This window comes from Wolffia australiana, chromosome 5 (genome assembly GCF_029677425.1).
Source record: "Wolffia australiana isolate 7733 chromosome 5, ASM2967742v1".
In the NCBI taxonomy this organism is placed as follows: domain Eukaryota; kingdom Viridiplantae; phylum Streptophyta; class Magnoliopsida; order Alismatales; family Araceae; genus Wolffia; species Wolffia australiana.
The window spans coordinates 10,705,962-10,778,050 of NC_135839.1; the positions used below are offsets into that span (position 1 = coordinate 10,705,962).

Sequence of the window (72,089 nt, forward strand, 5' to 3'; positions counted from 1 at the left end):
TGAGGTGTAGGGAGAAGGTAGAAAAAAGGGGATGGCCCCTGAAAAATTCTGACCTAGGTGAATTTTGTTTAGTGCCTTCCCCTATTTATACTACATGGGTATTTTTCATAAAAAATTCCCAAAACATAAGTATATCTTCTGATGTCCCTAAAAGACCATTTGCGTGTGACCCTCTAGGCCCATGTATTGGTCTAGTTAACAACTCTAGCAATACGATAACCTTGAAATAGATTAACAAATGTCAGATCAATTTAACCCAATCGATAGGTTGAGTCTCCAGCCCATGGGGTGCCAAGCTATACCTCCTGCTTTAGAAGATAGAAAGGAGTGCATATCGACTAACTCGTTGAACCAATTCATCATCGGTTAGCATGTGCCTAAAGTACCTCATCCACTTGATACTCCTAAGATGACTTAGGGTGTGGCCAATTATCAAACCATAATTGGTCATCCAAGTTAGCACTCATGCATTTGAGAATCATTAGAGAACTCTTCTCTGATTTTTCACTACCTTGCCCAAACACTTCATCGCATCGTCTTCCTTGAGTTGTCACCTCTTATACCGAGGGTGGAAAATCCCATCTTGATCACTCAATCATCTTAGTGAACTTTTTGATGCACTCAAAATAAGACTATTTAGAATCCAATGATTAGGGACAAGAAGGTCATAGTCAAAGTACAATTGTCCATCCACAAGACGTTTTTGGTGTCTCAGGTCTATGGACCACTTACACAATCGTGACATGAATCAACCTGATTGACAGTTAGGTATAATACCATTAAGGGATTCGTACGGATCAATTCAGTGAACTCTTTCCACTAAAGAGCACCCACTATCTATCCTTAGTGTCTCCACACTAATGACTGGGGGACCAACCATACTCATCCTATGAATGATGCTAGATAGTGATATTCTATCAGTAGACTTTGATGTCGTTCTCATGTATCCTTCTAATAGGAATATTAAGAACATATGATTAAAGACTAGTAATCTCCATATTACGATCTCATCATAATTCGCTAAGTCCAATCATGTATTAATGGACTTCATTGTAAGCATCACACGTGCACTATAATAAATATGTTATATTAATGAACATGGAATGAGACATGGAATGTGTGTTGGCTTGAAGGCCACATATATTTCCATCAGACACTTCTTCAACAGCCTCAACTTCTCAGGATGGCTCCAAGTAGATTGGATTAAGACTCGTATATGCACCTGCACAGCAAAGGACGAACTAGGATGCACACGAACGTTCGGGGATGTGATTGGCACCCCTACTCATGCTCGCATGAATCAAGGCGGATCTGGGACCTGCCCTTTGCATAATCTGGTTGAGAAGCAATAGTAAAACAATATTAGAGTAGATTCAGTTAAATTCAATCACCTATCAAGATCAATTTTGTAGAGATTTAGTATCGCGATTTCATTGCGGCATTCTATCGAGCATATTCCCCAATTTATCTAATTTCCTTCTCAATTTTACTTAATTAAAAAAACTGAAAAATTACTTGATTAATATACAGACATATATGAACTACCACTCCCTATAGCACAATATAGAAATTAATATCTTCATTTTCTTCATTATATTGAAGTTCCTTACCCTATCCCTATACATCTAATAAAATACAGTCTTATAATTAGATAAACCTTATTCTCCAACTAACCTCTCTTAATTTTAAATTCTAAGCATGATTATAAATATATATACAAATATTTCTCTCCCCCTTATTATTTCCTTTCTACGTATGTCCTAGAATCAAAAAAAATTTAATCTCTCTATCAATCTAGTTAATCTCTCTATGTACAACAACCTCAACGTGTTTTGATATGAATTGAATTGAATCTACTCCATCTTGTTTTGCTATTGATTCTCAACCAGATTAAGGAAAGGGGAGGTGTCGAATCTGCCCTGATTTGTGCGAGCACAAGTAGGGACGTCAATCACATCCCCAAATGTCATTGTGCATTCTAGCTCGTCCTTCTCCGTGCTGGTGCATATATATGAGTCTTTATCCACTCTACTTGGAGCCATCTTGAGAAGTTGAGTTTGTTGTATATAGAGAGATTCAGTATCACAATTTCATTGTGGCATTTTATTGAGCATATTCCCAATTTATCTAATTTCCTTCTCGATTTTACCTAATTTAAAAAATCTGAAACTTTACTTGATTAATATATAGACCTATATGAACTACCACTCCCTATAGCACAATATAGAAATTAATATCTTCATTGTATTGAAGTTCCTTAGCCTATCTCTATATATCCAACTAAATACAGTTTTATAATTAGATAAACCCTGTTCTCCAACTTACATCTCTTACTCTTAAACTCTAAGCATCTTTTTAAATATATACAACTATTTCTTTCTCCTCTTGTCATTTTCCCTGCTACCCATGTTCTACAATCAAATAAACTTTAATCTCTCTATCTATCTAGTTAATCGGCTATCTTGAATATTCTTCCTATATCTCTACTTAATTCTCTCATTAATAGATATAATCCCTAGACACCTACCTATCTTTCTTATTATTAAAATCTAAGCATACATACATATATATGTCTTTTCCACTAATCCAATCCATAACTCAAATTATAGTACCCTATTTCCCTCATCATAAATATTGCTTCCTTCCTCTTGATTCTTCTTCTTACCTCTTACTAAACTAAATACTTCTCTTAACTAACTTCTTACATCTTATTGACATAATAATAATCTTCACTATCTAATTAAATATTAATATCCATTACTATTATATTTATCTCCTATTTAATATAGAACTTACTATTAAGTAATGAGCCTCATATCTCTTATGGTAAGGCCCCAAAGTAGGCAGCATTCCTGCACTTATGCCTGCATGCTAACTATGAGGCAACTCCATGTACTTCCACTCAGAATAGGGGATCGAGTCTTTAAGCGTAAACACCACACGCATCATGGGTGGTGACACCCAACCCTGATCTTTAAATCCCATGCATGTTAGGTGCTCATGCTTGTCCGTGCACAAGCACGGCGAATAAGGGCATATTTCACGTGATGTGCGTGTGGGCCACCGAGAGCGCATGTGCGCATGAACCAAGTGATGCATGCCCCGGGGACACACAAGTAGGCGGCAGAGGCGCGGGCGCTGCACGTAGGATTTGTGCGGGCACGCGGGCATCGGTGCCCAAGTGCTGTATGCATGCTACAAGTGTTGTGTGTGCAGGGGGGAGACATCTCGCCAGGAGACCAAGGCATTGGCACATAGAGAGCGCCAAGAAGGCTGAGGGCATGTGGTGCTATGAAGGTAGTGTTGCGGCATGAAACGCCAAGGCTGGGGCGTCGAGCACTAGCGCCAATGCAAACCACGTGCGATGGTGTCGGCGCAGGTGCAGGTGGCATGTGGAGCATCAAGGCAGGGATGAACTGGTGGGTGCACCAAGGGCCATGAACCACGGGCGCACGACGCCTGGCCTGGGGGCAAATTCAGTAAACTCAAGTTATTCAAGAGTCCTTTGTGTATGAATTAATTAGCTTTATGCCGCCTCCCAAATCAATTTTCTCTTATATTTAGGGTGAATGATCCCATATAACTAAATCACCATCATATATTTCTTGTTTATATAAGGTAAGACTAATTTAAATCCAATGATTATGGACTATTAAGACATAGTCCAAATATATATGTCGATATACACGATATCTTTGGTGTGTCAGGTCTTAAGTCCACTTACACAATCATAAGACATAAATCAATATGATTCTTACATATCAATTCAGTGGTCATTTTCTATAAATATCACTCTTTTTTTTCTTTCCTGTATCTACACAACTAGCCACACGATCAGCCATAATTATCATATAAGTAGGATTACATAGTGGTATTCTTTTTGGATAGTTTGATGTCTATCTCAAGTATACTTCGAATAGGGATATCTGGAATATATGTTTGAGGACTAGTGATCACTGCATTCAAGGGTTAATTATAAATACTTAATATGGAATGGAAATCATAGATACGTTAAGGGACATATGTATTATATATGTAGCTTATTTTACCAAAATGTATTCTCATTTTTGGCCTAATTCTTCTTCTGATGATCGATTCAACCTCTGATAAAAAAGATAGACCTTGGTTCTATTTCATCTCTTGCACAAGTTTAGTAATGAGCATAACAGCCTTATTGTTCCGATGGAGAGAAGAACCTATGATAATTCAGATTTTGGGGTAATTAGTGATGAGTTAACTTCATTAATTAGTGTCGTTGGTTTATCTGAATTAAAACAACAAAAATTTATAATAACCTTACTAGCGTAGGGAGAGTAAGGGTCGATCCACAGGGAGCAAGGGTTTTTTTCTTAGGAATTTGTGCTTTAGTTATGTATTTTTTAATAATTTTAGAGGTAGGTTTACTACATATGAAGATAAATAACTAATGAAATAAAAATATATAACAAAGAAAAATAAAATATTATTATAATACTATAATAATATTAATAGGCAGAAAATACTTTTTTTTATATTTTTTAGGAGTATTTGAAAGCTAAAACAAAATAGGAAATGAAACAGTTTGGCGCTCTGGACTTAGTCAAAATTTGGCTAAGTCCGGATGCCAAATAGGAAAGGTGCCTTGGTGGAGGAGAGAGAAAAAAATTGGACTGTACTAAAATCACTCTAGAATGAGTTCTAGAACGAATTTTAGAGCGTGGTTGGATGCACTGGAACCGTCTGGATATTGGCTAGCTGATCCAAGACTAATTAAAAGACAAAAGACGAATAGAAAAGAATGAAAAAGGAGAAATAAGAAGGTAACTTCTTTGTCATACCCGCTAAGGTCCAAGGGACTTCTTCTTCTCCTTTCCACCAGCTTCTTCAGCCCTGGATGCTTCCTGCTCAGCCTGGCACTCACTGAGGTGAATGGATCTATGACTCAATTGCACTTAGGCCACCAAACATTACTTTGGATTGAATCACAAGATGAATTTTACAATAGGGTGAAGGGGTTTATATAGGGAGAGAGAGCAAAGGAGAGCCATTGGATTTTTAATACAATGGATGGCCAGATCTTCTTTTCAGGGTCATGATCCACGTCCATTATGGTCCTCCAATAAGCATTGAGACCTTTGAAATACCCCCTGGACGTTCAAGGCTTCTTTCCTTAATTAGCATTAAAGGTGCTATCTTTAAGTCTCCACCCTTGGATGTTTTGTGGATTGAATGGCTGGATCTTCTTCTCTGGCTTGGATCCACGTCCAAGGTTGTCCTCCAATCATCATTTAAACCCCTGAAATATTCATAAATAATCATGACTGGACCTTCCCCTTGCCCTCCTTTCTTTGGCCCAACATGCCTCTCATAGTGGGCTTAGTGGAGCTTCCTTAGTGGGCCTTTAGACTAGAGCCAATTGTCTTGCTTTGGGCCTTCTTTCTTGGCCCAGGGTTGTGGCTGAGCCTGCTCCTCTGGTCCAAATAGCTTCCTCTTCATTTAATTATCCCCTTTATTCATGAAAGTTTCACCTAATTCCTGCATCTTCCACATAAACTAAGAAGAGAGTGAGATTCATTCCACTAAACTCATTGAGTTAAGTGGGGTTAGTCCCACAAATGATAATAATTAACTCCAAATTAGAAAAAGGTGATTTTTTTTCATGATGTTTCACAACTTAACATAAATGTTGATAATATATCCAGATAAAGATAAAGAAGTACATAAATTAGCTGAAATTGCACATATATATTACTATCATTTTGGATTTATCAACCTATGATTAGCTTTTCGGGAAATTTCCAAACGAACAATTTCAACGAAATCTTTTAATTTCTTATTTTATTATATTCAACTTTATGTATTCCTCTATCCGTAGGCATAATTAGTTTTGAGAAGATCATTATGAATTGCACCATGTCCAACATGATGGGATTCCTCCTCTCTGATACCCCATTCATTTATAATGTATATGGAGGGGTCAATTGAATCAGGATACCCTTATTATCATCTTGGATATGATCAAAGGGCTTCAATTCTCTTCATGATTTTGGATTTTACGAGGGATTGATTCATAATTCGAACATCTCAATTGTAAATCTCAATGCAAATCAAACATGAATGAACAAAAACTTCAAGGGTGATCTTACGACCTAATGTGAAACTTGTTCCACTCTTGACTCATCCTCAAAGAGGAGCTCTTTAAGCCAAGCACATGTACAACCTCTAGAATTGATGCAATGTTGGATCTTTTCTTGAACTTCTTTAACTCTCATCACTGAATCCCACCCAAACTGATGGAGTAATTGTAGTTGGCATGGGCACTAAAAATTGGGTGCCCCGTATTAATACTTATTTTAAGGAATTTTCATAAAATTCATTCTAATATACCTGTGTTCACTAACATCCATAGATCTTATGTATGCGACCCTTTAGAGCCATGCATCGTTCTAGTAAATATTAATTAACCAGTAACATTTATTAGCCAATTTTATCAATTAACTTATCAGATTATCAATTAATTAAGTAACTATCAAACTAACCCAATTAATTAGTCAAGTTCAAACCTTGGGGTGCAAAGCCAAATCTCATGCTCTAGAAGATACACACACGTATAAATGAGCTCACTTATGGAATCTTTACTACCATCGATTATCATTGTTGGATAATTTATAGTGTGCAATATAGATTATATGATAACATCTTCCTTGAATAAATCTTCTCTAATTTTGAGTGTGGGTGTCTCAAGTCTTATGACTACTTAGATGACCATATGACACGAGTCAGTCTGATTTATATTTAGGTATGATAACATTCAGGGGTTAATATGGATCAAATTACTGAACTCTTTCTCTAAAAACCAACCATTTCTTGTTTTTAGTGTATCAATACCAATATCCATAATATCATTCATATAATAAACTCAAATGTAGGGTAAAATTATGTTGTTATAGATTAGTTTCATCAATAAAATTTATAAATCAATACTCATGCAAATATACTAGATAGTGGATGATTATGGGTCATCTTCACTGGAATATATCTTAGGCAAGTAATTCTCTTGATATGGTGAATTTAAGAAAACAAGGAGTACATAAAGAATAAGGGATCGTGATAACATGAAGATGGTGAGATGAGATGGGGATAATAAGTATTTAATAAAGATAAGAAACATATAATCACAAGTGGTAGATAGTGGGATATGAACAAAGTGGTAGAAAATGAGAGAGTGGGATAGAGGAAGATGTGAAGAGGTAATGAGAAAAAAATGCAGATGAACAAGGGGAAATGATAAGAAGAAATATATAAATTAGGGTTTAATATTTAAATTAGGGTTTATATGATAAAAGGGTTTGAAGATTGTAAGTGATGGAGATCATGGAATGAGACTTCGGATGGATATTATGTGGTCGTTAAGCCAATCACACCACCATGTTTATTTAAGTTCATTGAATAAAATAGTAATGTTCATTATTATTCTGTGTGATGTTTATAATGAAGTCCACGAATGCGTGCAATGACTTTATGAATTATGATGAGATCATAACACTGTGATCACTAGTCTTTAAACATGTATTATAAATATTCATATTCGATGGATAGTCGAGACGGACAACGAATTGTCCGAATAGAATGGCACTACCTGATCCTACTTATACGATAAGTATAGCTGATCATGTGGCTATTAGTGTGGCAACACTAAAGATTGATAATGGGTGCTTTTTGGAGAAAGAGTTCACGGAATTGACCCGCACGAATCCCTGAATGGTATTATACCTAAACGTCAATCTGGTTGATTCAAGTCACATTTGTATAAGTGATCCACTGACCTGAGACACCAAGGACATCTCGTGAATGGACGACTACGTTTTGACTATGACTTACGAGCCTCTAATCATGGGATTCAAACAAGTCATAGATCGGATGTAGTACAAAGCTCACAGAGATGATTGAGTGGTCAAGAGGAGATTGACTCAAGGAAGACGATGCAGAAAATTCTTTGGCCAGGTAGTGAGGATATTGGAGAAGGCATTTTCCAATGATCCCCGTTACGCATCAGTACTAATCGAATGACGGATTAGGGTTTGAGGATAAACCATACCCTAAAGGTTCTCACACGGATGATGGATTATACATATACAGTAACCGATGACGGTAAAGGTTCCATGACAGAGTTCGAGACTACTCGGTATCTTCTAGAGCACGAGGTGTAGCTTGGCGCCCCACGGGCTGGAAACTAAACCTATCAATTGGGTTAAATCGGTCATTATTTAATTAATCTATATGTTTCTACAGTTAATTAACAAGGTTGGTCAATAAATGTTATTGGGCCACAAAAGTTATTAACTAGAATGATACACTAGCCTAGAGGGTCACACGCACAAGATCATAAGGGCATTGGTGGATGTATTTTACTTTGTGAGATTTTGGATAAAAACTTAAGTAAAATATAAATAGGGAGGGGGCACTCATTTCAATCACCTAGGGCAGCCAGAATTGAGAGCCCCCTTTCTCCACTCTCATTTCTACTCAATCAAGGAAAGTGTCTTGAAGGAGGGTTGCCGAAGAAGTGGAGATCCAAGCACCGAGTGATCGCGTGAATACTTCTAGAGGTCGGACGGATGAATGGCTTCAGAACGATCTCGGAGCGGCCAAGTCAAGGGTGGAACGAGTTCCCCAAAAGGTACATTCACTGTTTGATATTAAAGATCGATTATGAATAGATTGACACGCTTCCGCATCGATGGAAACATGTTTTCCATGGACGAACCAAGGCATAGAATCCAACTGGAAGATAATGCTAGAGGATGACAGTACTGAGCTGATGACAACTATCAAATGACGATCAAGTCTGGTAAGTCGTATCATTTGAACTTATCATATAATTTTCAAGTATAAATATTATACCCAATTAGTATAAAACCAATAATATCATGTAAAAAAGTTTAGATCATATTTCAAACATTCTATTGGACAATTTTTGATGATCCTAGTTTAAAATAAATTTTCTGTATTTTCTCTCCATTTTTAATATGATAAAAATCTCTAAAATTACATATACCTCTAAATAATTACCCATCTTATTCTAGTATTTTTATTCTTGTAATTTAATAAATATAACTTCATTTCTTCATAAAAGATATTAGACAGGTACTCTCTCTCACTCAGGCATTTCTTCAAAGCTCGCGAATGCCCGCTAAAAAATATTGTATATTTTCATTTTCTTTTCTCTCCTTGCAGACAATTCTTCCTCCCTTTATCTATCGCCTGATTGGCTTTCTATCCATCTATAAGCATATATTCATCATTTTTTTTATCTACTATATCATAATAATAAATTTCCTTGCTAGTAATAAAATCTTAATGCCTCTTCTTCCCTTCTCTTAACTCATTAATTGGCTCTATCTCTAAGTGTCAATCCATGTTGAGATGACATTTCTCTCTGTTATTTATTTGAGTGATAGTAAAATTTTATAAACATTATTTGACTGAAGCAAAATTAATGAAAAAAATTAATACCCCTAAATTTGGCTTCATCAACAATACAAATTTGGAATGTCAATTGAGGCCTCAAAGTCCCAGCAACAAAAAACCCAATGTGATTTTCATTATATGACTATTATAATGTAGAACCATTTGTTCGGTTTGTAACCATTGTGCTATGTATCTGAGCATATGTGGGGAATTTACTAGTTTTGTTCTTGTGTCAATTTTAAAGGTATTACGTGCTATTCTGTGATTGGTCGCCATTTGATCATATCAAATGGAGGCACATGGCAGGGAGTGATTCCCACTAGGAAAAAAAATATTATATTGAACAGAATGTCAAAAATCATGAAAAAAATAAATTATGACTCAGAGAAATAAATTCTTTGAGAGTATGATGCTGGAAAAATGCTTAAAATATTAGTAGATCCACAAAAATCTTAATAGTCCTTAAAAAAGTATTTAATTACTTTTGGCTGGATAACACCCATATATTATTATTTAATTCACAGAATAATTAAAATTTATGGTATTATAATAGATATGAAACTATATTATGGTTTTCATACTTAACATATATCTTCATACCTATAATGCGACCATGAATCTGATTCCATGATCCATTCAACATGATTGGTCATATATTGTCACAGTGAATTTTAAGATCTGAAGTGCATGCGCGGTACACAATTTAGACTAAAAGGCCAATTTTAATTTTCTCAATTTATCGTATAATGTATAAATTTATTAGTTTTAAGGATTTATCCTTTACATTTAGTTTGAATGGATTGATATAGTATATGCAAATCTAATTTTACTTTTATCCTTTAAAATATTTTGTTTTCCAACCATCACGTTGGCTAGACAAATTAGAAAAAGGCTCCACATACTCTCTGAGAAATTTTCATAAAAAAGTCTATTAGGAAAATTTCATAAAGTCCCCATGTCTTAGAATGTTTTATCAAAGTCCCCGAACCTGAAATGTGGGACCCTCAAGTCCCATTATCAGCCTAGATAATAACTTAAACAACCCAATAACCTTTATTGCCTGACCTTATTAATTAGCTAAGTTGACTTGTAGATTAATTAAACGATTAGGCCATTGACTTGTGGGGTGGCATGCTACACCCCTTGCGCTTGAAGATACAATTGACTATGCCAACAATCCATGGAACCTATTAAGTCGTGTGTTATCGTCATCTGCACATATTTTCAAAGGACTTCGGATAAGTAAATCGTCCAACCCTAATCGTTCATTATAGTTAGGATTGATGTGTAGAAAATTTATCAGAGAATACCTTCTATGATATTTCCACTGCTTTAGCTAGGGATTAGTTGCATCTTGTTCCTTGAACCTATCTCTTGAAATACCAAGGATAAACGATCCCGTCTTGACCACACAATCAGCTTAGTGGACTTGTTTCTGCATCTGAGCTAGGACTGTTTGGAATCTCATGGATATAGATTCGTAGGTCATAGTCAAAACACAATTGTCCATCGACAAGGCGTGTTTTGTGCCCCAGGTCTAAGGACCTCTTATACAACCATGACATGCTATAATACCATTCTAGGATTCACACTGATCAATTCAGTGAACCTTTTTTTGCTAAAAAGCAGTCATTATATCTCCTTAGTGTCTCCACAGTAAAGTATATAGGTTCAGTCATACTGATCATATGAGTTCGGCTACATAGTGCTACTCTATGCAGATATTTGAATGTCCATGTTGAGTGTCTATGGAATAGTAATAGTTAGAACACATGGCTAAAGACTAGTGATCGACATATATTGATAACATCATATTTCACTTAGTCATTGCACATATTTCATGGACGTCAACTATGGTCATCCCACACATTAAAATGAATCTATTGTGTCAAGAAATATTGATCAAGACATGGAATGTGAGATTGGCTTGCAGCATGTATTCCAACAAAATATTCATGAAAAAGTTCAAGAAAATTTTTCTCCATACATTTCATGCATCATAGAACATTATTGAAATATATAGGACTTTCTTGGTATGTGGCATTAAAAAAATGGAATTTAACTTCCATATGTAAAACCTCTGAATTTTGAAATTGGTTTCTTTAATCTCACATATCAAATAAAATTTTAAAATTTGAAAGAAAAATAATTTTAATCATTTTGAGTAATAAATTAGAGGAATTTTTTATAATGTAGACCCAAAATTATTTTCTTGCATATATAGCTTAACAAGTAGCGTTTGTTATTTCTTTTATACTTTAACTGCAATTTAATTCTAATAAATTTGAGTTATTAGGGCCTAGGATGACATGATGGTTAGTTATGAGAATGATAAGTAATGCTTACGCTTACCTATTGAGGAGCTCATGTGAATGATTTTTTCTGCATTCTGTTTAATCCATTCTTAGAAGTATCTTTACATGAAAAGTAGGTTGACGTTTGATCAATTCACACAATTACTTCACGTTTTTATGGGATACACGTTCACTAAGTTCCAATCTTTTCGTTATTTTCCCTGTTGTGGATTGAGATAATCTGTTTCAAAGGGTCAATGAATGAACTGAGGTGAGGGTTCTGATAACATAGAAATAATCCGGCTACCATAACTTATCATTTACTTAATTCATGTCATGTGGAGAAATTCCCACAATTCTTATTTAATCTCATTCTAGGAATTCTAGTATTTTATATTACTTCTCCCAACTATGAGTATTTTTCTTTACGTTAGTTATTTACGCTCCTACTAATAGAGCATTTCATCCATTCCAAATCATGTATTATCCATCTAATGATAGATAACGAGATCACTGGAAGCTATCAGCACATAAAATTTAACGGAGCATTGAGGAAAAACATTATGATCATAACGTATAATGAAGATTCCAGAGAGGTTAGCCCGAAACAAGGGATCCAACTCACAAGATTTACATAGTTTGCTTCACACTAACAAACCAGAACTTGAATGTGTCACGAATAATCTTGGGTTTTAGGCAAATATCATCGGCCCAACTACTTGGGATTTGATTTTCCAAGATACATTCAAGATTGGAATAACCTTTGTTGTAAAGTACCCGTAAGTGACTATTCTATTCTAGTGAAACAAGGGCAAGTTACACGAATAAGATGAATAGGAAGACATTACCTGCAGCTCAGCCGGACCTTAACCCATGCAAACCCATTAGGCGAAGATCCTTTTTTAAAGTCTGGCGCCGCTTGGCGAGATAAAGATAGAGCAATTGATCCATTTAAAAGTTGAAGCAACGCAAGTAAACGGGAGTTTACTTAGACCAGGCGGCAGCATCAATCTCCATCTGGGCGCTTCTATAGAGCTCGAGCCTCTTAGATATTGCCGACCTTCTCTCCATGATCGCTGGGTCTTCGTCCAGCAACGATGATAATTCCTTAGCCTGCAATTAAACTCCCAGATTAACATGGAAAGATAGATAGAGATATATATATATATATATATATATATATATATATATATATATATATATATATATATATATATATATATATATATATATATATATATATATATATATAAAGAGAAAGGGAAAGCACCTCCTTTTTTCCCAACTCGGTGAAGAAATGGTCGAGCAAGGCCCGTTTGGCCTCGCGGACTTGGCCATAAACTACTGATTTTGGAATGGAGTACCGCAAACTAGCACATACCATGTTGACATAAGAGAGAACGGTGGAACCTGGAATTATGCAATGTGATGATAAATGTGGAGATATAATATAGCAACCATATTTAATAAGAGAAAGTTGATTCCAAAGATTTCAAAATTACCTATTCGCCGGAGATAAGAGTCGGTGTAGCGATCGAAGACGGAGTGCGCAGGATTTCCGCCCTTCTCCAAGTCCTGAGGAATCCTCCTGAAAAAGTCAACAGTGAGGTAACTGCATTCCATGTCGACCAGCTTCAGAGTCGCCTTCTTGCTTTCCTCCCTCATTCTTTCTAGGGAATCATGAGCCTCGTTTGCCACCTCCATTCTCAGCGCAGGATACTGTTTCAATTCCTATGAACAACCCAATAATGCAGACATAATACGAAAATAAGTTTAAAATTGGCACGAGTACAAACAAGTTGATGATCAGACTTTTTTGAACAAAACATTAAAAAAAAACAGTAATCATGAGGAATGTAAAAGCCTACTGCTGTTTCATTCACCGCCTTCTGAACAAGTTCTTTAAGTATGAAATGTACCTGAAAAAGACCACGCTGATCAAGAAAGAGCAATTATCTTGAAGATTTTCTTACTTGACAGGCGGGAAATAACGAATAACAATAGATGTCCTCTCATACCGCATCAACGGCAGCCTCAGCAGGGCCTCTGATACTGACCAGAGATGACTCAATCAGACGACGGTACCCCTGTTCCGGTGCTATCAGATGCGGCTGGTATCCATCTGCTTCAGTGATCAATTTTTTCACGTTCTCCATTGACAATTGTTTGTCGAATTGGAGTCTTTTCAAAGCCGCCGGAAGTTGATTATCGAACACATTGTAGATCTTGTCACCACCAGGACGTCTGTGGGCAATCTCAAATTACAAAAATGCAGTTTGAGAAAAAAATGATTCACGATAGATTGATAGCATCAGCTTGATCACCGTTTCTCGGGTGATCACAATGAGTAGTTAAAGTCTTTATATATTTATAGCATCAGCTTGATCACCGTTATCGGGTGTTTTTCCTTATATTCGTTGAAAAAAAAATTGAGTATTTTTCGAAGAGAAATGGAAAAGGAATATTTCAAGATTACGATTAGCGTACATGCCATCGAGGTGTTCTTTGTAATTCTGATCAAAGATCCGGCATATCTCCATGATCATGTATAACTTTCCCTGTATGGAGGAACTTCAGATCACACTAACGGAAAAAGGGAATATCAACAATTTAAAGTGGAGTGGGCAAGAATTTTCAACATGGCAATAAAGCTTACACCGGCATCTGCGGCAATTGGTTTCCCAAGTCGATTAAGCTCAGATTCCAGCTCAGCGATGCTTTTACTGATTAAGGACTGAATCCCAGGAATGCGAGACTTAATCACTGTTTCCAGATGCTGCAACATAGGACATGCAAATAAGAATTAAGCCATGACATCAGATCTCTCAAAGAATTAAACAAAGATGCAAGAACATTGATAAACTACCTTTGAAAGCATCTTCCCCAGGTGCTCTGAACCCATTCGATGAGCAAGATGTCTATACTCCGGGCTACTAGAAAAGTACTCTCTCTCTGCACGGCGTGCAGCGATCATGTCGACGTTCTTGTTGATATCTTGCTGAGAACGGTTGACGACACCAACCCATGGATATTGAAGCCGGTATGCGTTGCCCTCCAGTATCTATTGGCACACTAAAAGTCGTGAGAAAGTACAAATTTAAGTTCATGTAAAAGAAACAGGAAGTCGAATAAAGGATGAATATTGAAGGTTATACATCTAATATATGAAAATAGACGAGAGCGAGTCCCAAAAAAAAGGAACGTCTAAAATTCTCTCAGATTACTAAACCACAACGAATTCAGAAAATTGGCATAAGCTCTGACAGATCTTACATCAACCGCATTGGTACCCTTGTCCATGATGTCAATCTTTGTGAGGACGCCAAACGTTCTATCTCCTGAAGCAAAATTAAAATGTACATTTATTGTCAGTTAACCGAATAAATCCACAGATTCTTCTTTTACAGCGTTAGCAAAAAACAACGTGGACATTAGTCTGGATCTCCCGCGGCCTAGAAAATAATATGCTCTAAGTTTGGTAATTCAATACAGCGTAGGATTCTCAGCAAATACGACATCGCTCCCTAAAACTTGAGTCAATACGGATATTTTAAGGCAGCCTTCCCGATCTATAGAAATGATTTATTAATAAAAGTTTAAAATCAAACTCACTAGAAAACTAAGGTTTCATGCGTTTCATATAAATGGGAGCAGAAAAATCAGTCTCTCGCAAGTAAAGAGCCATCACAAAAGGTGATTGATTACCTTTTGGGTCCACCTCACGAGATATTTTGATAGCATCAGACGTAGCAAGGTCTTGGTTGGCTGGCGAAATTGCCAGAATAATGCAATTAGGCTGTGTTTGAAAAGAAAGAAGATAGTGTTAAATGTTTCTAAAGGACCAAGAAAGGTACATAAGCATGCACCACAAGTTGAGACTCAATCTAACTGGGATAAATGCCATCTTGATTGCCGATGCAATGCCTATTAGTTCTGTCAGCGGGGAACTACACCCAGCATACTTCTTAAAAATTCAGTATAGATAAACAACCAAATCAGATATCATATATTAAGTTCACCAAGATAAAATAAACAAAAGAAGAACCCATTACTGTGACGAATCAAGTAAAAAGATAATAAATCTTGTTGGATTTCACGGTAAACTGAGGATGCCGATTTGGCATCTCTCTCTCCCCCTCTAAAACCAGAAGTCTGTTATGTTACCGGGGAGACATTTTCTTCTTGACTTCCTCATAAGGACAGAACTCTTACCAGCTGCCTCGCATTTTTTCATCTTAAATATGGAGGAGACTGATGATTTTGCATTCATGACTTTAATATAATAGAAATAAACAGACTAACCCTGGATTATAACTCTTCCCCTTGACCGGTTAGATGAAGTATTTTATTGACTTCTTGGAAGTGGCTCAGAAGGAAAAAGAAAAGCCAAAATATGTGGGGTAAATGAGGCGCAGAAGCAATAAGACGAAAAACCAGTGAAAAGATCTAATTGCCTTGAGTATTTGGAGCAGACAGGCAACATACACCGAGCGTCTGGCAGGGTAAAAAACATCGGGAAACAACAGTGCAACGGAAGAATAATTTGAGGGTCTTGAGGTTCAAATGATTGGGGATCTTCTGATTTCCTCATTTGCAGCAAATATGCTCTGATACCATGTTGGAATAGGACAAAAGTGTGAGGATGAACAATATGAATTTGATAGAAGGGCAAAAACTAGTTGATCAGTCCCCTTGCATTCTAATTCATCTGTCTTAAATAGGCAGATGCATTTATACGATTTGGACATGAAAGTCTCTTGGACATTAAAGAGAGAAAACTTATCATCTAATGAAATGTCTCCTCTCCACTGATTCTAAGGGTTTTAATTAGTTTATCAGGATATTCAACTTTTGGTCTGGATCACAATAACTACTCTGATAAAGCAGCATCAAGCGAACATTTCACTGACTTGAAAAAAATTTAGGTCAAAAAGCAACGAACAAGAACACAAAATAATATGCATCAAAATAGAGACAGTACTCTGCTGGCCATGATGAATAAAGTTCTGTGCGAAGAGTAACAAGAAAAATAAAAACATAATCTGAAAGGACATCTTACGAGACGAAATAAAATAGAGATAGCGTTCGGCTGGCCATGATGAATAAAGTTCTTTATGAAGAGTAACATGGAAAAATCAAAAACATAATCAAAAAGGACATTTTGTGACACGAGAGAATATGCATGTAAATAGAGATAGTGTTACGTTGGCCATGATGAATAAAGTTATTTATGAAGAATAAAATGGAAAAATAAGAACATAATCTGAAAGGACATTTTGCGACAAAAGCGTTCAATCTGATTTAAGTGACATGTTACAATGATGTCCTCTACCTTCTCAATATAAGAGCGAACCATGTTCTCAATATCTCCGACGATGCTGTCAGGTTGGCCCTCTGAATTTTCAGTCATGAAAAGGGTCAGACATATGTAGAATCTGAGTTATAACTGTTACGGGGGATAAAAGGCTCTATAGTACGTACCAACGGCTACCTTGGTGAGCCCCGGAAGATCAATAAGAGTTAGATTTACAACTGCCAGGATAAAGAATCAGAGTCACGTATGAAAAATTAACAAAATTATCATACTTAAATTTAATTAATATGACTTACTCTACCCATTTAGGCGTCTACAGCCAAACCATACAACTTTCAGCTTTTGAGGGTTTACTAAAGGGATGAGATACAAGTGGTCCTGCTTGCACTTTTTATCTCTATTTTATTTCTAGCTTCAACTCTGAATTCTTCTATCTTTACATTTATCCTTGAATTTGATCTTATACCCATGAAGACTTAGCATCAGATAACACTTGACCTCCAATTTTGAGATGATGGGGAGCGGTCAACCCCCCAAAGAGACTGGATACATCCGAAATCGACTCGCAACTCATTTAAAACTGATTAAAAGAAGCTTGAGACCAATGAATATCAAGGCAGATCAATGGGTGGGTGACACACTAGCGTTATTCTTTGTCCGACCTTAGCAAAAATAACAGTACGCCTCATAACGACCGTCCAATAATAAAATGAATAAACGTAAAAGCTCCTATAATATAACAGTTGGCTACTTTTGGAGTATTTTGCAGATTTTACTGGTCCACCTAAACCCCGAGCCCAAAGAATTAGGAGTTCCTTGACGAAGCGTGAAGTAAATTGGATTCTCAACATAAGTGATAAAGCAAGCCATCTGTGATTATTTAATCCATGTTTCTGTAGCGCTTTTGTGAAAAGAGGATATATTGAGATGAGACATTAACACAGATTTTGAGAGGCTCATCAAGATATGAAGAGACAAGGAGCAATATACAAGCAGAAATGTACGTAACAGAATCCGAGTATAAAAATTATAAACTAGAAGAGTATAATAACATCTTACCACTAGGAGAGTAGATACAGAGATGAATTGGCACACTGGATATTTGCTTCGCACGTCCTGTCTCCCTTTCAGTCTCATCGGATATCTCCTTCCGCACAAGAGCTGGATGAATACAGCCGGATCAATGAATTTTGATGCCAGAAGAGTCTTGTAGTGCAAACATGCATTTCAGTGAAGATTTTTAAACAAATACATCCAACGCTCAGAACCTAGCCACTTTAACCCAAAGTTCGCCTTTTAAAAATGCTTTCTTTGATTTTGCAATGCATATCATAATCCTTAGCGCAACGCTTCGGGAAGGACAACACTAAAACCAAATCCAGTAGGTTAATAATGAAAATCAACATTTGAGGCGATATTCTTGGTTGACGAGATTGATATCCCATAAAAGAGGTACAGATTTCATTAAACCTATCAATTCATAGCACGATCTACAAGAGAATCATATAAGTAAGACCATATCCCGAGTAAAGAGTGCTCTAGTCCATATGCCGAGGTCCACAGCTTCCTAGATTGGAGGAACTTGCATTTGATTCAGCTAGTGTATTTCTCACCTTTGCGACAGATTTCTAAATCAGAACATTTATAAAACTGTTATCAATCTTTTTTATCTAGAACTAAGGATATTTTCTGAAGTTTAATTCCAATTATCAAAACCCGCCAAAATATAATTCCCGATCAACCACGCATAACCATCGTAGTATGTGGTTCAGAGAATTTCTATTTGCTGCACTGTGTGGTCAGAAATAAAATAAATACAGCATCACAACTATGAGATATATAGCCACTAATCCTTACCGAAGTCCGTGAATTTTTTCCGAGGAAGATGAAGAAATTCAGCGTACTCCCTTCCTTCGTCGATCTTATGCAGTTGCAATACCAATGGGCGTCGAGTGACAATTCCTGGAATTTTAAAAGTGTAGCTTCATTATGTGAGCAAAAAAATGAAGGAACTAATAAATACAAATCTTCATGATCATTACCAGAACCCCGAGGTAAAAAATCCTTCCCCACAATACTTTCTAGAACTGATGACTTCCCGGAACTCTAGAAACAAAAACACAACAGAAAAGTATCACCAGCTACATTAACATAAGCCAACTACTCATCAAGCTTCAAACAAAAATCAAGTGATCGTATTTCCAACCAACCCTGGCTCTTGAGCGATAAACAATAAATGAAAATGTCATGTAGAGCAAAGAACCAACCCGGAAAGTAAAACATAAACGACGGAAATCTCTGTAAATAAATGGCACATTCTACAAGAAAGGGCAGCATGAAGTTTGAGCGCTCTTGAGAGGAACAAAATTTCACTGATGCAAACGTTTTGAACTTCTAATCACGGAACGATCTCGATCGTCAGATCATAAGATCATTATGGGTTTCTGTACATTCTCATCGAGAGATAAAGAGAGGGATTCGTAGGATGGTGTCTGCGTAAGAACAGTAACTCAGAGGACGGAAAAGAGGAATCAGAAAAATCGTGGATGCGCCGGTCTATCCGGCATCGCGAACACATCAATTTCCACGAGTTTCGCCGAGTTCAACATGAAATTCGACGCGGATCAGTCGAAGTGGAGAAGGGCATCATCCATCACGAAACAAATTAACCGAAAGATGCAGCAAAGACGAGCAATAAAACTCAAACAGCAGGGAAGAAACCCAAAAACCCAACCTGTCCTCCAACGACGGCAATGGCGGGCAGCGAGTCCCAGAGAGTCGGCAAAGAACTCCCTTCTCCATGGTCCCCGAGGGCAGTGCAAGCCCTCTGAAGCTTGTTAACCAGCGTTATCAGATTCTCCATCGATCCGTTCCTGCTCAGCCGCTCTACTTTCCAACCCCGCAAGCTGGATTCGATGAAAGCGGAAGAACCGCAAGCTGCAAATCAACGAAATCGCGCCGATTCTTCCGACGAATTTCGTATTCAAAACCAGCGGGAAGGGGGAAATCGCAGAAAACAGGATCAAATCTAAGCCGTCCATCGGTGGAATTTTTCCCGAAACTACCCTCTTTCTTTCTCTCCGAAATCACAGAGAACAGCTCGCTCTAGCTGACGAACAACAAGTGAGTTAGTAATAATCAAGAGTCGTGTACAGCGTTCGCAACGCAATGGTGAGGTCAATTTCTCTCTCGAAATCTTCTCTACGACTGATCCGGAGACTCGTAGCCCCAGGGGTTCTTGCACGCCCAATTCCACGAGTCTCTGCACATCTCCTCGATCCCAAACTGCGCCCTGCGCGGAAGAACAATCGATCAGAAGAGACGTAGCGTAAGAAAATCGTCCAATTCTCGAGTTTTACCTCCAGTTGAGCTCTTTCTCCGCCTTGGCGATGGACGCGTAGACAGTCTCCGCGTCCCCAGGCCGGCGCCCGGCCAACACCAGATGGATTTTCTACTCGCCGCGATTGAATTCGGTGAGATGATCATCGATTACAAGATTATATGAGATTGAGGCGTTACCTTGCCGGAAGCCTTCTCAAATGCCGCCACCATCTCCAGCACCGAGGTGCCCTTCCCCGTCCCCAGATTATACACCTCGCATCCTGATAACGAGACGGATTAATCATCCATTCTTACCATTTTTCGCTTGCTCGAAGGAGAAGAAGAAGAATTACCCAATTCAGATCCGTCGAGGAGCTTCTGGAGGGCGGAGATGTGACCCACGGACAGATCAACGACATGGATGTAGTCTCTAATCTGCGAGAAAATAGAGGCGATCGTCGGATTGGATACAAAGAGATGAAATTCAAGGAAGGCAGATTCTTACGCCGGTGCCGTCCTTGGTTGAATAATCAGTTCCGAACACGGTGAGAGCGGGCATTCTTTCCACCGCCACTTGCTGCAGAAAGGGCATGAGATTGTTTGGGATGCCGCGAGGATCTTCACCGATCAAGCCGCTGGGATGTGCTCCGACTGGATTGAAATATCTCAGCAGTATGATGCTCCATTCTGGATCAGAGAGACACAGATCGCGGCAAATCTCCTCGATGAAAAGCTGGAAGACGGGCGATTTCATTGTTATTCAATAGTTTCAAATAACGACAGAGGAAGAAGTTGATTTTTTTTTTGTTGGGTTCTTGGAACAAGCATGCGAAGAACACCTTGGTGCGTCCGTAAGGGTTCATGGCAAAGAGGGGAGACTCTTCGGTGCAAGGAACTTCCTTCGGCCACCCGTACACCGTCGCAGATGATGAGAATACAAGCTGCATGGATTTTTTTTTTGCATGGAAAAATTGATCAAGGATTCTGTTTCGAAAGAAATTTTGATCCATGGTTCTGTTTCGAATGAAGTTTTGATCAAGGGTCGGTTTAAATCAGATGGTACAGATAGTATACCTTCTTGCAGCCGTGAGCACGCATGACATCCAGCAAGTTGACGGTGCCGATGATGTTGTTGTCATAATATAGAAGAGGTTTCTTCACGCTCTCGCCAACAGCTTTCAGCCCGGCAAAGTGGATCACTGCCTCAATTCTGTAGCTTAACAATATTCTCATTAAATCATTATCAGGAAAGGCCACTCAAAACATGAGCAACTGAATTGCAATTAATAAGGAACCTATGGAAGGGTATTCGCCTAAATAAAGTCTCAGTTTTTTATATAATCAGATGACTCTTTGAGCAAAATACTGCCAACCGGCCGCAAATTTTGACAGGATAGATGCGCCGGAAATCGTGGAGCATTCTAGTAAAGGACTTGAACATAATTTCTGTATAATATTATGATCATGGGCTGCTTCACTAGTCCACCTTCCACGAATAGTCTGAGCTGCTTCACAAGTCAATTTGCAAAGGATCTTACTTCAAGTTGAAGCTAGACGTCAATGGCCAGAAGGGATCTTAATGGGACAAACAAGAATGAAAGGTGGACTACAGGTAGTGAATCAGCCGAAGTAGGAAGGACAAATAGAATTCAATAGGCCAAAATGACAAAAAACATCCCACATGAGAAACGTGAGAGATCTCTCAAATTTTCCAAGGTCGGTATTTTTGTAGTAGCATGCATAAAATAATGGTTCAAGTAACCTTCAGAAATTTTTTGACACTAACAATCACGATAACAACTTTTTCAATAGGGGCTAGTATCCAGAAAGGTAACTCACCAACATGCAGTTAGTCAACTTGTTTTTTTTTGTGGATAAAGAAATTTTTTCCACGTCAGGAAATAGAAGGCCCTGTAAGGACCCTACTTCATCATGCAAAGGAGTTTGGGAGAAATATTCGACGCATTGATAAATGGACTCAACTGGAAATTCTGATGGAATGGCAAATGTATAATCTCTGTCTCCAAAGAGTACAAAGATTAAACCGGCAAGAAGTCCCTTCTTCTGATGGATTAAAATACCCGGAGAGGAGAACCCTCTCATTTATACAATAGGAGGGAATTTTTTATGAGACATAACCAATGTGGCACAAAACCTACATCACTGGGCCAGCACTTTGACTGGGCCATGATGCGGTCCATTGCCAAGAGCCTAATCTTCAAACCCTATTCAAATAGTGCCCTACTAAGAATTCTATGAAGCCACGAGTCATAAATTCTTTGTTCATCCAAAGGAGAAGAAACAAATTTTCCAGCACCTCAATCACTAGATGACAAATTCGTAAACAGTTGATGAACACGGCTTCCTCGACGGAAAAACCATAAGAGGAATAAAATCACTTCAAAAGGACCTGTACCCCGGATCGTGTGATAAAAACTTTGGCCACAACATACCCTACTTAGGCTACGGTTTGTACAATATCAACATGAATCATGCTGCGTCCCCATCCTAAGCGCGCAAGTAAAACTACCCAACTTGTCGGCCTCAAGTACAACGGGCTCAGCAATTGACTCCTAAATCGATTGTAACAAGCGATTTTAAAATAAAAAAAGCTTACGCAGTGGAAGCAAACAGCTTGTCCAGAGCCTCCTTATCCCGGAGATCAATCTGCACAGCACCGGAGGAGATTAGTGTGTTGAAAGCAGGCCCTCCGGCACAAAATTGAGAACTGAGAGACATGAAAACACGGAATCGATCTACTTTTATTTTGCTCACTTCCACGAAGCATGAGCACGATTGAACACTAAAGATCACAATTCACACGTCTTGGCAAAAGCGACGTAACTTCTTCATCATGTGCCCATCTCCGGACAATACAATTCATACCCACCACCAGCAGTGCTTTAAACGAAAATCAGACAATCTTGCGAAGATTCTCCCCCCCACCCGAAAGGAAATCATACTCCGTATCCAACGGAGCATAAAAAAAGGAAAGAAACCAGAGCGGCGGTCCAAGGAAAGCGGTGACACAGTAAAAGTAAAAAAAAAAACCAAAAAACAAACGAAGGAAGAAAAATTGGAACCCAATCAACAATAATTGAGCCTCCGACATGACAGATCCCCACAAGGTTGTCAGCAATTTCCAGCCAGTAACAACCTTATGAAAATCGATGTTCTTCCCCGAGTCCCCGGCAAGTTCAGCGGCTCTCTTGACAGCGACCTCGGAGGAATTATCGAGGTTGTCCACGACGACGGCCTTGAACCCCGCCTTCACCAGCTCCAGCACGGTGTGGCTTCCGATATACCCAGCCCCGCCGGTGACGAGCACCGTCTTCCCCATCACCGAAACTCCAACCTACCCGCGCCGGGACAACGCCTTCTGCAACATCGGCCCCATAAATAACCGCCGCGGGCACCGCTTCGAATCAAAACTTCCACCTTGGCGGCGGTTACCGAGCCTCCCCCGCCCTTCCGGCTTTAACCCATTTCCCGTCAGCGCCTTGCTGGAGATGGGTCGCTGGCCATTTACCCTAATCCAGTCAAGTAGTTCCTTAACCGCGGACTTGAATTCCTCAACTGGAGGAGCAGTTGGGGGCGGGGCGGGTGGTCAATGGGCCACACCCGAATGAAAAAAATTGTATTTTTACTCCTCCCGTTGTAAAATGCGGGCATCCATTTATGGTAGGCCTACTTCTTTCAAGAATAGGGTTCTGTCCTCTCCTACACAGTTCACCAGCATCCCTGTTCCACTTTAACTACAGTCGGCGGCTGCACATGGCGAAAGAGAGAGGGTTTCCGCTCTTCAGATAGGTATAAAAGGCGCGAGATTACAGAGAAATAGCGAGGTTTCGAGAGAGAAGGGGAGAGATGGACGGGGAGTGGGGGTCGGAGCAGACGATGAGCCCTGGTTCGAGGCTATTCCACAGGGAGAACTTCAACTGCCATATCGTGGCGGCCCTCGGCGTGGGGAAGAAGATAGACGTGGAGCTCGTCAAGGCGGGCTTACAGCGGACTCTCGTCCGCCATCCTCGATTCTCCAGCGTGAAGGTGGAAGGGAAGGGGAAGCCGAGATGGGTGAAGACGAAGGTGGCCTTGGAAGACCATCTCATCGAGGTGAAGATCGACGAGAGCGAGATCAAGTCCCCGGACCAGTTCGTGGAGGACTACGTCTCCGAGCTCTCTCGCACCTCCATTGACGACTTCTCGAAGCCCTTGTGGGAGCTTCACCTCATCAATCTCCCCACCTCCGACGCCGAGGCGGTGGCCGTCTTCCGCATACACCACTCCCTCGGCGACGGCGCTTCTCTCATCTCTCTTCTGCTGGCCTGCACTCGCCAGGCGGCCGACGAGAACGCCCCGCCGACGCTGCCGAGCAGCGGTCGGATTCGAAGGAACCATCGCGCCAACGGCGATCGCGAGTCGCCGTGGATTATCGCGGCGGTTCTGAGCCTGTGGGCGGGGCTGGTGCTGGCCTGGAACACGGCCGTGGACTTGCTGCTGTTCGTGGCCGCGGCGGCGTTCTTGAAAGACGACGATACGCCGATCAAGGGGAAGCCCGGCACGGGGCGGAACCCAAAGAGGATAATCCGTCGAAGGGTTAATCTGGAGGATGTGAAGGCGGTGAAGAAGGTCTTGGGAGCGGTAAGTTTGGTCCGTTCTTCGACTGTTGCGTTGCTTTCATTGGCTGATGGAATTTTCGTCAGACTGTCAACGACGTGCTGCTCGGCCTCGTTTCCGCGACTATCGCGCAGTACGTCCACAAGCGATACAAAGGTTGGCGTGTGAAAGAGAGAGAGACCTTGAGTATTTACTCCGTTTCTTTGGATTTGACCCCCCGGTTCTCTGCTGCGGTTTCTTCTTTTAGAGGAGGGCTACGGAGGAAAGAAGACCATGCCGAAGAACCTACGCATTAGGTCCGCCGTTCTCGTGAACATTAGACCCTCGCCGGGCATTCATGTGAGCCGTCGTTTCTGTCTCCCGTACTCTCTCTTTCTAATTTCTCACTATCCTACGCTTGCAAACTCTCTCTCGGTGTCCATCTCACCCGAACTCTCTCTCTCGTACTCTCTTTCTCACTCAATCTCTCTGGCTTCTCCACACAATCTCTCTCTGTCTCTCACATACGAAGTCTCTCTCTATCTCTGTCTCTCTCGCACAAACTGTCTCTCTGTGTCTCTCTCATGAAACTCTCTCCATCTCTCTATCACACAAACTCTCTATTTCTCTCTGTTTCTCTCACATAATCTCTCTTTATTTCTTTGCCTCTCTCACAGAATCTCTCTGTCTCTCTCACACACTATATTTCTTGTATCTCTCACAGAATCTCTCTATCTCTCTGTATCTCTCACATACTTTTTCTGTCTCTCTCGCACGGACTATTTCTCCGTCTTTCACGCACTATTTCTCTTCGCCTCTCACAGAATCTCTCTCCATCTCTCTCTATCTCTCTCGCACAGACTTTATATCTCTCATACCCCCTCTCTGCGGCCCGTCGTTTATACATATTTAAAAATCTGTCACATCGCGGCAGGACTTGGCGGAGATGATGGAGAAGGGAGAGGGTGACGTGAAGTGGGGCAACTGCCTGGGGTGCGTTGTCATTCCGTTCTGCGTGTCGCAGAGAGAGGACCCGCTGGACTACGTTCGCGCGGCGAAGAAGATGGCGGACAGGAAGAAGTTCTCTCTGGAGGCCTTCTTCACTTTTGTCTGCGGCTCCTGCATACTCAAAGTATTCGGAATTCGGGTAACGAAGAGTTTCCTCTGCGGAAACCCCTTGGATTTACTCTATCGCAGCTCTTATCTTCGATAATGGCGTGGCAGGCGGCGTCAGTTCTACCCCACCGGGTCTTCTCTCACACGACCGTTTCCATGTCTAACGTCATCGGTCCCGTCGAGGAGATTGCTTTCTGCGGCCACCCCATCGTCTACCTCGCGCCGACTGTCTACGGCCACCCCCACGTAAGCCCATCCTTTGACTCTTCCCCCCGTTTGATTTCTTCTGCGCGCGTTTTGATTTCTTCTGAAAAACTTTTCAGGCTTTGACGATACATTTCCAGAGTTACCTGGACAAATTGGAGATCGTCATCGCCGCGGACGAGTCCGTGATCCCCCGCCCCCATCAGATCTGCGACATCATGTCCGATTTACTCGAGCGGATGAAAAGCGCCGCCGCAGACACCGTGAAAAATCAGAAAGACGGCAAGGTCTGCGACGCGGTCTAGACAGATCCGAAAGAGAGAGAGAGAGAGAGAGAGAGAGAGAGAGAGAGAGAGATGGAGAAAAAAACGGAGTTTTTTTTTGGGTCTGCGGTTGATAGAGGGTACGTGGTAGGGTATGGGCTCCTCCGAATAGACGGCGAGAGGAAACCCAACGCCTCCCCCCTCAAAAAAGAATCTTCTTTCTTTCTAATCTCGCAATGAATGGTCTCTAATCTCTTCCTCTTCTCCCTTCCGCCGAGGAGGTGAAACCATGGCGAGTCTGGTCATGCTGTTCTTCGTCTTCTTGCATCTCGCTCCGTTCGATGGCGCGGAAGGGTTCTTCCCCGGAGGAGGGGGCAAGCGCGTATCAAGGGAGTTTCTAGACGCGCACAACAGGGTTAGATACTTCGCTGGGGAGGCGCCGGTAGTCTGGAACCGCACGCTGGCGCTGTACGCGCGGCGCTGGGCGCGGCGCCGGCGCGGGGACTGCAAGTGTGTACACTCTGGCGGGCCTTACGGCGAGAACATGTTCTGGGGGACCGGCTCGGGGTGGCGCGGCGGCGACGCGGTCCGGAGCTGGGCTCTGGAGCATTACGACTACGACCGGGTCAGCAACTCGTGCCGGCCCGGTCGGATGTGCGGCCACTACACGCAGCTGGTCTGGAACGCTACCGTTATGATAGGGTGCGCTCAGGAGGATTGCTTTGCCGGTGGCTCCGTGATAGTCTGCAGTTACCACCCTCCTGGTAACTTCGTCGGCGAGAGGCCCTTCGATTCCTCGCCTTGAACTTGCACCACCTCTCGTGGAAGAAAACGATGACGACACTCGCTATCATCTTAACTCATGATCGACGTCGACCCCCACGATAATTTCTCACGAGCATGTTTTCTGCTCTGGAACGTGACGCGAGGGGGGGGTCAAATTGTGTTTTTTTTCTCGTGTCTTTTTCAGGCGATGGAATTCGCATACTTGCCCCCATTACGTTTATTTCTCTTTTCAGTGCTGCGATACTGGGCATTGTAATTCGACTTCTCTTTGTCGTTTAGAGGAAAACCTTCACCCGATTGTCTGATGAAATATAAAGGGGGGTGGGGGGTAATTCTTCTCATTCGTACGCGCACTTTTCTTGTTTTCTTTGGATGAACGTATATTAATATTTAGGATTCGGAAAGAGAATGTAGTGAATAACATGGAATGCCTTCAATTCTCAAAATTTTCACCCATCGATTCGGCCTTAGAACATGCAAAACTCTGATAATTTTGAGTCAAAACTTAAAAATGGATTCTTTTCTTGTAGTCATTTACAGGCTCAGGAATTTGGCTCAATTCAGGTAAACGGTTAACCAAATCGTCAATCAAAAAATAGTTGACCATATGGTTACCCATGACTATATGAATCCCTGAATGGATATATACCTAAACGTTAATCAGGTTAATTTAAGTCAGTGGTCATGTAAGTGGTCTTCATACAAGAGACACGAAGATATCTTGTAGACGGAAGGTTATGTTTAAACTATGTCTTACAAGTCCCTAATCATGGGATTCAAAAGGTCTTAGCTCAAATATAACAAGAAATATGTGAAGGTAATTGAGAGGTCAAGATGTCATGGATCGCTCTTTGTATAAGAGGAATTTGCATTAAATTCATCGCCTAGGTAGCGAAGACATTAGACGAGCAGTTCTAACTGAAATGATGGATTAGGCTTTGATGGTTAATCATAACCTAAGTCATTTGGGAGTATCACATTGATAAATGACAGTAAATATATAGCAACAGATAATTATAAATATTTCTTGAGTGAGTTCATTTAATAATTTGTAACTTTTGGACCTTGAAGTGTCTCTTGGCACCCCACGTGTAGAAATATCAACCTATCAATTGGGTGAAATTGATGCTTAATTAATATATATATATATATATATATATGTCCATATAATTGATTAATAAGGTTGAAAAATAAATATTATTGTACCATTAAAGATATTAAATAGCGGGTCACACACACAAGATCTATGTTGTTAGTAGATATACTTAAATTTTAAGGACTTTTATGAAAAGTACGAAAATAAGTACAAATACATGAGCACCCATTTCAAGTGGTAATGTCATCCAAATGTTGTTGGGTTCTGGAGGCCTTGATTTGGTTAAACATAAGGATTCCACGTAGCGAAAGACTTAAAAGGGAATCATAATGGCATCAATAAAAACATGAAACAAATCACATGTGCATGGATCACATATGTGATTTCTTGGATCCTAGAGCGAGACGAGCCAAGCTGCGCATGTGTGGAGCCTCTTGACATATCCGCGGGGTCCATAGCATGCTAAATCTCCTCTTTTGCCTTGACGAGCTCTGTTCACCCTACATGATCGTCGTTACAACGTCCCAATCGCATCGGGATTGGAGTTGCGGGGATAAGAGAGAAGAAGTGGAAGGCCCCTAAACAATTCTGTCCTAGGTGAATTTTGTTTAGGGAATACATTAAGTGGGTATTTTTCATAAAACCCTCAAACATAAAGTATATCTTATGAAGTCCAAAAGACTATTTGTGTGAGACTATCTAGGCCCATGTATTAGTCTAGTTAACGATTCCAAAGGCCCAGTAATCAATATTGGTATTTCTATTTATTAACTATATCATCATATAGAGCAATTAATGTCTGATTGATTAACCCAATTGATATGTTGAGTTTCCAACTCGTGGGGTACCAAGTTACCTCTTGTGCTCTACTAGATACAAAGGAGTGTGTATTGACTCACTCATGGAACTCGTGCGCCATCGGTTACGATGTACATACAGTCTCTCATCCACTTGATGTTCCTTGGATTACTTAGGGTAGGATCAAACATTCAAACCCTAATCAATCATCCAAGTTAGTATTGTTGGCTTTGAAAATCATCGAAGAACTATTCTCTAATATTTCTCTGCCTTGCCAAAGGACTTCATCACATCATCTTCCTTGAATTTTTCCCTCTTATACGAGGGTGGAGGATCATATATTGGCCATTCAATCATCTTCATGAACTTCTAGATGCAGCCAAACTAAAGTCTATTTAGAATCCCATGGTTAGAGAATCATAGGTCATAATCAAAGTACAAATGTCCTTCTCGAGTATCATTTGAATATGAATAATAATATTTAGAACACATGCTTAAAGACTATTGATCCCTGTATTACGGAGTCATAATAATTCACTAAGTACAATCATGTAGTCATGGACTTCATTATAAGTATCACATGTGTATTATAATAATCACAACAAAATATGTAATATGTGATTGACTTGCCGACCACATATATTTCCATCAAATCTGTGTGCCCCCTTATCTTCTCCACTAATAGAAACACTCCCTTCATTCTGAGACTTGATAGTTGTGATGATATCTATAAAATTTTCAAGGAGATTTGAAGAAGTTTAAGATGATACCCATCATTGCATGGATACATCTATAGTCCATGAATGTGAATGACTTGAAGAAACTCTTCCAAGGAGAAAAATGAGTGTGGAACAATTTCTCCACAAGGTGATAGACTAATGTTTGATTTTTTGTTCTTTATGATTTGATGAAGATTGGTTTTTGTTTTTATTGGTTTTGAATGATCAATAAACAAAAATCCAAAATTATGTGTTCAAGAGATTATGGTTGCCCATAATTTAAAACATAAATCAGTTAATGACTTATGAAATAATTAATTAATCAATGACTTATTACCCCCACCAAATCACATATAAATTCAACAGTAAATACCTCATTCAAAGTAGAAGAGTTGGAAGAGTAGGATGATGATGTTTCTTATGGGGATTATGTCCCACTATAGAAAATAGTGTGTGATGGGTTAGGAGCAGACCTTGATAAGGTTGATGAGAAGGAGTTATCACTTAACTCTAGAGCCATGAACATTATCTTATGCTGCATCCGAACATAAGAAAATATCATCTTGAAGCAGATGTGGGATAAATTACATATTGTACCCAATGGCATCAAAGATAAAACAAACTAGTTTGTTTATTTTAATCTCTGAGTTTGAGCTTTTCAGGATGAATGAAGGTGAGACGACTAAGGGGATGATGGGGCGCCTAGACAAACTCCTAAACTCTTTGAGGTCATTGGGTAAGACATATACAAATTTTGATATTAACATAATAATATTGAGTTATCTTTTAGATGAATGGATCATGAAGGTGACTGCAATTGTAGAATCAAAGTACTTGAATGAAATGCCCGTTGATGCGCTAGTTGGTTCACTCATCACGCATGAGATGAAAAAACTGACAAAGAAGTAATTAAAGGCATGTGACCAAGCTACTCCAAGCAAGACAAAGAAGGAGAAGATAAAGGACACAAATTTGAACAGCTATGAGCAGTCCACCAATGAATAAGAGCTGTTGAGGTTTTTGTGTTTTAATGTACATTAAATTAAAATAGTAATCATGACTTTATAAATTAATAAGTTCCTTGAAGTTAAAGGTTTTTAAAGGTTTTTGAATGCTTTAAAAAAAAAATGTTTTAAAATATTAAGAGCTATTAATATAATTGTTAAAGAAATTGTTAAAATCTTCTGTATAATTAAAAATGCTTTTTAAATATTCTGAAAATGTTTTTAAAATGTTTTAAATAATATAAAGGGCGTTTTAGGTTTAAAGTGTCTTTAAAACATTGATTTATATTTTAAAATGTCAAAAAAATAATAAAGAAATTAAAAGAATTTTTATTGAATGAGAAATGGTTTTTTAATCACTTTTTTTGGATTTATTTTGGGTTATAAAGGACCCAGTAAGGCCTAAATGGGCAGAGCCCATTAGCCTTAGTGGCGGACCCGACGGGCGGACTTAACCAGTTAAGTCCGCGGTCGGGTCTGCAGTAGAAAGTTTAAATAAAGAAAAAAAAAACGGGGCGGGCGGGATTCGAACCCGCGACCTCCGCCCTAGCAACGTGGCGCTTGACCAGTGCGCCACGTGTGCACTTTAATATAGAAATAAAATTTCTATATTTAACTCACTTCAGACCCGATAAATCGAATTAGGAAATTCGATTTATTCCAAAGGTCGGGTCCGACGGTTGACTTTCCAAAATTCATTTGTCATTTCTAAAAATCATATTTTTTCGACTTTTGGAATTCCTCTATTAAACCTAACTACTTTAATTAGCACTAATTACTATAATTAATTTTTTAATTAAGGAAACTTTCTATAAAACTTTGAAAGATCATGAAAATTAATTACAGCTCCTTTTGAGCTCGAATTTTTTTTAAAATTCTCAGAAAATTACAACTACCCCTCTAGCCCTATAAATACCCCTTCAGAGCAAGGGTTGAAGCATCCACTTTGAAAACCATCTCTCTTGAGCTCCTCTTTGAAGAAGAAAGTGCTCGCTCTTGTGAAGTTCTTCCCCTGCAATCAGTGTGTTTGTGCTTCTCAACTCTCAAGGGAAGTTTTTCATTTTCATCATTCATTCGTTTACTGAATAGGGTGATAGTTTCCTCCACAATCATTGAGTTAGTGGTGATTTTTATGAGATTTTGTGAAGGATAGTGAAGGGATTGATATTATTTTTGAAAGTGATTAAGAGGAATTGATTTGTTGATCTTGAAAGTACTTATGAGACAGGTTTTCAGAATTGATCTTGATATCACATTTGAATCTTAGTGTGTTTGATAATTCATACATCATTGAGAGCGGTGATTGACCTTTGATCAATCACGGGGAGTGGTATATCATTTCTTCCACTAATCTGAACAGGTGTTGAAGATCGAGAAGGCAGGGAGGTGACGTTGGTGGCACCAAGGACGTGAAGGTGACGAGGGAAGTGGACGTACGAGGAAGAGCTCGTGACGGTCTACCCGAAGCCGATTCGGGGGTGAAGCTCGTGCACCCAAGGACGTGATGTACCATCGAAAGACTCCTCTGCAGAGGCAACTCAGTGAGTTGGGTTAGGGTGCCTTACAAGGGAGGATCCTTAGTAAGGTTATCCGGAGTCCTAATTTGGACTCGAAGGGGGGGCCTTGGATTGACTCGATCACTAGCGGATCGAGGAACCAAGTAAATCTTGTGTTCAAGAGAAAGAAGGTGAGCGACAATCCAAGGAATCTTAAAAGTAATTTAGGCAAATTAAAAGTAGATAAGCTAATTCACCCCCCCTCTTAGCTTCCAACAAGAGCAAATTCTCATGCTCTCTCACAAGCTAGGATGTCTCCTCAAGAAGAGAGGTAAGCTGCTAGCCTTTGAAAAAGTAAAAATGTGTTTTAACTATAGGAAAAAGGTGCACTTCATATCTGAATGCCCTTGAATGGAGAAGAAAGAAGAAAGGAAAGGCAAGACAAAGGATGGAAGTGACCAACAAAGAAGATTTGAAGATAATAAGATGAGGAGAGCCTTTCAAGCAATTGGAATGAAGAACATGAAGAACATGCATCAAGTGGGACGGAGCCCAGATCTGAGAGTGAAGACACTAATGACAGCCACATGGAAAAATTAGCCTCAAGTGATTTTAATTATGAATCATCTTCTCAAGTTGAGTTAATGGATGATGAAGAGTTGAAGGTATATAGATGATGTTTTAAGAAAATATGCGGATGCTAAGAAAAAAAGCTAAAATGAAAAGAAAATAAAAAATGAAAATTATTGAATCCTTTGAAAATGAAGTAGATAGTTTAGAAAAAGATTAAGAGAAGAACTTGATACATGTCTATCCCCTATAGCAGTTGATAGTAAAACTGATATGAACACCAAAATTGATGAAATTGAATTGGACAAAAGTAGACAATTAAAGGAGAATGATATGTTAGTAAAACAAATAAGCACTCTCAATGAATAAATCAATAAGTTGACTGAATAACTAGAAGAACTTAGGATTTCCCATATAATGGACAGAATTGAGAGAGATGACTTAGGCAAGAAATTAGAAAAATATGCAGATAGCTCAAAGATCCTCAACATGATGTTGGGATCTCAAAGACCCTCCTTCATCAAGGAAGGGCTAGGATATGACCCTTTGAGATTAAACCGACTAAGACAATGACACCCATGAAGAAGGTGGAGGAGGAAATAAGGGTAACCCCACTCCAAAGAAGAATATAACATCATCACCAATATGAATGGCGCCTAGAAGAAGACGACATTGGGACAAATGGAGAAGATAGACCAGACATTCAAGAAGACCTGAGATTTGGAGAGAAGACCTAGGAGGATATATCCCATTCGTGAAAGTGAATGGACAGAGAAAAAAATGGATAGGTATGATTCTTATCCATGTGAGCCTATGCATCCATATCTTCCCACACATATTCCAAGAAATGTGAGGCCATATGGATATTAATGTGGTCATATGTCTGGACAACAGTATGCTCATGGCCATTATTGTAGATATATTTATCCTACGAATTATCCTAGCACACATAATCATCTCCCTGAATCTATTCAGACATATAGGTTTCCTCCTAGAGATACAATACCTAGGAACTATAATATGGAGTTAGACTTTTACCATGTTTCTACCACTACACCAGGCCCACTTTCTTGGATGAGATGAGTTAAGAAATTGAACTAGAGTTATTTCAGGTAAGTCACGATCAAAGAGGAGCTGGTACTTAGATAAAGGCTTCTCAAGACCCATGACTAGTGACTCGTCATGGCGGAAATGCATGAGAAACACAAATGGAGGGAAAGTCACTTTTGGGGACAACAAATGTGGACAGATCCTAGGTATGGGAGATATGAGTTTGAATCAAATGTTTTGATTCTAAAGGTATTATATGTGGAAAGGCTTCATTATAATTTAATTCGCATTAGCAAATTGTGTGATAGAAATCGGCAAGTTGAATTCACAAAGGACACATGTAATGTCCTTAATTCTATTATTTGATAACTTTTGTTTAGTATAAAGAAATTACAAATCATATGTGATAGATATAGATGCAATCAGTAGAGAAGACATATGCCTAATGGCGAGAGGCAATGAGAGTCTTATCAACCTATGGCATAGGCGTCTTGATCACAAAGGACATCATTAGCGTCGGAAGCTGATTAGCAAAGCATTAGTCAGATAAGTGAAGGAATGCTTTGCTAATCAGATTTGTGAATAGAAAATAAAATGTAATAGAAAATAAGTGTAATAGAAAATAAGTGAAGGAAACTTTTCCTTCAAGGCTTTGTGTCTCTACTAAGAGACTGCTCGAATTGCTATTTGGGCCAAACCAGTCTCCAAGCATGAGTGGACAGGTATACTATCTAGTCATAGTGGATGACTATTCAAGATATTCCTGAGTGTATTTTATAGCACATAATAATGAAGCCTTTGAATCCAAAATGAATTTGATTTGATGATTAAGATGATTAGAAGTGACCATGGGAGAGGGTTTATGAATCTGTTATTTACTGATTTTTGTGATGAGAATGTAATTGCACATCAGTTCTCAGCATCAAGAACTCCCCTGCAAAATGGGGTGGTTGAGAGGAAGAATTGATCTCTGATTGAAATGTCGAGGACCATGCTAGAATAATATACGGTGAAGAAGTTCTTGTAGGCAGAGGCAGTGAGCACGGCCTGTTACATTAGACCCCATTATGGTGAAGACTCCATATGATCTGTTGAAAGTTAAGAAACGTATACTTGGATACTTTTGGCCATTCGAATGTAAATGCTTCCTTTTGAATAACGATAGAAAAGGACATAAATAAATTTGATCCGTCTAGTCTTGAGGGGATTAAATCAGATATTCAGAGAAATGAAGAGATTATAGAATGTATAATAAGGCTTCTAGAAAATTTGAAGAATCTATTCATGTTAAATTTAAAGAGGTTGAAGAAGATGAAGTGATTGATGGTCTAGAAAATAATGATAAGATCAAGGATATGACTATTAATGAAGAGATTAGTGAGAGAGAAAGAATTACAGATTTTATAGAACTTGATGGTAAGGAGAAGGAGATAGTTGATCAAGAGATGAATGAACTTAGAGGGCAACTAAGAAGAATCAGACTATCTAAGGACCGCCCATAAGAGAACATTCTTGGCAGTCATATTGATCAAATTATAACTCTATCGACCGTCATAGACAATGTAGATGTAGACTTTATATCTCAAATTGAGCCAAAAAAAGTGGATGAGACTCTAAACGAAAGGAAGAAGAATGTCTTAGGCACTAAGTGGGTGTTTAATAATAAGTTAAATGGAAAAGGAGAAATCAGTAGAAATATGGTGATGCTTTTTGCTCAAGGTTATGTCCAAATCGAAGGAGTGGTTATGAGGAGACATATGCTCCAGTGGCAAGACTTGGTGCTATTAGGATATTGTTGGCCTTTGCATGTGCGAATAATTTAATAGAGAGATTAAGGAAGAAGTACATGCAAAGCAACTGCCATGTTTTGAAAATCTAGAGAAACCTGACTAGGTCATAAAGCTACATAAAGCCCTGTATGGTCTTAAGCAAGCACCTAGAGCTAGGTATGAGAAGTAGAGCCCGTAACTTCACATGGCTAGAAGAGACGTAGTGTAGATACTACCATATTTATAAAGAGAAAGGGAAATGACCTAATATTAGTCCAAATCTACATTGAATGATATTATATTTAGATCTATGAATCTAAAGTTATGCAAAGTATTTTCACATCTCATAAAATATGAATTTGAGATGAGTCTAATGGGAGAACTGAGCTATTTCCTCAGACTTCAAATTCTATGGAAGCAAAATGACATCTTTATATTCCAAGAGAAGTACTCCACAGAAATTTTCAAAAAGTTCAAAGTAGAGGATTCCCAAGCAAAAGGCACTCCACATGAGTCCAACCACCTAAGTTGGACGTAGACATCATTGGTCTAAGTATTGACCAACGAATGTTTGGAAGAATTATTGGATCCTGATGACATGATAAATGAACATATATTTTCATATATTTTAGATGTTTTTAGTATTTTTAAATTTTAATTTATCATGTTATTATTTGAATTAACCAAATATTTATGCATTAGCTAGAAATTCCAACTTTTGCACATTATGATTATTTTTCACTAACTTCATTGACTTCTATGAAGTCAATCAGTTTGATTAATGATGAGTATTTTATAGTTCCAAATGTGAAGAAATTTACAGGAATTAGAAGATACAATTCTTAGGAAATTGGAGGATTTTTGGGAGCTTAGTGATTATCAAAATGGGCTGCAAATGATGAAACGGTGTTGTAGGCTTTTAAAGGAGAGATCAGAGGGTCTTGGGCCACGATCTGACCTACCCATTGGGACTTAAAACACCTTACAAAAGAAACAAACTGGAAATTACAAGGCAAAGCTCTTAATCAATGGAGAAAAAAGAGGCAAAATGGCAAGAAAAGAGAATAGATAATGCCCAAAGGGGTATTTTTGTAATTCTCCCAATGTATAAATGGACTTTTTCTCCCTCATTTTCCCTCATTCTAGACGTGCTCTAGCAAGTGGCTGGCCAGCAAGACAAGGCATTTTTCAGAATCCAGGTTGTTCAACCTGCTTAATGTGAGCTTATTGAAGTTTTCTCTTAATCTCGTCTCTTGTTTGCATTGAAAAATGCCTGATCCTGGCAAAATATAAGGATCCATACTTGAGAGGAAGCGTTGAGGGCTCAGTAAACTTGCGTTGAGGCTTTAGGATCTTAGATTTCTACTTTCTCCATCACTTCCCATCCATTTACCCTTAAAATCCATCACTTTCCCACTCTAAATACTCATTTTCTCTACTTTCTCTCTCTAAAATAGGTTATTTCTCTCACTAGACCTTCATCTATATCCATAGTTACTCCCCTAAAAATTTCATAAAAAATATTCTTCATTTGCACATCTAAATTCCATCTCAAACTCCTTCTACACTCTCTCTTCATTTTCTCTCTCTATCTCCTCATTTCGGCCCTTTCTCTCTCTAGAATCTGTTATTTTTCTCTCTAGACCTTAATCCATATCCATAGTTCACCCCCTAAAATTCCATAAAAAATCTCCTTCATCTACACGTTCAAATTCCCTCTCAAACTCTCTCTACACCATCTCTACATTTTCTCTCTCTATCCTCTCATTTTGACATTTTATCTCTCTAAAAACATTTTTCTCTCCCTCTAAAATATATCCCTATATCTCTCTATATCCTCAAGCATGCCCTAATTTGAACCCCAAAAAAATCGCATTAAAATATCATTTTTATCATTTCAAAACTCAAATTTTCTGTCTTCTAGCCGCCACTGTGCGGTGCCGTGCGGTGCCCGTGCAGCAGGGACAGCCCTCTGCCCGCCAATCCGCGCACAGCCAGCGCACGAGACCACAGGGCACATGGTAGCCCTGTGCAGGACTTAGCCAAATCGGCTAAGTCTTGACCATTGGGTTAAGGCCAATAAGGCTTAAGCCCAATTTGGCTAAGTCTTCACTTAGCCAAACTGGGCTAACCTTAGTGGGCTGACCCACTAAGGCCAGCCCTATAAGGGCCACACCAGGCCCGCCGGCCCATCTGCCCTGCCGTTGACGCCACCACTCCGCTGCCGCCGCCGCCGCCGCCGCCGCTCCACCGCCGCAGCCGCCGCCATTGCTGCCGCCACCGCCGCAGCTGCCACCGCCTCCGCCACCTCCGCCGCCACCGCCGCCACCGCCGCCGCCACCGCTGCCGCCACCGCCGCCACCGCCGCCACTGCCACCGACGCCGACACCGCCGACCAGACATTTTTTAGCATGTCTTTGTGCTAGATTTCAAAGTGATTCCAAGGAATCCCATCTAAAGGCAGTGAAGAGAATACTATGGTATCTCAAAGGGACCATCGATTTAGAGATTTGCTACCCTAAGAATCAAGAGTTAACAGTGGTCAACTTTTATGATTCACACTTTGTAGGATGCAAAGTTGTTAGGAAAAACACAAGCGGCACTTGTGCATTTCTTGGGGGATGCTTGATATCATGAAAATCTAAAAGTCGAAACTCAATTTCCATAGCCACACCTAAGGCTGAATATATATCAGGTGGACTACGTTACACTCAGACTCTATGGGCTAAGCAACACCTAGAAGACTATGGGGTCACTGATGTAAGCAAATTAGGTATCAATTTTTAATGTCGTAGGAATTTTATTTTGTCTAAATCAAAAAAAAATTGATAAAAGATAAGAACTTACTCAAGTGTATAGTAAGAGGAAGGTCGTCTCCACAGGGGCTGGCCTTTAGATTTGAATTTAATAACTGAGTTATAGTAAAGAAGAAGTAATACTAGTAATGAAGATAGTGAAAGGTGAGGAATATGTAAGTAGACGTAGGTAGAGTGGGACATGAAGAAATTATGCTTATAAATGATAATAAGTAATAATAAATAGTGAGAGAAAGTAGTAGTAAAAGGATGAAATTAGATAGTTATAAGCTGAATGTTAACCAAATCATTTATTAGGATTAATAATTTCATAGATAGTGGATGTAGTAAGTGGTTAGTAAGTGGAGGAAATATTAAATGGATGATAGAACAAGATTTATGAGAGAGATAATATTATATATTAATTATATTTCTTATAGATATTAAAGACAATAAATAGTAGGATATTGAGATGAACTAATGGTGTTTGATAACATCAAATTTGATCAATAAAATTATGCTTGTAGATTCGTTTTTTACCACAAATTTTAGATTTACACTAGCATCATTCACCATTTAAGGATAAAATGAAAAAAGATTTTTTTTGCAAAGCTCTATTTTATATATATATTGATATTTTAGACTAACCCTACTTGAATCCTTAGTGTCAATTGGATTTCTCACATCTTTTTGGAGTTTTACTTGAAAAAGTACGACTTACGTAAAAACCATAGAGAATTTAGGGATATAAATGGTATTAAAGAAGAAACCTAAGCCATTTAATAGATAATAAGAAGAGGCCCAATACACAAGAAGCCCACATTAGAATTCCATTCAAATCTCCTCAAGGAAGAGTCAACAAAAGGAAAGAATTGTGGAACTAACCCACAATTTGAATTTGAAAGACCTATTTTCAAATGTGGTAAGGAGATAACATAGGCCCAGAATGGAAATCAAAAAATCCTAGCACTCCAAACCTTTTGAATTAAATCCAATGGCTGGGAGAGGTAGGGAACTTCTATTTATTCTCTTCTCCCCTCTCTTTGTATCTCATTTTGCATTTATACTCCTAACATGTCGTTGGAGGCCTAGTGCATCAGATTTCTTTCATCCATTCTTGTTCTAAAAGAGTGTGGGGGAGAGAGTTCAAGGGTGATCAAGATTCTTGGAAAAATATCACCACTTGATCCTTCGGGAAGTGACAACAAAATTCATGTGATCTCCTCAATGTTTGGTTTGAATTTGTCAACTTTTTTCCTATTCTAATGAACAGCCTAAACTTCAAAATTTCCAATGCATCAAACAGCACTGAAAAGTTCATCCTGTAGTAGAAGGTACAACTTTTTCAATCTACTACCTGCCCGGTAGAGTGCCGCTGCCCACAAATTTCACCCAAAAGTTTTCTTTAATGTTAAATCTTATTTCTTGCCCTAAAAATTCTCCAAAAATATCTTAACATATCACATTCAATTATTAGCATTTATCTAAAACAAAATACACATGTATTTCATTTATTACTTTTTATTTATTTCATTAATTTTCCTAGTTATGAAATACTAAAAATCCGGGAAAAATATAAAATAACCTAAAAGAATTATTTTAAAAGATATTTAAAATGCAATTTACTCTTTCATTACCTGCTCCTTGTCTATTCGGCCCTGAGTTACCCTATTCTAAGGAAAATTTTATAAAAATTGTTGCATAAATGAGAGCTTTACTAGAAATTATTTAATCTGAATTCTGGTTTAACAGTGTTATAGTTAAAGCTCATATTAGTATAGGTAGTGGAAGAAGTCGAGAAAGCTAATAAGATAGATAGAATAGTAAAATACGATGAGTAAGAGGCAGGAGGTTATTTAATTAATATTTAGTAATCTATATGGAAAATAGAAAGTGGATAGATGGATAATGATATATAGGGAATAAGTTGTAAGTAGTTAATTAATAGAGGTATTTAGTTTAGTAAGACGTAAGAAAAAGAATAACAGAGAGAGAAAAAATATTATAAAGATAGCAGAGAGTATTATAAGTTGGGTGATGGATTATAGTAGATGAGAAGATGCATAGGTATGCTTAAATTTTAAGAATAGGAGGGATTATAAGTATAGGTATTATTTTATTAGTATGAGAATTAATAAGATAAAGAAGAAGAATATCTCAGATATTTGAGTTCACTAAATAGGAAGAGATATTAAATTGTTGTAAAAGAGAAAAAAAAAAGAGGAGGGAGAGGAATGAGAGGAATGAGAGGGATTATCTAATTCAGAAGAGAGTAAAAGGGTTAATTAGATAGATAAAGATAAAGGAAGAAAAAGGGTATAAAGAATAAGAATAAAGAGAAGAGGGATATAGGGTGTTTTTACGATTTTATATTTATAATTATCCTAGGTAGATAGTAAGATAGTCTATATAAGAAATATTGATGAAAATATATTTGGACCGCAAGCCAATCATGTTGGGTTCTATAGGCCTTGATATGGATGAACACAAGGATTCCACCTAGAGGAAGACACATAATAGAATGGAACGACATCATTGAAATCATGAAACGAGGAACCTGTGTACGGATCGCATCCGTGATTTCTTGGGTCTCGGAGTGCGACGAGTCGAGCTGCTCAAGTGTGCAGCCTCTACAAAAATCAACGTGGTCATCGACACATCAGATCTCCTTTCTCATTGACGAGCCCCATTCAATCTCCATTGACGTCATTACGCCATCCCGATCGCATGGGGCATGGAGAAGAGTCATGGGGAGAAGGGAGAAGAAGGGGAAGGCCCCTGAAAAATTCTGGCCTGGGTAAATTTCATTCAGGGTTTTCCCCTATTTGTAATAACTGGATATTTTTCATAAACCCCCCCAAAACTTAAGTATATCTTCCGACGTCCAAGAGACCATTTATGTGTGACCCTCTAGGTCCATGTACCAGTCTAGTTAATGAGTCAAGCGGCCCAATGATATTCATTTGCCTTTCAACTTAATTAACTATATCATCAGATAGATTAATTAACGTCGGATCAATATCACCCAATCGATAAGTTGAATCTCCAACACATGGGGTGCCAAGCTATATGATGGCGCACGCCATCGAAGATCGTCGACGACGTCGTCCGGGCTGCACGCCGCCATCATCGAAGCTCGGATGAGATTGGTTGACTTATCGTGTTGTGTTTCTTTGTTCTCTCTCGTGTTTTATGTTTTCCCATTCTCGTCGTTGTGTTTTCGACGCGTGTGCGACGTGTCCACATGCCCGTCGTCGTCGTCACTGGAGGGATCCCTTTGCATCCCCTTGTTTTCTTTCTTTTATTTTTAATTTCCCCTTTGTTTTGTAATGAGGGGGCCCATTATATAAGGGCCCCCTTAATGAACCCCTTGTCTTTCCCTTTTGTTGACCCAGATTAGGGGCCCATTTTGACCTCCCCTTTATAAGGGAAGAGGGGGCGCCCTAATCGCTCAGACCGGGAATTTTCAAGAAGGTTTGTTGTTTAATTGAATCCTTGGTCTCCCTTCCTAGTTCAAGAGAAGTGCACAAGGGAAGGAGAAGGGGTCAAGAACGAGAAGAACCAGATCGAGAAGAAATTGGAAAGCAGGCGAAGAACGAGGAGAATCCAGGGGTTTCACGGGAAGAAGCCGATTCCCTGGCCCTTCTGATTTCAATTCTTCTGGTTGATATCGCTCTCGATAATTACCGGGTTACCTCCACCGTCCTGGCCTCTCATGCACGTTCCGACACCGGGCTCTCGTGGAACTGGCCAAGACCTAACCGGAGTTGTTTGACTGTAGGCCACCCTTCCATTGGGGCGTTTCCGACCTGATTTCCGTACGGTGATGTTGCCGTGAATTCCTCAGTCGGTTGCCGCTTGAACTAGGGAATTGCGAACTGTATTTTCAACGCCGAACTCACCCAACGAGCAGGGTTGTTTGACAACAGGCCACCACCCCTTCTCGGCGTGCCTGACTTGATTCTGCATGGTGATGCTGCCGTGAAATCCTCAATCAATCACCGCTTGAACCAGGGAACTACGTACGAGATCTTCAACACCGGACTCATCCAACGAGTGGGGTTGTTTGACGACATGCCACCACCTTTCTTGGTGTGCCCGACTGGATTCTGCCCGGTGGTGTTGTCTAGAATTCCCGACTGGCAACCGCTTGAACCAGGGCCTGCACACGGAACCTTTCGACGCCGAACTCACCCAGCGAGGACCTGCCGAAGACGACCTCCTGTGAGAACCACCTGGAGCAGTGGGCAACTCCTGCCGAAGATGTTGCGTTGCCGCTGCCCTTTCGGCGCTTAAGGCTGCTACGTGTGCCTATGCTTGTGACCAGCATCGGGCTCGGACCGATCGTCCTATGGCATGACCCACGACTGTCCTCTTCGAACGGTCTACGACGAGGGAACGCACTGCTTCCCCTGCCTAACTGTTGAGATCGTGTAGCCTATTCACCCCAGTCTGCTTGACTGCAGCCGCTGTCTTGCTCGCCTCGACCTCTCCTCCGACCTTTACGTATAGCATTGCCGTGATCTCTCCGGCAAATCTCCGCCCCACCCGCTCTGAATCACCGCCAACATCGACGAAGCCCTGCACAACGAGCCACGCGCCGATGAGGTACGCCATCCTCTACCGCCGCTCATTTAATTACCGTTTGCAGTACTCGTTCGTCTCGACTCCACCGTGCTCGGGCTAGGTAGGAGAGAGACAAATTGAGAGAAAACTACGACTCTATGACTGTCTTATCGGTACGGACGAGTATGTCCGTTACGTGCGAGCCCTGCGGATAGATTACGTTTGGCCGTAGACACCCTCGTCTCTTCGACGAGGTCCGAGAGGTCACCATCGCCGTCACCCTGTGACTCCATCCAAGCTTGGAGCTCGATGCCTCCCTCGAGTTGGAGCCTGCACGTATGACACGTAGGGCATTCATTGTGTGCATCGTAGTTACATCGACCCGTTATGGTTACCCGTAGAACGACGACACCATCGACATTCGATACCACCATCTCTTATTGGTACTGAGCCATCATACTCGGTGCTAATCAAACAACGTCCCCGACGACGTCCGACATCACTATACCTCATGCTCTAGAAGATAAAAAGGAGTGTGTATCGACTCAGTCATGGAATCAGTTCGTCATCGGTTACCGTGTATGTATAGTACCTCATCCACCTGATGCTCCTTTGATAACTTAGGGTATGGTCAACTATCAAACCCTAATCGTTTATCTGAGTTAGTACCAATGCATTTGAAAACCATCAAATAACTTTTCTCTAATATTTCACTGCCTTGGCCAAGGACTTCATTGCATCATCTTCCTTGAGCTGTCACCTCTTATACCGAGGGTGGACGATCCCATCTTAACCACTCAATCAGCTTCGTAAACTTCTTCATGTGCCCAAACAAAGACTGTTTAGAATTCTATGATTATAAATTCCTAGTTCAAAGTCAAAGTAGCATTGTATGTCCACAAGACATTTTTGGTGTCTCAGGTCTAATGACGACTTACACAACCGTGATGTAAATCAACCTGATTGACAGTTTGGTGTAATACCGTGAAATTCTTGGATTTGTACGAATTAATTCAGTGGACTCGTTACAATAAAGAGCACCCACTATTTATCCTTAGTGTCTCCATACTAATGGCTACGGGACGGGCCATACTCATCACATAAGTGAGGCTAGATATTGCTATTCTATATGGATACTTTGATGTCCTTCTCGAGTATCCTTCGAATAGGATTATTTATAACATGTGCTTAAAGACAAGTGATCTCCATATTACGATCTCATCTTATATCACTAAGTTCGATCATGTATTTATGGACTTCATTATAAGCATCACATGTGCACTATAATGAATATGTTCTATTAATGAACATGGAACGAGATGCAGAATGCGTGATTGGCTTGCCGGCCACATATATTTCCATCAATCTCCTACTTGGACAAAAGCCAATCACTCTTAGTGAACAAACCCTTTGTTTTTGAGTGATGCTCAAAATACATTGAGCTAATTGCTTCGTTTATGGATATGCTATAATGTCAGCTAATGGAACACTTCCATTATGTAATCTCCAACTAAAGATGATCTTCCTGATCAAGTGAAGTATCTTAAGAATTTTTATAACTTAAGATGAGACCTAGACTATTTCACTTTTGCAATAGTGATAATCTCAAATTTTAGGGTTTTAATTCATCATTGATAATTGGGATTATTCAATAAAAAATATATTTAACCGTACTTATGAATATTTAGCTAGTGATGAGTAGGAATCATCGCCATAGGGAATGATGATGAAGGATTCAATTTATTACTATTGTGATTATCAATATGAGAAGAGATAAAGGCGAGAATTAAAATAGGTGAGAAAGTGATATGGAGTAATGTGTTGTGTATAGCTACATATCAACTTAAATGAGCAAATAAAAGAGGAAATGAACATAGAATTACGTGAAGCAATACGTGGATGAGGCAGAAAACATGACGGTTATGATAGTGAATGAGTGTGACGGCAAAGAGAGAGAGACGAGATAATGGGTGCGTAAGGGGATGTAATGATAGTGAAAAGATGAGAATAAACTCACACATTCTACATCTTCTTACATGTTCATTAATAGAACACATTCATTATAGTGCACATGTGATGCTCATAATGAAGTCCATAAATACATGATCAGACTTAGTGAATCAAGATGAGATCGTAATATGGAGATCACTATACTTTAAGCAAATGTTATAATATTCCTATTCAGAGGATACTCGAGAAGGACATCAAAGTATATAAATAGAACATCACTATTTAGCTTCACTCATATGATGAGTATAGGCGGTCCCTAGCCTTTAATGTGGAGACACTAAGGATAGATACTGGGTGCTCTATAGTAGAAAGGGTTTGCTTAATTGATCTATACAAATCCCTGAATGGTATTATACTTAATTTTCAATTAGACTGATTTATGTCACGGTTGTATAAGTGGTCCTTGGACGTATAGTTGTACTTTAGTATATGAGTCTCTAACCATGGTTCATAAGGATGATTTAGTGGTTAAGATGGGATCATCCACCCTCTATATAAGAGGCGATAGCTCAAGGAAGAAGATGAGAGGAAGTCCTAGACCAAGGCAATGAAATATAATAGCTCATGATTTACAAACACATCAATACTAACTTGTATGACCGATTAGGGTTTGATAGTTGACCATATCCTAAGTCATCCTAGGAGTGCCAAGTGAATGATGGACTATACATACACGGTAACCTCAATAAGGTTTTGTTCAAAGTAATGCATGCCTCAATAAGGGTTATGATAAAAGCACAATAGGTCCTCAGTCAACTAGTTGATTGATTGTAAGTGAAGATAAAATTGCAGCCTTAGTTATCGTAAAAGGCTACTTAGTTTGACCATATGGTGAACAAGTAGAATCATGTCTTTAGGACTTGCATTTTCTATGAAATGAAAGATAAAAATATTTTATAACACTATTCAAATATTTGTCTGAATTTGACTCCATTTAGTTTGTTTAATAACTTATTTAAATTCTAGTTACTACCTTGAGTATTTAAGGCTCAATTTACTGATGATTTAATGAAAATTAATTACATGAACATATTACTATCCAATGCTGATATCTTAATATTAAAATGATGTGATAAACATACCTAAAAGTTTCATATTATTTTAAAGCTGAAATCATTTGCCTAACGACTAGTTTCTGCTCTTAACACTTGAAAGGTATTTTGAACTTATGAAAAAGTAGTAAATGTAAAATTTTAAAATTAAAATGAGAATTGTTTTATATTGTCTAATAATAATCAATACGAATGACTGGTGGACTGTCAAAAAATTACCATTATGCCCTTTCAGATTTCTGAGTGCATTTGTACAGTTTAGAGCCCTAATTGCGAACTCCCTTCTCCTTCCCCTTTGAAAATCACAGCCCAAAAGCTAGAGAGATCTTTCCATCACTGGAACAATTCTCAAGAAGTTTTCTAGCTTTCTTTGAAATTAATATTTGATTCTAACATCAATCTAAGTTCATGGAACTTGGAATCATGGTGTTTGGTGCAGGGTTTTTGGAAAGAAGATTGGCCTTTTAAGTTTAGCATCTTTAGCATAATTTTTATACTGATTTTGAGATTTTTTTCAACTTATAAATAGTTTCTAAAATATTTAGCATAACTTGGACTCAAATATTTATTGAGTTTTGAATGAGTTACAGGGGATTGAAGTTGGACGTAGAGGAATCAGACAGTAAACTAAGAACGTGGAAATATAGATATCTAGAGATTTATCTGATTTGATTTTGAACATTTTGTGTGAGATAACATTTGTGTGAAATGTTGTTAGAACACTGTTCCAAATAGAATCATCTCATTTGATTTAGGAATGCAAGAGAAATTTAAGTTTTAAGCACCACAAGTCAAACACAAATCAATGAATTTCATCTAAAGACAAATGTGGAGAATAGGACTTGAGGAAAGAAAGACCACAAACATGGAGGTATTAATGCAGGGAAATCATCATTACATTTAGAAATTTTATCTCTAATAAATAAATTTCTGATCTAAAAATATTCTTGTTGAAATACATGAAATTAGGACTTGTCTTGAATACTACTTAAAAAGTTATCATGCAAAGTGTTGTGGAGAAGAATATATTTTTCAGAAATATATTCTTATTGTATAGCTTTGTGGCAATTCAGGTTAAGGCTTTGGGGGCCAAGTTGAAGTAGGTCAAGTGATTTTTTTGATGTGGAAGACTTTGGGGGTTGAAGACAATAGAGCTTCATTGGCTTTTAAATTTTTTTTGGTGTCCTTGTTCAGCGCTATTTCCATATTATTTTTTTGGGGGTCATTCAAACATACATATTTAGGGCACATCATCACCTCAGGACGGATACCCCCGAACAACAGTAAGGATTAGCTTAAGCTCCCAAAAAAAATTATGTCTCCCATTTCCTCTACCACATTTCCTAATGATAACCACAAATAACATGCTATCTCTCATAGTAATTTCATGCACTTTATGTATTCAATCTCCTTAAAATTATCATAAATCCATGTTACTCGAGTGTAAAATGATTTATTTCAATTTTATAATGAATTTCCAATTTTCCTTTATTTTATGGTATTTTAACATAATTTTTTGACATCCATTTCATGAGTAAAATACTTTCACAAGTCAATAAATATCTATTTAAATATATTTAAATATTTATAGGGTTATTATATTTATATAGATTTTCTAGTATTTTTATGGAATTTTCTGAAATTAAATTCATAAAGAAAAAAATTATAATTTAAATAATATAATTTCAAATTTATTTAAATATTTTAATGAATTAATTGACTTTTTGAAGCTTTTTCCTGGCTGGCAATGTGCCATACAATTCAGACGAGAGAAAATTGGACTAGATATAAAATCAGAGGAGAGAGAAAATCAGATGGCTCTGATTGATCCGAATTGAAACGATGTGATGTAACATGGTAATGCCGGGATCGACGGCTCGTATTACGTCACAACGATGGGGAATGCGCCTCAATTAAACAGATGAATGCAAGTTTAAAGATTCCTCGTAGAGCGAGTAAGGACGGGCCGATGGAGGGGCGAGGGTGCAGCACGTTCTAAGGAAGACGAATAGGTCAGGAGAGACTCCGTGTGACCCTCGAGAATACATGAACTAGCACGACGAGGGAAGCGTGCGACGGCCCGAGGGAGTTCTCCGTCAACGACTATGATCAGCCGTCTATCTCAAAGAAATCGTCTATCACACGACAACGGTGGCTATCCTAACCGGAATCATTTTAAGATCAAGCGGCAAAGGAAATCGATAGGGGTAGACAGTACTGTAAGACGTAACGATACTGTAAAATGAGGGAGATCGAAATGGAACCTGGCAAAAGTAGTTCCCGGCAGTAATAGTCCTGGCGAGCAGTCAACGAAAACCCGAGGGTGGCGGTCCGGCGGCGGCAATCCTGGCAGCAGTGACGCCCAACGATAGTAATCCGGCAGAAGTAAATCCGGCGATCAATCGAAAGAGGTCCAGGGACAGGATGATCCGGCAACAGCAGTACTACGGCAGCAAGCCCGGCGTGCAGTCGTAGGAAGCCTCGTTTCAGAAAGAGTAGTAGCAGGAATCCTAGTGGCAATATTCCCCTTGGTGATAAAATCCACCAGCGACGATCGAGACGCAGGGGTGCGGTCAAATATCCAAGGAAGATAGGAGGTCGTCAACTATGCCGGCCGAGATAGAGTATGTCGATTTTATCGGGAAGGTGGCGCGGGTGTAGGGCAGCGAGCATAAAGGAAATAACAAGGGGAAGGGGCGTTCGTTGAATGCTTTGGGCGAGCAGAAATGATGGATCGGCAAGAGGCGGTCGGCGATATCGCGCGAGGAAAATGATGATGGCAGGGTTCGGAAATCGGGGAATCAACTCACGCAAGAGGGAAGATGAGGTGAAGAGTTCCCGACGGCGTCGTCTGGTCGGGATCGTGGGGGTGAGAGGAAGATCTCCGTGTTAGGCCAAAGGGAGAAGAGGGCGGACCCAGGTGGCTAGAAGGTCGAGGCGACCGGCAAGCAAATTCCGTCAGCGTTTGCCTCGCCCCGTCATCGCCAGGAGGAAATGGCGAGGTATTCAGGCCAGCACCGCTCAGCTCGATTGTGAGAAGAACCACCGGTTGGTGGTGATGATTTGATCGGGTGACGGCAAAGGAATCCCGATCTGACGGCTCGGGAGAGGAAGGGGGCGTTCGTTGAATGCTTTGGGCGAGCAGAAATGATGGATCGGCAAGAGGCGGTCGGCGATATCGCGCGAGGAAAATGATGATGGCAGGGTTCGGAAATCGGGGAATCAACTCACGCAAGAGGGAAGATGAGGTGAAGAGTTCCCGACGGCGTCGTCTGGTCGGGATCGTGGGGGTGAGAGGAAGATCTCCGTGTTAGGCCAAAGGGAGAAGATGGGCGGACCCAGGTGGCTAGAAGGTCAGAGGCGACCGGCAAGCAAATTCCGTCAGCGTTTGCCTCGCCCCGTCATCGCCAGGAGGGAAATGGCGAGGTATTCAGGCCAGCACCCGCTCAGCTCCCGATTGTGAGAAGAACCACCGGTTGGTGGTGATGATTTGATCGGGTGACGGCAAAGGAATCCCGATCTGACGGCTCGGGAGAGGAAGGGGGCGTTCGTTGAATGCTTTGGGCGAGCAGAAATGATGGATCGGCAAGAGGCGGTCGGCGATATCGCGCGAGGAAAATGATGATGGCAGGGTTCGGAAATCGGGGAATCAACTCACGCAAGAGGGAAGATGAGGTGAAGAGTTCCCGACGGCGTCGTCTGGTCGGGATCGTGGGGGTGAGAGGAAGATCTCCGTGTTAGGCCAAAGGGAGAAGATGGGCGGACCCAGGTGGCTAGAAGGTCAGAGGCGACCGGCAAGCAAATTCCGTCAGCGTTTGCCTCGCCCCGTCATCGCCAGGAGGGAAATGGCGAGGTATTCAGGCCAGCACCCGCTCAGCTCGATTGTGAGAAGAACCACGGTTGGTGGTGATGATTTGATCGGGTGACGGCAAAGGAATCCCGATCTGACGGCTCGGGAGAGGAAGGGGGCGTTCGTTGAATGCTTTGGGCGAGCAGAAATGATGGATCGGCAAGAGGCGGTCGGCGATATCGCGCGAGGAAAATGATGATGGCAGGGTTCGGAAATCGGGGAATCAACTCACGCAAGAGGGAAGATGAGGTGAAGAGTTCCCGACGTCGTCTGGTCGGGATCGTGGGGTGAGAGGAAGATCTCCGTGTTAGGCCAAAGGGAGAAGATGGGCGGACCCGGTGGCTAGAAGGTCAGAGGCGACCGGCAAGCAAATTCCGTCAGCGTTGCCTCGCCGTCATCGCCAGGAGGAAATGGCGAGGTATTCAGGCCAGCACCGCTCAGCTCCGATTGTGAGAAGAACCACCGGTTGGTGGTGATGATTTGATCGGGTGACGGCAAAGGAATCCCGATCTGACGGCTCGGGAGAGGAAGGCGTTCGTTGAATGCTTTGGGCGAGCAGAAATGATGGATCGGCAAGAGGCGGTCGGCGATATCGCGCGAGGAAAATGATGATGGCAGGGTTCGGAAATCGGGGAATCAACTCACGCAAGAGGGAAGATGAGGTGAAGAGTTCCCGACGGCGTCGTCTGGTCGGGATCGTGGGGGTGGGAGGGAGATCTCCGTGTTAGGCCAAAGGGGGAAGGTGGGCGGACCCAGGTGGCTAGAAGGTCGAGGCGACCGGCAAGCAAATTCCGTCAGCGTTTGCCTCGCCCGTCATCGCCAGGAGGAAATGGCGAGGTATTCAGGCCAGCACCGCTCAGCTCCGATTGAGAAGAACCACCGGTTGGTGGTGATGATTTGATCGGGTGACGGCAAAGGAATCGATCTGACGGCTCGGGAGAGGAAGGGGGCGTTCGTTGAATGCTTTGGGCGAGCAGAAATGATGGATCGGCAAGAGGCGGTCGGCGATATCGCGCGAGGAAAATGATGATGGCAGGGTTCGGAAATCGGGGAATCAACTCACGCAAGAGGGAAGATGAGGTGAAGAGTTCCCGACGGCGTCGTCTGGTCGGGATCGTGGGGGTGAGAGGAAGATCTCCGTGTTAGGCCAAAGGGAGAAGATGGGCGGACCCAGGTGGCTAGAAGGTCAGAGGCGACCGGCAAGCAAATTCCGTCAGCGTTTGCCTCGCCCCGTCATCGCCAGGAGGGAAATGGCGAGGTATTCAGGCCAGCACCCGCTCAGCTCCCGATTGTGAGAAGAACCACCGGTTGGTGGTGATGATTTGATCGGGTGACGGCAAAGGAATCCCGATCTGACGGCTCGGGAGAGGAAGGGGCGTTCGTTGAATGCTTTGGCGAGCAGAAATGATGGATCGGCAAGAGGCGGTCGGCGATATCGCGAGGAAAATGATGATGGCAGGGTTCGGAAATCGGGGAATCAACTCACGCAAGAGGGAAGATGAGGTGAAGAGTTCCCGACGGCGTCGTCTGGTCGGGATCGTGGGGGTGAGAGGAAGATCTCCGTGTTAGGCCAAAGGGAGAAGATGGGCGGACCCAGGTGGCTAGAAGGTCAGAGGCGACCGGCAAGCAACTTCCGGCAGCGTTTGCCTCGCCCCGTCATCGCCGGGGAGGAAATGGCGAGGTATTCAGGCCAGCACCGCTCAGCTCCGATTGTGAGAAGAACCACGGTTGGTGGTGATGATTTGATCGGGTGACGGCAAAGGAATCCCGATCTGACGGCTCGGGAGAGGAAGGGGGCGTTCGTTGAATGCTTTGGGCGAGCAGAAATGATGGATCGGCAAGAGGCGGTCGGCGATATCGCGCGAGGAAAATGATGATGGCAGGGTTCGGAAATCGGGGAATCAACTCACGCAAGAGGGAAGATGAGGTGAAGAGTTCCCGACGGCGTCGTCTGGTCGGGATCGTGGGGGTGAGAGGAAGATCTCCGTGTTAGGCCAAAGGGAGAAGATGGGCGGACCCAGGTGGCTAGAAGGTCAGAGGCGACCGGCAAGCAAATTCCGTCAGCGTTTGCCTCGCCCCGTCATCGCCAGGAGGGAAATGGCGAGGTATTCAGGCCAGCACCCGCTCAGCTCCGATTGTGAGAAGAACCACGGTTGGTGGTGATGATTTGATCGGGTGACGGCAAAGGAATCCCGATCCGACGGCTCGGGCGAGGAAGGGGGCGTTCGTTGAATGCTTTGGGCGAGCAGAAATGATGGATCGGCAAGAGGCGGTCGGCGATATCGCGCGAGGAAAATGATGATGGCAGGGTTTGGAAATCGGGGAATCAACTCACGCAAGAGGGAAGATGAGGTGAAGAGTTCCCGACGGCGTCGTCTGGTCGGGATCGTGGGGGTGAGAGGAAGATCTCCGTGTTAGGCCAAAGGGAGAAGATGGGCGGACGGTGGCTAGAAGGTCGAGGCGACCGGCAAGCAAATTCCGTCAGCGTTGCCTCGCCCGTCATCGCCAGGAGGAAATGGCGAGGTATTCAGGCCAGCACCCGCTCAGCTCCGATTGAGAAGAACCACGGTTGGTGGTGATGATTTGATCGGGTGGCGGCAAGGAATCCCGATCTGACGGCTCGGGAGAGGAAGGGGGCGTTCGTTGAATGCTTTGGGCGAGCAGAAATGATGGATCTGCGAGAGGCGGCCGGCGGGGTCGCGCGAGGAAAATGATGATGGCAGGGTTCGGAAATCGGGGAATCAACTCACGCAAGAGGGAAGATGAGGTGAAGAGTTCCCGACGGCGTCGTCTGGTCGGGATCGTGGGGGTGAGAGGAAGATCTCCGTGTTAGGCCAAAGGGAGAAGATGGGCGGACCCAGGTGGCTAGAAGGTCAGAGGCGACCGGCAAGCAAATTCCGTCAGCGTTTGCCTCGCCCCGTCATCGCCAGGAGGGAAATGGCGAGGTATTCAGGCCAGCACCCGCTCAGCTCCCGATTGTGAGAAGAACCACCGGTTGGTGGTGATGATTTGATCGGGTGACGGCAAAGGAATCCCGATCTGACGGCTCGGGAGAGGAAGGGGGCGTTCGTTGAATGCTTTGGGCGAGCAGAAATGATGGATCGGCAAGAGGCGGTCGGCGATATCGCGCGAGGAAAATGATGATGGCAGGGTTGGAAATCGGGAATCAACTCACGCAGAGGAAGATGAGGTGAAGAGTTCCCGGCGGCGTCGTCTGGTCGGGATCGTGGGGTGAGAGGAAGATCTCCGTGTTAGGCCAAAGGGAGAAGATGGGCGGACCCAGGTGGCTAGAAGGTCGAGGCGACCGGCAAGCAAATTCCGTCAGCGTTGCCTCGCCGTCATCGCCAGGAGAAATGGCGAGGTATTCAGGCCAGCACCCGCTCAGCTCGATTGTGAGAAGAACCACCGGTTGGTGGTGATGATTTGATCGGGTGACGGCAAAGGAATCCCGATCTGACGGCTCGGGAGAGGAAGGGGGCGTTCGTTGAATGCTTTGGGCGAGCAGAAATGATGGATCGGCAAGAGGCGGTGGGCGATATCGCGCGAGGAAAATGATGATGGCAGGGTTCGGAAATCGGGGAATCAACTCACGCAAGAGGGAAGATGAGGTGAAGAGTTCCCGACGGCGTCGTCTGGTCGGGATCGTGGGGGTGAGAGGAAGATCTCCGTGTTAGGCCAAAGGGAGAAGATGGGCGGACCCAGGTGGCTAGAAGGTCAGAGGCGACCGGCAAGCAAATTCCGTCAGCGTTTGCCTCGCCCCGTCATCGCCAGGAGGGAAATGGCGAGGTATTCAGGCCAGCACCCGCTCAGCTCCCGATTGTGAGAAGAACCACCGGTTGGTGGTGATGATTTGATCGGGTGACGGCAAAGGAATCCCGATCTGACGGCTCGGGAGAGGGAGGACGATCTCTGAAACTAGGTTAGCGGAGAAGACTGCGGGTTGCTAAAATTAACTCACGACTATGGAAAAATGAACGAACATGACTTTTTTTTTTCAAAATGACTCTCTCACTTGCTCTTGGGGCATGCCTTCCCTTTATATAGGGGGGAAGGGAAGGGTGCCAAGAGCCAAAGGGGAGGAGGGGTCCGTCGCGTGACGGGGCCCTCCTCGTTACACATAACAATGAGACAAAACGTGAAAGAAAGGGGGGACGAGGCCAGGTCCGCATATCTATCACAACAAAATCAGAAAATAATAAAGAGACTTACGACGAGTATTTAAAGACGGGGTCGCGGGCGTCGGCGCGAGCGGCTCGGAGAGGCCTAGCGCGTCCCGTGGCGGTGTCGTCGCGATGGTCCCCCATCACGATGATATTTAATGATCTAGGAGTACCCAGCTGAAATTTTGCGTGTAGTTCCACCTTTCCCTCCTCTATTCAGCCACCATCTTATATCTATAAATATAACCCCCCATCATTATAAAAAAGACACCCTTGGATTTTGTTCGCTACAATTAGTAGAGTGATTTTCTCATCCAAAATCTCGTTTGGGTCTGTTCTTGTACTCCAAGAGAAAAGGATTGAAGGAAAGACATTCAGATCAAGACAGTTGAAGAAAGGGCATCGTTGGGCACGTGACGATGAGGTTAGTGGTGATATTTGTCTTTTTTTGACTTACGTCTTCGTCCTTTTTCCTATTTTATCATCGCTGATAGCCTAGGTTTTCACTCTCACGCATACCACCTTTGACTCTTTTACTTGTCTGCATGTATCTGCCTGCATCTCCATCACACCAGCAACGATAAAATTTTCAGCACTCGCCATTCGCCAATGCGTCTCCGCTATCATCTCCGTTGCAATCATCACGATATCTCTTTCATCCACTCCACTCCACTCACATCCACCTCCTTCTACCACCACCTGATACTCCCAAAGTGTCGGCCTAGGTATTTTATAATTATAATTAAAATTTGTATTTTTAATTTTCTACGATAAAGTCATATTAAAATTCTCAAAATTATTCAATAAAATATAAATAAATTAAGTTAAATTTGATTAATATTTTCCAACCCTCTTAAAATTATTTTAATTTTATTTTCACTAGTTTTATTTTTTTATCAATATCAAAATTCTAAAAATTAGAAATCAAAGATAAAAATGCACCTATGCATTACTTGCTCTCTGTGAATTTGACCCATATTCACTCTATGCTTCTAAGAAAGTTATAAATATTATTGTATAAACCAAAAGCCCTAAAAGATATATTTAACCCTAATATCTGGTTCATCACTAACGTAGAAAAAACCTTCGTTAATGGAAAAATGAAAAATAATATAGATAGAGAACCTAATTCTGCGCCCCTTGTTATGTTATTCCTTTGTCACTTAAACTAACACCAAACTATTGAGAACAATAGTTTGTCCATTTATTTGAGAAACAAATTAATTTCTTAGGCATCAATAGAGAGGGAATAATTATATTGGATGCTTATTAGCAGTATCTCAGAGTGATATTAATTCTTAATTTAACATGAACTATGTGAAGAAAGCTCAATCTTTATGATCATACATTGTAGAGGCACACAGTAGAGAATTAGGATTCTAGCTGATAATCATACCTTATGGGTAAAGTACCCACACCTCTAAAATTATGCAGTGGAGAACATGCCGATGATATGTTGTGTTCAATACATGGGGGTGAATGTATCCACATACCTAAAAGATTATCAAAACTTTTTGATGTTATCAAAGAGAATAATACTTGAGTATGGAGGTCCAATAGTTCATCGAGGGTAATGTTACCCTATCTCAGATTACTCATCCACTTATGTCTGAGATGAATGGTTCATCAAAGAGGTAGATTCACACCTTGTTGGACATAGCGGAATCCACAACGTGCAACTTAAGACTTCTAGTGAACCCATGGGTACATGAACTCATTGTATTTGCATACCAGTTGAATATGTTCCATAGAAAATCTGTGAAATCTGAGGGTTGTAGTATTCTACATGAGTATAACTTTTCCTTCTAAGTATTATATGAATATGACCTTAGCATGATCCCATCATAATTCACTCATAACACTTGATTTTCAAGTGTTAATTGTTGAATCCATGAATGCTATTATACCAAAACACTGATTATGTTGATTCATGTCATGCTTGTAAAAGTGATCCATGGAAATGAGACCCTCTGAATGTCTCCACGATGGGTGACTGTGTTTTGACTACGGCTTAGTAATCTCTAACGCTCGGATTAAATTAAGTATTAGCTCATATATAGTAACAAGTACATGGATGTGATTGAGTGGTTAAGATGTGAATGTCCACCATTGGTATACAGGGAGATTGATTGAAGGAAGATGATGCAGCTAAATCCCTATCTATGGTGGTGATTGATAAGTCCAAATTTAGGGGTTTAATGTCATTGTTTCAATTTAGACTTAGCCAAAAATATTTTTGTGAAAATTTCCACTTAAATATTCTATAATTAGTATAGGGCAAGTAGGGGTTCATCCATAGAGAGGCAGAAATTTAATTTCGGAATTTTTCTTAAGCATGGAATGAATTAATTGAGTTTAAATTTTAAAATATAATTTATGGTATTTTAGTTTATTTATATAATTTATATGATTTAAATTGTAGCAGAAATATAGAAGAAAATAAAAATATTTTATAATAATTTTCCTAATTTTAATTAACACCAGAAATAGACAATAATATTTTAAATTTTTTTCTAGAATTAAATTCACACCAAAAACCACTAGAAATACAAATATGATAATTAGAAACTTTTCATAATTTTTAAAATTTCACAATTACTACAATTTTACTATATCAATTATAGAGAAATTTCCTGATTTTTTAAAGATCTCTAAAACATTGAAAAAAAATTTAACTTACCTAAGCCAGTTTGAATTGGTTCGGTTCACTTAAGGACTTCGCCAAAAAATTGGCTAAGTGCTGAAGGAGGGTGCTCCCCTCTACCTGGCGGGCAAAGGGCCATGCTGGCGCACACCAACGCACAACATTGGCAGCGATGGGAAATTTGGCTTTCAAAGTATAAAAAAATATATTTTTTGTAATTTTCAAGAGAGGCAAAGTAGAGAATGGTGAATTATTTAGAGAGAGAAGAGGACATAACTTAAATAGAAATAGGAACAGGTATAAAGAGAGAGAATGGTTGAAATGAGGAGATAGAGAGAGAAAGTGAAGAAATAGTGTAGCAGGAGTTTGAAGTGGAATTTGAAGGTGAAAATGGTTGAAATTTTTATGAAATTTTTGGGGAACAAATAAGAGGTATGGATCAAGGTTTAGAGAGAGAAACAAATGATTCTAGAGAGATAAATTAGGAAAAATAAGTATTTAGAGTGAGAAAGTAAAATAATCAAATGAGAAATGGATAGATAATGATGGGAAAATCTAAATCTAAGTTCATATTACCTTAATGCAAGTGAGTTATGCCCTCAATGCTTCCTCTCAAGTCTGGATCCTTATATTTTGCAAGGATCAGGTTTTTTTCAATGCAAACACCTGGATTCTAAAATATGCCTTGTCTGCTGGCCAGCCACTTGCTAGAGCACGTGTAGAATGAGGGAAAATGGGGGAGGAAAAGAGTATTTATACAAAGGGAGAATTACTAAAATATCGCTTTCAGCATTTGATATTCTCTTTCCTTGACATTTTGCCTCTTTTTCTCTGAGAGCCTTGCCTTGTAATTTACAGCATCTTTCTTTTGTAAGGGATTTGTGAGCCCAATAAGGTCAGGTCGTGGCCCATCTCCCTCTGATTACTCTTTTGGAGGTCCACAATACCATTTGATCATTTCAAGCCAATTAATAGAATCAATGATCTCCCCAAAATTCTCCAACTCCTTAAGAGTTGTATCTTCTCATTCCTGTAAATTTATGCACAAGTGGAACTATAAATAATCATCAGTAATAAAATTGTTTGACTTCAAAGAAGGCAAGGAGGTCAGTTAAAAATAGCCATAATGTGCGGAAATTATAATTTATATCTAATGCATAAATATTCAGTTAATCCAAATAATAACATGATAAATTAAATATTACTAAGACCAAAATCATCTAAAATGTATAAAAATAACTATGAATTTATCATGTTATCAGTGATGATATTAGATAAGGCATTCTCCAATGATCCTGATTATGCATCATTATTAATTAAAATATAGAATCGGGTTTGAAGATTGATAACATGTAAATGCATATATATTTCCATATATTTTAGAGTTTTTGGTATTATTAATTTAGAATTTATCGTGTTATTTTTTGAATGAACCAAATACTTTTTCAAATTATGGTTATTTTTCATTAGCTTCATTGACTTCTCTGAAGTCAAGCAGTTTTATTACATATGAGTATTTTAAAGTTCCAAATGTGCAGAAATTTACAGGAATTAGGAGATACAATTCTTAGGGAATTGGAGAATTTTCGGGAGCTTAATGATTATCAAAATGGGCGGAAATGATGAAATGGTCTTGTGGGCTTCTAAAAGAGTAATCAGAAGGGATTGGGCCACAACCTGACCTACCTAGTGAGCCTTCAAATGTCGTAAAAAATAAATAATCTGGAAATTACATGGAAAATCTCTTGACCAATGGGGAAAAAGAGGCAAAATGGCAATAAAAGAGAATAGAAAATACCATAAGGGGTATTTTTTGTAATTTTTAAAATGTATAAATACTCTTTTTCTCCCTCATTTCCCCTCATTCTGGATGTGCTCTAGCAAGTTGCTGGCCAGCAGGACAAGGCATATTTTAGAATCCAAGTTGTTCAACCTGCTTAATGTAAGTTTATTGAAGTTTTCTCTTAATCTCATCTCTTGTTAGCATTGAGAGGAAGTATTGAGGGCTCAGAAAACTTGTATTGAGGTTTTCGGAACCTATATCTGCATTTTTCTCATCATTATCCATCCATTTGCTCTTAAAATCAATCACTTTTCTCTCTAAACACTCATTTTCCTTACTTTATCTCTCTAGAATCGACTCTTTCTCTCTCTAAGACCTTCATACATATCCCTAGTTCATCCCCTCAAAATTTCGGAAAAAATCTCAACCATTTACACCTTTAAATTCCCTCTCAAACTCTCTCTACACCATTTCTTCATTTTCTCTATCTCTTCATTTTCTCTCTCTGTCTTCTCATTTAGACCTTTTCTCTCGCTAAAACTGTCTATTTCTCTCTATCAAATATATTTCTATCTCTTCCTATATCCTCTGTCATTTCCATTTCAAATCCCAAAAAATCGCATTAAATAATCAGTTTTATCCTTTAAAAAACCTCATTTCCCCCCCTTGCCACCGCCGACGTGCACTGCCATGCTGTGCCTTGTGGTGTGTATGCAGCGCGTGTGAGGCACTTATGTAGAAGGTACACCCCTCTACCCTCAAGCCTATTAGGACTACCCCATTTACAAAAGTCCTGACTCAGCCAAATTGGCTTTATCTTTACTGGGCTGACCCACTAAGGCCAGCCTTATAAAAACCACACCAGGCCCTTTGGCACATCTGGTCGTTCGGCATCGGCGCCGCCGCTGGCACTGAAGCCGCCACTACCACCGCCATCGATCACTAGAGCAGGTAAAATCTCTACTTTTTGCATTTAAAAAATATTAAAAATTTACAAAACAATTAGGAAATATCAGAAAAAAATTAGGAAAAATTATTTTCTGCATTTAAAAATTCCAAAAAAATGAAGAAAAATCCCTAAAATTAATATAATCAATTTCTAGTTATTTTAACATTTAAAAACATTCTTAAATTCTCTAACTCTCATTTTTAATATTTCTAGAGGTTTTTGGTGTAAATTAAATTCCATAAAATTCTAAAAAAAATTATTTTTCATTTCCTAGTGTTAATTAAAATTAGGAAAATTATTGCAAAATATTTTTGTGTTTTGCTTTGTATTTCTCCTTCAATTTAAACCATAGGAAATTGGATAAATTAACTAAAAATTTAGAAAATCCCCGAAATTGTATTTTTCACTTTGAACTCATTTTCTTCATTCCAAACTTGAGAAAAATTCTAAAATTAAATTTCGGCCTCTGTGGATCTACCCCTTACTTTCACTATATTAATTATAGATAATTTAAGTGTAAATTTCATGAATATTGTTGGTTAAGTCTGAATTAAATAACGACAGAAAACCCCTAAATTTTGACTTATCAAATATTAACTATACCCTAAGTGTTTAAATATGACTAATAAACTTGAGATGATCCCATCATAATTCAACCATAATTTTACATATCCTTGAAACTCATTACAAACATCAAATATATATCATAATAATTATAATTAATATGAGGCATACTATAATTCAAACATGATACATATAGTAAGTTTTATTTATATGACACATACTACTAACATGATGCAATTTTTTATTTAGGACATGTAGGATATCCTTCAAGAGACTATTCTTTATATGTAGCTTTATTTATATCCATTTAGCCCAAATCGCATAATTCTTATACCTTGGAACATATTCTTTCCAGCCAATAAATTGTAATAATAAACTGACTCACTATTCCCCATTATCATTTAAACTAATGGGTCTGATTAATATCCACCATTATCATTTAAATTCAGTGATTAATTTGAATAATTTTGGTTTTAAAATGTTAATGGTGAATGTAATTTAAATTCACAGATCCTAGAAGTTGACATGAATTTGAATCCATAGTGATCATGGTGAAAGTCAAAGTTCCTAATGAGATACCCGTAGCTATACAAATTATATAACCAAGCTAATATCATTTTTATTCACCACATACATCTAAGATAAAATACCTAGGAGCCCTCTTGATCTCACATAATAAATTAGAATATAAATTTCATCATCCCCTGTTTATTAGGTTCAAAATGAACCCAATCACAGAATCTTTATGCAAAAAAATTTCTCAATGTTTTTTTAAATTTAACATTCTTAATTTTTTTTTTAAAAATTGATATACATGTTAGAATCCCAATGTTCTGGCTATTAGAATATATTCAAGGTTTTATAATCATGTACTGAGAAGAGGATGTTTTAAATACTAGTGAATGTTTATCCTCGTACAAGTGAATAGATATCTTTAATATATCGGAAAGTGAAAATATAATTTTGATGTATCTGAGAACAAGAATAATCACCATGATTCACTTTCAAAGGCAGGTATTTATACAAAATGTACTATTAGTTCATAACTTTATGGATTTATACATTATGGATTGTTGTAAGTGTGGACTAGATGAATTTGAAGGAAGATGTGGAAATAGCGTGCAGAAAACTTGGAATTGAAATTGAATCCTTTAATCATTTTAAGTATGTATTTTTTTAAAAAATAGTCATTAATTTGAGTGAAAAATATGAAAATGAATTTTTAGATGTTTTAAGAGATTTATGAGATGGGATGTGGCTAAAACAAGGGGACTATCAATAAATTATCGTGCATCATTCTGGGTTTATGATGAATCCAAGCCTACTAGGGATCTCCTCAAGAGACTGTACCTAAATATTATGGGTGGAATAAAAATAGTGTTATGTCTTATTGTACTTTTACTTAAGGTCTAATAGTTTTATAATATATGTATGAAATAGTTATAGATAAATTGAATCTATTATTACACCAGCTTTCAGAAGGCGAGTACATATCAATCAGACGAATTCAACTTCATAAACTAACATTATAACTTCTCACATGCCTCTTTATGGAAAACTTGGAAATAATGTAAGGAAAATTTTTATAGATATAAAAAATGTAAATTTATTTATATAACCTTACTATATCAAAAATTATTATATTTCTTTCCACACTTGTAATTTTTATAGTAACTGAATCCTTTGAATCTTAAAGATGCGTCAATCAGTTTAGTAAATTTCACAATCTCCATTTTTTAAATGGATCCTCATGGACTGGAAGCTCTCATGGATGATTTATATTTTTTTCGTTGTTATTTCTTTTGAATGTTCAACTCATCCAAAGTGTTGTGATAAAAAACGTATTTAGAGAATGCAGTTTTAATTTAGATGACATCCATTGAATGTTGAGAGAAGGGGATTTTATTTCTTTATAGGATGATAACATCCTAAATTTTTTAAGGATTTATTAGCAGAAAATGGTTCCCTTGAGGAAGATTATTTTGTTCGGAAAATGAAAATTATTAAGATGCAGATTGCTGAAATCATTCATTTACATTTAAGTGAAGATGAAATACATGGGTAGGAGGAATCACAATCAGAATGTTATACTGATTCTGGGTTAATGTTTCATGATGATATGGAAGAAAAGGTCAGGTTGAACACACCCATCCTCATCTTGAAGAGTATCAACCTCCTATTCCTTTTCCAGAAGCACTGTGTACTGGAATTGTATGTAAACCCATATACAATAGAGTGGAGAAGAGATGAATGAATTTGCAAGACACGACTGCTTTGTAAAATCACGGAAGGATAATTTTGGGGAACCAAGCATTTTAACATAAGAAAGAAATCATGTGAAGGAAAATAGCAATGTGAATGCTTCAATGAGGATGATGTTGATGAAAATAGAAATGGAAAAAGAATTTTTCAGTATGCCTAATGAATTATATAAAGTTCAACCTAGGAAAAGAATGAATTTTTTTTTAATGAAGTTGAGGTTGAACCTTTCTTATGCAAAATTATTTTTACATATTGGCATGATCATTTATTTGAATGGAAATGGCAATCTTCTAGCATGGTTTTCTTTATGTCCAACCCCTTTAACATTTTACTTTTGTGGGCCAAAATTACAAGGAAACCCATTCTTAAATATAGGTATGTACACATGGGCATCAAGTTCCTTATACACGATACTTTGAATTTCACATAATTCTTTGAGATAATAATCAGGTTGACTTATTTTTCTTTCCCTAATGGGAGCTGGGATTCTTTTCTGGTTCATGTTTAAGTCTTTTATCTAATTTCTTCTTTAGCTGTCATAACAAGTAGGTGGAGTTCACATGAAGGAGGAATTTAGGGATGTAGCCATGCCATAAGGAGGAGCGGGTTTGAAGAGCTAGCCACGGCCTGGTCTTTTGGAACCCAAGTCCTCAGCCTGATTTCTCTCTAAAATTTCTCTCTTTAAAGACTTGGACTATTTTGTTCATGTGGAGCCTCCATTAGTCTAGTTTTTGTGTTTTTATTTTTGGACCAGGATGTTGACCAAGTTGGAGCAATTATGACGTACAATCCAGCCACTGCTTATTCAAGATTTTTATATCTATCATCTCAACAGAGAGCCACAACTTCCATCCCCACTGTTTTCCATCCTCTCCCTCAACTTTCCTTTTGGTTATTTGTTCGATTATGCACTGAAGACTATGTCTGTTCTAGTAGGGGGGAGCTAGCTCATTTTATATGGCAAACCATAATGCATTGCATGTATTAAACCTGCTCATAACAATAATTAACATTCATCAATTTTTTTATCCATTGGTTTGGGATCATGTGCAGAGAAGTTAAGCTCCTAGAGTGGATCAAGAGCATGTTTGAGTTGGAACAACGTGTGATTTGAGCTATGTGTGTTCAATTTCAAATTGGGGAGAGTTTCTAGTGGGTGATTAGATGATGGAAAGTCAAAGGGTAGAAGCTTTATGTTCCAAAGGTAGAGTGATGAGTAAATTGAGGTCCCCCATTCCATCAGCTCGAAGTAACCGATACCATATGTATTTTGTCTCACCATTAGCCTACTTGTATTTCAAGATACGGATGATTCATTTTCTACGTCCTATGCACAGAATACATTGTCTTCCACTACCTCATTGTTCTCACACATTTCACAATCCACCAATCATCACCTTACTTCCCCTACTGAGGATAACTTATCTCCCAAGTACGTCTGTTCCTTTCCACGATATCACTCCGATATCACCTCTTCGCCTCTTTTTCTGTCTATGTTTTGCTCTGCATTATCTCAATCTTTTTCTTCTGTCCTTTCTATCTTGACCAATGTGATTTTTATGTCATTCATCGTTAGTTATGATAAGATGTTCAGAAACCATTTATAGGACGGAATGTGTTTTTTGTCATGTCCCTTTTCTATTGAATATATATATATATATAAATAAAACAAAAGAAATAAAAAAATAAATATATAACAAGCAAATAAAAAAAGAGTGAAAAAAGGAAGAAAATAAAAAAATAAGATGGGGGTTTTGACGTGTATGAAATTCTTATGTTAATTTTTCCTTTATGGTCATATTGGTCTACATGTATGTATCATCATATTGGTCTCATCTTCTATATCTCCTCCACTTCTTCTAAAATCTTTGTAGTAGGTTATCTTAGGTAGCGCCACCTCCATTTGACCATAGATTCATCGAACTTACCATATCCAATCATGAGACTTCCATATTTCTGATCAAAATCCTGACACTTATGCCATATTTTCTTGTCATTATCTTCCATATTCTGTGCTCAGAAAGAGAAGGAAATTGGTTTATTCTATTCTTGGGTAGGAGGAAAGCTAATGGAGAGACAAGTACTGAGTGGCCGCCACCCAGGGAGAGAGTGATATTGCTTGCGAGAGATGTGAAGCCAGTATCAAACGAGGCAGAGAGATTACCCTAGGATTATAGCGTCATACCTAAAAAAGTATACTCCCTTTTTATCTACCTAGGCATTCAAACCAAGGAGAGGAGAATCCCCCATTCTTGAAAAGTTCAATGCTCAAATTGTCATTCAATGTGTCATCTACCACTTGTTATTGATATATCTACCACTTCCAACACTTGCTTTCTTTGACCCACAAGATGAAAATGATATTTTGGCAAAATAACTAGATGTTGCTTAGGGACTAGCAATGTCTAAGTTGGGGGTATATGATAACACCCTAAATTTAATATTTAATTCAAGCAATCAGCACAATTTTAGGCATTTAAAGAGTTTAAAACTCGGTTGTTATCATATATTTACATGTTAATTCATTTTTCCAAGTGAATTCTGATTTTTCACTAATTTTCTAATAATTTATAAATTTTATGGAATTTATTTATGCTTGGAATAATTCTCTTTAAATGAAAATGACAGGTTTAAACACTAATTTTTATTGTGAATTAATGTGGGGATGAATTATTGAATTTCCTAGATTTTTCTAGAATTTTATTGGATTTTTTTGGAAATTTATTCGAGGAAGAAATGATTTTTTAAGGAAAATAAGAGTTTTAAAGGAATTTATGAACCAGAAGGGGTTTTAATTAATTTTTCGTTGCAGTTATGCCCTTAAAACAGCTCTCAGTCACCCATTGCAAGTGTAAAAATCCAATAAAATTATTTCTTTGGTTTTATTCACTGAATCAGAATATTTCTATGATTTTTCTATAGTTTTTAGGTAACATAGAGGAGAGCGAAAGCGAAAGGGTATTTACATAAATATTTTTTGGTGGCGTCCGTTTGTGCGCTCCCATTTTACCAGGGAATTTTCTGCAAATTTTAGGGTAATTGTCTCTCGGGCGGTAAGTTCACCGCCTGTGAGACGGATACAAAGGGCACACAATGGGAGGTGACGTGGCACTCTGTGGTTGGCTGGTGGCAGTAAAAGTGCACAGGTGCGTGCAAAGCGCTCTGTACGATGTTTATTTATTATTTTTTCTCTAATTTTAGCGAGAGGGGGGGGGGGGTTTGTGGCGCGCCGAGAACAAACCCGGCAAACTAATTTTAAAATTTTTCCAGCCAATGAGAGAGTGACACGTCATTGCTTATAATGAAAATTTTAAATTAAATAAATGAATATTGATCCAACGACTATGATTAGTCAAAATTCATTTATTAATAACTTTTGATTCTGAAGTTAGATTGAGGTCATTGTTTTATGGATTTTCTTGTCTCAGCCTCCTTTTTATATAGTATGGTTAGATCATTCAGATCAAGACTATATATATGGATGAAAAGTAATTATTAATTGGCGGTAAAATAGTAATTATTACCATTTACCCTATGTATAAAAGCTGAATTTCGAGAGGAGGAGGTCATTTTGGAGGGGGATCTTTCACAGCTTCAAGACTGAAAGATTCAGCCTGAATCAAGCCTATTTGGTATGTAATTTTATTTGAATTTTTAGTGAATTTCTTTATCGTTCTTCTCGATCTTGGTCTGAATTTATAAACTGCTAGGCTTGAGCGGAATGTACAAGCCCTTACTGGGATTGAGAGGAGAGATCATGAAATTCACCTAGCTATTCCATTTGCACATCAAAAAAGATATAAAAGTTTAATTTCTAGGAGATATTAGATTGCCTTTATGATCTAATAGTTAATAAATTTTGATACCAAATTCCCCAAAGTCAAACTAAAACCAAATCATATTTTCTTCTTATCCCCTCTAGTTGACCCTTTTGATCCTTTTTATTGGATCAAAGAAGTCAATCTAGAGCTCCTCACTTCTATTCTTCTCATCTCGTCTACTCCGCTTTCTAAACTCTTCATTTAATTCCGGTGATTTGATCTTCATTGAAGATTAAATTAACTCTAATTAGGATCAAATTATTCAAACAAATCACTAATTGACTTCCTTACTAGCTTCCCTTGGACGATACACATACTCATCACTATACATTTCAAGTTAGGGTTTTATAAAATTTAATGCATAAGCTAAAATCAACAACGATAAATGATTATAAAATTGCATAGTTCATCCCTACTTTTGGCTTATCAGAGGATCATCAAGAGTGGGGTATTTTTTAAAGTAAATGCTAAAATTCATGATGGTTGTAAAATTATCTAATAAAATTAAAAATATATTATATTTTTAGGTCATATTACATAGTATTAATATGACTCAGATGACTCACAACAAGTCGACCCGGCCGGTATCGGTCGAGTCGAGCTGATCGACTCAGCCTTTTCCGACCGAGTCAAACGGGCCGCTTCAGACCGAGTCGACCTGGTCGACTCGGGCGCCTCAGACAAAGTCGACCAGGTTGACTCAGTCAAACCTCGCCAAGTTGACCAAAGTGCCTTGGTTAACTTGGACGAAGCTGAACATGCTGACTTGGCCCATCTTGACCTTGTTGACCCAGTCAACTTGGTCAAACTAGACTGTGTTGACCTTGTTGACCCAGCCGAGTTGGTCAAACCTGACCGTGTTGACCAGGTTTACACGGCCAACCTGGAGAGTGTTGACCACAGCGATTCGGTCGATCTTGATAGTGTTGACCGAGCTGTCTTGGTCACTGGTGACCGTATTGACTTGATTGATCATGTTGACCTGGTCAATCTTGACCTTGCTGATCATGGTGCCTCAGTAAACTCTGATTGTGTTGACAAGGCTGACTCGGTCGATCTTGACCGAATTCATCGAGCTGTATTGGCCACGGATGATCGTATTGACTTGGTCGATCGTGTTTACATGGTCAACCTTGACCTTGCTGACCATGGTGCCTCGGTCAACCCTGATTGCGTTGACTTAGTCAATCCTGACCATAGGTACTTGGTCAATACAACCACCTCTGATCCAGTCCTCCACGACAACTCGGTCACCCTTGATCGAGTACACCTAGACGACCTAGGACCTTTATACTTGGGACATTTAGACAACTCTCGCCGGCCCGACTCGGGTACTTTTTCCCCCCCCCCTCCCCATATGCTGACCGGACAGGCGTCGACGAACCAGCCCGCGAGGTCTTGACCGAAGCCGAGAAAGTGGCCTGGCATCTTCCATCGAAGTTGTTCCTCCTACTTTACCACACGTCGCACCACTCGGACTAGACACATAGGCATATCGAGCACCAAATGACCATGGCAATGCATTGGCTGGGCAACCATCATCGACGACCTGGGCGGCGAAACTAGCAGGGACTACGCACACGACTACCACTCAACCCCTCCCAAAGGTCACATTCCCTCCATTATACGATGACACGACCCCCAAGCGTGGCTACATTGACACGAAAGGTGTGAGAGTTGTCGCCTTCTCGAAAGAGGAGGTCTCACGAATGGTGGCCTCATTTGCTTATACTTTGATAGGGCAATTCGTGACAAAACGTCCCCTCATTAATGACATCATGAGGGTCTATGTAGCGCCAGGATACTTCACTGGCCCGGTGGTTATTGGCGAACGCAACCACCGGAGTGTCTTCATTCGCTTCCAACAGGACGCGGACTTTAGGAAAGCTTGGAGTCGTACCACGTGGACAATTAACGGTTCCACAATGCACACCTATCGATGGATAGCCGAACAGACTAACACCTTGCGGGAGCATTGTCCCCACTCTGTACCAGTCTGGATCAGTTTTCCAAGGCTTAGGCCGCATCTCTTTACACCCACCGCTCTAGAGTCCCTAGCTATTGCTGTTGGCACATTTATACGTCTTGAAAAGGACGTCCATCTGTTCAATCGCCCCGGATACGCGAGGGTATGTGTCGAGATTGACTTACTAGAGCCCATCCACCGCATGATCCTCATTCGCAATGGGGATGAGCTGATTCATCAGACCATAGTGTACGAGAACCTTCCGCAGTTCTGTACGCACTGTATCCTCTTAGGGCACACACTTCATACGTGTCGCCAAAGGGCGTCGCAAACTTCCTCGGCCCTCTCAGAGGAATACCTCCCACCTCTGCCTTATAACGAATATATAATAGAAACAAAGTCTACTTCTCAAGGGCGCCGCCCCATCCAAAGACCGAATCAGAGTACACGCCCCGCCCCCACACCACTTAGTGTGCTGGCCCCTACCCTTCCCCCGCCTAGGGATTCTATGCCGCCCAAGCACGTAAAGGCCAAGCACACATGCTCAGGATCCCAATGGGTGAAGAAAGGGGCTGACAAGTGCCCACATTCCCTACCCCGCCCTCTAGCTGTCCCCACTATCGGCAATCGGCCGGGTAAAGGAAAGGAGGTACAAGCATCTACTAGTACCTCCAATACCTTTGCCCTCTTGGATCTCCAAAGTCCTGAGGGAGACTATGTGGAGGCAGGGCAGAGTCACACGAGTATTCCGCACACCTCTGGCCACACACCCACTCGTCCCCCACCCGTTACACACCGCTCATCGTCCCCCCGTTCCACAGCCCCTCACCGTTCATCAGCCCACCAGCCCACATCCTCATCCCCCTCATCTTGTCCTCCTTCATCCACTCCACTTCCCTCCCCCATGCCTCACTCACCCCCACCACCTCACGCACCTCCACCACCTCGCTCACCTCCATCTACACCCCCTTCATCTACTCCACTTCCCTCCCCTACGCCTCGCTCAACCCCACCACCTCACGCACCTCCACCACCTCGTTCACCTCCATCCACACCTGCCCCTTCATCGCCACCCATCACTACCCCTAGCCTACCGCCCCACCCTGGCCATGTTCCCCCCCTTGATATAGTCACTCTGATGCCCGACCTCCACCCATCACATATTCCTTTTGAGCAAGAGGACTGCTTGACTAATCGTCGAGCCCCACTCCCTAGCTCAGAGGATACCTGTGGAGATACTAGGGGGCAAACCTCCACAGGCGAGGAGGACGATGCCGCCTCCCTCTAAGAGGAGTCAGATGTGGACATCCCCCCTCTACTAGGTCATCACTCGGATACCCTGCATACATGTCGCATCTATAACACCCGATCGAGGGGGCGCCATGCGAGTTGATAGTTTTATGATTCCAAGTCTTGTTTGGAATTGTAGAGGGATCGGTAACCATCTAACCCAGTCACATCTCCTCTCCCTAGTCAATAAGTAAAACTTAGGAATAGTTAGACTTATTGAACCGATGACCACATCGGATTGCTCCCCTCCCATTGCAAGGAAACTCGGAATGGATCATGTTTATTGCCATCCCTCGAATAAGCTTTGGCTTTTTTGGAAGCGGGACTATTCGTTAGAACTACTAGCTGAAGGGACCCAATTCGCCACTGATAATACCCTAATTTCTCTCTTTATTTCATGTTATTAGCACAATTTTATGCATTTAAAGAGCTTAAAATGGGTTTGTTATCATATATTTACATGAAAATAGTGTTTTCAAGTGATTTCTGATTTTCCCCTAATTTTCGGTTAATTTTATGAATTTTAAAGGAATTATTGAAGCTCGAAATAACTATTTTTGAATGAAAATGGAAAATTTAATATTTAATTTCGACATTTATCAGCATGGGGATGAATCAGTGAATTTTCTAGAATTTTTAACAAATTTTTAGGATTTTTATGAGATTTATTTGAAGAGGAAATGTATTTATTTCAAGGAAAAAAGGTATATTTATAAGAAAAGAAAAAGTATTTTTATAATTTTTGAACATTGAAGGGCCGTTTTGCAAACTTTCGTTGCAAAAGACCCTGAAAACAGCTCTCGGTCGCCACTCCAGGCGTAAAGATCTAATTTAAAATTCTCCAGGGTTTTATTACAATTACTTATTTATTGTTTTAATATTTTAGAAGAAAAGCGGAGGAGAGAGAATGCTCAAAGGGGTATATCTATAATTATTTCTGGGCGGCGTCGGATAACAAATATTTATTTTGTAAAGGACTTACATGAAAATTGCAAGCCGATTTCTTGGAGCGACTACGTGGCCTCATCACGACCGTCAGATGAAAATCTGACGGCGACCAGTGATAGAAGCCAGTTGCGGTAAGATGACCGCCCGTGCGAAGCATGCGAAGCGCATGCACGGGCGGTGACGTGGCAAACTACTGAAGGGGAGATCGGTGAAGAAACGCACATGGACGTGCGTATCGAAACGTATGCAAAATGCGCCGTTTGAGTTTTCTTTTTTCTCTTATTTTTGCAGGGGGGTACGTGGCGCAATGAGGATGCGCCCGCCTGGAGGAGTTGAAGAGTCATCGTCCAATAAGCGGACGACACGTCAGCGATCGGGGGAAAAAAATATAATATGAATAAATGATTTAAATCCAATGGTTAATCTTGGTTTAAATTCATTTATTCATAACTTTTGATCCATAACTCCGATTGAGACGATTTTTTTATGGATTTTCTCCTAATGATCCCCTCTTTCTATCTGTATTGTTGGATCAGTCAGATCAAGCCTATATTTATAGATATTAGTGAATTACTAATTAGGGGTAAAATGGTCATATTTTCCATTTTACCTTGGTATAAAAGCCAAATTTTGAGAAGGGGGGATCATTCTTGATGGTGCTCTATGACAGCTGCAAGACAGGGAGGAGCTCAGCTTGGATCAACTTATCTGGTACATTTTGCTTGTTTGTACTTGAACTTTTAGTGTATTTTGGATGTTGTTTTAATGAAATTTCTTCTTCATTCTTCTTGATCTTGGTATGAACTTCTAAACCGCGAGGCTTGAGCGAAATGTACAAGCCCTTACTGAGATTGAGAGATTTACCTAGCTATTCCGAATGCACATTAGAAAAAACTCTAAAAATTTTAGATTGAATTTTTAGGAGATTAAATTACCCCCATTTCATTTCTGAATTATTAAACTTACAAAACCAACCAAACTCAAATTTAAAATTCCCTCTCAACCTCTCTCATTGACCTCTTTGATCCTTTTATTTGGATCAAAGAAGCCAATTTAGAGCTCCCAATCTCTTGTATTCATCTCATCTCTTCTACCCCCCCCCCTCTAAACTTCTCTTCTAATTAGGGTGATTTGATCCTCATTGAAGATCAAATTCACTCTAATTAAGGTTAAACTACCAAGAAGATCATCTAATCGAATTCCTTACTAGCTTCCCTTGGACGACACTCGTATTTATCACTATACATCCTAAGTAGAGTTCTTATAAATTTTATTGCATAAGCTAAAATTTACAACGACAAGGGCTAAAAATTGCATAATTTCTGCCCCTATTTTTGGCTTATTAGCCACTTTTGACGTACCAACCTCCCCAAAGCCCTATAGGCTTACTATAGTCTATGCCTCACATAGACATTAAGTGCGGGAGGCCCTCTAGGGGGAACTCGCTTTGCATATTCACTCTCACTCACAACAGTGGCTCTTCCAACTACCTTCCGAGACTTTTGCCCCATTAGTCTTTGTAATGTATGCTACAAAGTTGCATCCAAAATCATTAAAAACATACTAGGGAACCTCCTTGAGCG

The 72,089-nt window shown here is 40.0% G+C and overlaps 4 protein-coding genes across 5 annotated transcripts; 2 read left to right on the plus strand and 2 right to left on the minus strand.

Moving 5' to 3' along the window:
* Positions 1–12,287: 12,287 nt before the first annotated feature.
* LOC144703084 (dynamin-related protein 5A-like) lies at positions 12,288–20,045 on the minus strand. Of its 2 annotated transcripts, none has more exons than XM_078575167.1 (16): positions 19,793–20,045; positions 19,101–19,164; positions 18,916–19,020; positions 18,118–18,219; positions 17,226–17,276; positions 17,077–17,138; positions 15,450–15,540; positions 15,018–15,082; positions 14,611–14,805; positions 14,401–14,520; positions 14,232–14,302; positions 13,763–13,988; positions 13,613–13,663; positions 13,247–13,475; positions 13,015–13,154; positions 12,288–12,857 (listed from the first exon to the last, which is right to left on the minus strand). In XM_078575167.1, exons 1-16 carry the CDS (start codon positions 19,919–19,921, stop codon positions 12,729–12,731), a joined length of 1,830 nt encoding a protein of 609 aa, XP_078431293.1. In that variant the 5' UTR covers positions 19,922–20,045; the 3' UTR covers positions 12,288–12,728. The 2 variants fall into 2 exon arrangements, with proteins under 2 accessions (XP_078431293.1, XP_078431292.1); XM_078575166.1 differs by having other exon boundaries at positions 13,613–13,678.
* A 119-nt stretch (positions 20,046–20,164) lies between these two features.
* On the minus strand, positions 20,165–23,991 carry LOC144703086 (UDP-glucose 4-epimerase 1-like). Its single transcript, XM_078575169.1, has 9 exons — positions 23,537–23,991; positions 22,997–23,046; positions 21,454–21,589; positions 21,219–21,320; positions 20,885–21,112; positions 20,733–20,814; positions 20,578–20,660; positions 20,418–20,509; positions 20,165–20,350 (listed from the first exon to the last, which is right to left on the minus strand). The coding sequence occupies exons 1-9, from the start codon at positions 23,717–23,719 to the stop codon at positions 20,260–20,262; spliced, it is 1,047 nt and encodes a 348-aa protein (XP_078431295.1). The 5' UTR covers positions 23,720–23,991; the 3' UTR covers positions 20,165–20,259.
* A 138-nt stretch (positions 23,992–24,129) lies between these two features.
* On the plus strand, positions 24,130–26,652 carry LOC144703085 (wax ester synthase/diacylglycerol acyltransferase 6-like). Its single transcript, XM_078575168.1, has 6 exons — positions 24,130–25,020; positions 25,083–25,152; positions 25,244–25,335; positions 25,910–26,122; positions 26,200–26,337; positions 26,415–26,652. Exons 1-6 carry the CDS (start codon positions 24,247–24,249, stop codon positions 26,598–26,600), a joined length of 1,473 nt encoding a protein of 490 aa, XP_078431294.1. The 5' UTR covers positions 24,130–24,246; the 3' UTR covers positions 26,601–26,652.
* A 139-nt stretch (positions 26,653–26,791) lies between these two features.
* On the plus strand, positions 26,792–27,656 carry LOC144703087 (pathogenesis-related protein PRB1-3-like). The gene has a single exon (XM_078575170.1). It carries the CDS (start codon positions 26,848–26,850, stop codon positions 27,361–27,363), a length of 516 nt encoding a protein of 171 aa, XP_078431296.1. The 5' UTR covers positions 26,792–26,847; the 3' UTR covers positions 27,364–27,656.
* Positions 27,657–72,089: the final 44,433 nt, after the last annotated feature.

Bases quoted from the DNA above. Each gene is read 5' to 3' on its own strand.
- LOC144703086 (XM_078575169.1), bottom strand. From the start codon at position 23,719: ATGGGGAAGACGGTGCTCGTCACCGGCGGGGCTGGGTATATCGGAAGC. The intron at 23,047-23,536 runs GTTGTTACTGGC...GGTGCTGTGCAG, and splicing joins AGAACATCGATTTTCATAAG to ATTGATCTCCGGGATAAGGA. The intron at 20,661-20,732 runs GTAATTCTTCTT...TCTCGTTATCAG, and splicing joins CCTCGACGGATCTGAATTGG to GATGCGAGGTGTATAATCTG.
- LOC144703087 (XM_078575170.1), top strand. From the start codon at position 26,848: ATGGCGAGTCTGGTCATGCTGTTCTTCGTCTTCTTGCATCTCGCTCCG.
- LOC144703085 (XM_078575168.1), top strand. From the start codon at position 24,247: ATGGACGGGGAGTGGGGGTCGGAGCAGACGATGAGCCCTGGTTCGAGG. The intron at 25,153-25,243 runs GTTGGCGTGTGA...TTCTTCTTTTAG, and splicing joins CGTCCACAAGCGATACAAAG to AGGAGGGCTACGGAGGAAAG. The intron at 26,123-26,199 runs GTAACGAAGAGT...ATGGCGTGGCAG, and splicing joins TCAAAGTATTCGGAATTCGG to GCGGCGTCAGTTCTACCCCA.
- LOC144703084 (XM_078575166.1), bottom strand. From the start codon at position 19,921: ATGGAGAATCTGATAACGCTGGTTAACAAGCTTCAGAGGGCTTGCACT. The intron at 15,541-17,076 runs GTAGAGGACATC...TTTCAAACACAG, and splicing joins TTCGCTCTTATATTGAGAAG to CCTAATTGCATTATTCTGGC. The intron at 15,083-15,449 runs GTAATCAATCAC...ATTTTGCTTCAG, and splicing joins TCGTGAGGTGGACCCAAAAG to GAGATAGAACGTTTGGCGTC.